The 72,089-nt window shown below is 43.0% G+C and overlaps 1 long non-coding RNA gene and 2 pseudogenes across 1 annotated transcript; all 3 read left to right on the forward strand.

The window, feature by feature from the left end:
- Positions 1-12,724: 12,724 nt before the first annotated feature.
- Positions 12,725-13,683, forward strand: LOC148117522 (mannose-P-dolichol utilization defect 1 protein pseudogene; annotated as a pseudogene).
- An 11,635-nt stretch (positions 13,684-25,318) lies between these two features.
- On the forward strand, positions 25,319-29,642 carry LOC146889096 (uncharacterized). The gene is made up of 2 exons (XR_015000217.2): positions 25,319-25,497; positions 26,068-29,642. It is a non-coding gene; the product is annotated as an uncharacterized LOC146889096 (long non-coding RNA).
- Positions 29,643-40,269: 10,627 nt separating this feature from the next.
- Positions 40,270-58,340, forward strand: LOC125417843 (protein BTG3 pseudogene; annotated as a pseudogene).
- Positions 58,341-72,089: the final 13,749 nt, after the last annotated feature.

Below are 72,089 nucleotides of genomic sequence, written 5' to 3' on the forward strand. Positions count from 1 at the left end.
TAAAACCTCAAAACTAAGTAGGCAGTGTGGTTCATCCTTATAATATCAACACTCAGGAGGCTGACTGAGACTACATATTGAGTTCCAGGCCAGCCTGAGCTGCAGAGTGAGAATTTGTCTCGAAAACTTTCTGTTTCCTCAGTGAGACTTGGTTTCCAGTCTGAGACAATGAAGACTTTTCTGGGGCCATGGTGCTCTTCCTCCTTCTTTTCTTTATGTGGACTTATGTTGACGCTTGCCTGCAAAATATAGGACTCTCAGCTATTTCTCCAGCACCATGTCTGCCTGCATGCTGCCATGCTCCCCACCATGATAATAATGGACTAAACCTCTGAAATTGTAAGCAAGCCCCAAAGGACAAGATCTCCTGAGTAAATTTGGAGTGTGGGGGTCATGGGGGAGGGTAGAGGGGAGGAAGAGAGGGGAGCGAAGAAAAAAAGTGTAGCTCAATAAAAACAATTAAAAAAGCGTTTCTGTGGTCATGATGTCTCTTCACAGCAATAGAAACCCTAAGACAGGATGTTGGAGATTGAACTCAAGCCATCAGCTTTGGCATTGAGCACTTCATCTGCAGAGCCATCTCAGCTCTCAAACAACTTGTTGACTCAAAGTGGCTTTCAGCACATGGACATGGTGTTGACTTATAGCACTCAGGAAACTGAGGAAAGGAGCTTGAATTTGAGACTAGCCTGGGATACATAGCAGGAACCTGTGCCCAAAACCAAAATGAACAATTTTCTACTTCAAAACTTGACCACAACACCAAAGAGACAGACACAATTTCAGTAACAAGGCAGAAAGTGTTCTCTATGTGTCTTCCACAGCATATCCCACAGGCAGGTGGATGAACACACTGTTCTACCTGCTCCCTAGATCCTGAGGGCTATTATTTTGGAAGACTGCTTCATGTTTCCTGGTTCTTTTGCTTTTTTCTTTTGTTTTGAGACAGGGTTTCTCTGTGTAGCCTTTTCTGTTATGGAACTAGCTCTGTAGACCAGGCTGGCTTTGTACTCAGAGATATGCCTCTCTCTGCCTCTCTATTGCTAGGATTAAAGGCATGTACCACCACCACCTGGCTCTTGGTTCTTGTGATCCCTGAAAGTGCTGGTTTTGATGTTACATTAGCAAAAGTATGCATTTTGAATCAAGCTTGTTTTGCCAAAATGGGTGTAGACAATCCTTAGTATAGAGAGCTCCATATGTACTATTAGACAGGATATATTTCCAAATAAATAAGTAGAAGCCTGGATTTCTGTGATGTTTTCAAAGAAGTAGTCTCAATAACTTAACTTAATTTTTAAAATGATAGCTCAATTTTTAGTGTAAGCCTGTAATCCCAGCATTGGAAGGTAGAGGAAGGAAAAATCAGGAGTTCAAAGTCATCATCAAGTTTGAGGCCAACCTTGGTAATTGAAAAATTTAAATTTTACAAAAAGAGGCAACAACATAGTGGGGTGTGGTGGCATGCCTTTAATCTCAGCACTCTGGAAGGCTAGTGAAATTCGAGGTCAGCCTGGTCTACACAGCTAGTTCCAGGACAGCCAGGGCCACAAAGAGGAAAAAAAAAAGAGGCAACAACATGGCCAGTATACAGTGTTATAGGATTTGCAATTGACGTCTGATAATTTCCTAGATTGGATAAACCCTCTGATGAACCCTACATTAATATTATTTTATTGGACTGGCAAGATGGCTCAGTAGGTAGAGACACTTACTGATAAAGTCAACAACCTGAGTTTAATCTTACATGGTGGGAAGCTATTAGGCCAGAATTATCTCAGGGCCTGTACCTCGAGGCCTATAGGACAGAGAAAAGCCTGGCTCAAGTTTGAGTGAGGATGAGACAGCAAAAATTAGGTAGATGTCCCTCCAGCCAGAGGGAGGGTTTAGCTGCCTCTAATTGGATGGAGGCACCCCCACATCACACCATGTCACTTAAGCTATATAAGCTGATGCTCACAGTAATAAGCTGAGTTCGTTTTTATTTGGCTCCCTATCGCATCTGATTGTCCTGCATCGTGAGGCTGTGGATCTGATTGTCCTGTGTCATGGGGCTGCAGGGTGGGTGGATAGCACACTCACCTTTCCCTGGGGAATAAGGAGGCTCAAGAAGCCAGCAGGAAGCAAGAAGTGACTTCTGTAAGAGCCTCTCTAACCTCTCTCTGCAGATATGTTCCTCTTGTACTCACACAAAATAAATAAATTATAATTCATACAGTTCAATATATTTATTTAATCAGCATTGCTGTTCTTCAAGTAATCTCTAAACCAGAAACTAAATTTTAATCAGATTTTGATTCATGATTGTTATTATTTATTTACTTACTTCTGTGGTACTGGAGACTGAACACAGGGTCTTATATATACTAGGGAATTGCTCTACCCACTCACTGATCTACTTTCTTAGCCTCTTCTGTACTTTTAAAATTTGAGACAGGGCCTTACTAAGTTGTCTAGGCTGACTAGAATTCTCTGTGTAGAACAGGCTGGCCTTGAACTTGTGATCCTCCAGTCTTAGACCACTGGGTAGCTGGGATTATAGACCTGAACCAGGGGAGCTAACTTCCTATTTTTTTGTTTGAGAAATTGCCTAAACTGGCTTCATGTCTACCCTCAAGGGATCCTCTTATCTTAGCCTCCAAGTTTAAACCTTGTCTTATCTCATCATCTCATCTTGTCTGGTCAGTCTTGTCTAGTCTCCTGTCCTGTCCTCTCCTTCTCTCCCTTCCCTTTCTTTCCCTCTTCTCTTTCTCTTTCTTTAAAGAGGAACAATGCTTCCTTGCTGGCCTCAGTATGTTGCTCAGTATGACTTCAATTTTTGATACAATCTTCCTGCTGCCACCACATCCTGTGATGTACCATCACAGCTAATTTATGAGGTTCTGGGGATTTTTAGCATGCAAGACAAGCACTCCACCAACCAAGCTATACCCTTAGCCCAGCTTCATATTTTTAAAGCTGTTTTGTTTAGTTCATGCAGGTATGTGTGGGATGCCAGGGTTGTTCCAATCTTCGTGATTGCACATGTGTGTATTTGCTTCCATCATTCAGACTAGTAATTCCTCCTGCTCTATCTTCAAGCTCACTCATCTTATGTCCTATTTATTCTGTTACTGAACAGGTCACGTGAGATGTTTTGTTTGTTTTTAAGTTTTGTTTTGAAACAGGATCCCATACTGTAGCCCAGGCTGCCCAGTCTCTGCCTTGGCCTCTGAAGTGCTGGGACTGAATTTTAAGTTTCATGTACTTTTTTCCAGTTGTGTCATTTCTGTTTGCTTCTGTTTTGTACCTCCTGGTGTGGGTTTCCATTTCTTCATTTATTTCACATTTATTTGTAATTCTTTTTTAAAATTTCATTTATTCATAAATTTTATGTATATGGGTATTTTGTCTGCATGTACATCTACATGCCAGAAGAAGGCATCAGACAGTTGTAAGCTGCCATGTGGGCACTGAAAATTGAACTCAGGACCTTCGGAAGAGCAGTGAGTACTCTTAACCACTGAACTTATCTCAACACTTATCTGTAATTCTTTATTGAATCGCTTTTATTATTATACTTTAAAAACTTCCTCACATAGCTCTAGCATCTGATGGACCTTGGTTTTTTTCTTTTAATTGATTAGTGAATCCTGCTTTTCTTCCATTTTTATTTATAGTGTGATTATTCCAGGTTTGTTGTGACACCTGGATTTTTATTTCTTCACTGTTGTATCCTGGACGTTGGATCTATTGTGTTAGGACATGGATCCTATTTAATCTTAGGTGTTACCAGACCATTGTTTAAGTTATCTCACTGGATATGTCCTGGTATTTGGGGGTCTGTAATTATGACAACTTGGCTTTCAGAGTCTATGCAATGTCCTCCTGGTTTGCTTCATTTGTATGGTGCTACTTGGTCCCTGAAACAATCTCTTTTGGTGGCAGGATGGATATTATTTTCCTGGTACCATTTGTTGCTGCTGGGTAGGCATGGAGGATGTGGGGCTGTCAAGTAGAGTGCTTTTTTCAGCTTCCCCATTTGACAAGCCTGTTACTCTGTCTGCACTGATGCCACATATGTGTATAGGATTGTTTCCTAGAGATTTTATGCAAGGTTGAAAGCAGTTTTTTTATATGCACACTTGCATTGCTGTAACTATCACAAGGAAACTGTGGTGGTTGAGGGTCAGAGATTTGAATACTTGCTCATCTTGCACTATCTGAAAGGATTAGGAGGTGTGGCCTTGTTGGAGGAAGTATGTCACTGGGGATGGGCTTTGAGGTTTTAAAAACCCACATGAAGCCCAGTGTCTCTACTTCAGTGGATCAGGATATGTAGCTCTTGGCTATTTCTACAGCACCATGTCTGCCTGCTTGCTGCCATGCTCCCCTCCATAATGATAATGGACTAACCCTCAATTAAATACTTTTCTTTATAAGAGTTGCCTTGGTCATAATGTCTCTTCACAGCAATAGAATGCTGAACAAGACAGAACCCATTGCACTTTACCTTGCTGATTTTTCCATGATCTTTCTCAGGTCCATTTCTCTTCAACAATCTTTTTTCTTGTGCTGGGGAATTGAACCCAGGACCTTGAATCCATTGGGCAGTTACTACATCAAAGACAACATCTACTCTATACACCAAGACAAGCACCATATGCAAAACCCTCACCAATGTTTTTTGCCTCCAGTGTACTGCAATAGTTAGTGCTGATGTTTGTGGTTCAGAAGGCCCATGACAGCTAGGCCTGATGCCACATGCCTGGAAACACATCACTATGGAGACTAAAGTAGGAGCATTGCAAGTTCCAGGCCAGCCTTCAATACATGGGGGAGAGTCTGTTTTAACAAGCAAACAAAACAAAGACAGAGAGAGAGAGAGAGAGAGAGAGAGAGAGAGAGAGAGAGAGAGAGAGAACGAAACACTTACTAAGCCTATGTAGCTGGTTGGCTTAGAAAAATTACTTTGTGTGTGCTCACATGCAAGTGTATGATGCAGGTATGATAGTCAGGGGCCCATGTGCCACTGTACATGTTTGGAGGTCAGAGGATAACTTTCAGGAGTTGGTTCTCTTCTTCCATAGAAGGTTCTTAAGACTGAATCCACGTTGATGGACATGTGAAATGAGCACTTTTCCTTAAGCCGTCTTGCCTGCTGGATTTTTTTTTAAAAATAGAGAGTAGGTCTCATTATGATGCCTAGGCTGGCTTGAACTTCTGAGCTCAAGAAATCTTCTTGCTTCAGCTTCTGAAGTAGCTGGGTCTACTTCAGAAGACCCAGATGTGCACCACACTGTGTACTGGCTGCATTAAAAAACCAAAACCAAACAAACAACAAAAATCAAAACCAAACCCCAAAAACACTTCTGAGTTCATGGATGTGGCTCAGTGGAACACTTGGCACGTTTGATTGAGTGAGGCCTTCTGATTCTTTCATTTCCTGTATTGGATTGATTTTTCTTGGTTGAGGAATTGGGTGTGCTGTTTAAGTTAAGTTGTTAAGTTGTCCTGCAATTATGGGCATCATTATTCATGCTGAAAATATCCACCCTTACAGTAATTTCAGCAACATCAGCTCAAATCACTTGATATGTATCTATCAAATCAATAGAACAGTTTTTTTTCTTTTTTCAAGACAGGGTTTCTTGGTAACTATGGAGCCAGTCCTAGAACTCGCTATGTATACAGGCTGGCCTCAAAGTCACAGAGATCTGCCTGTCTTTGCTTCCCAAGTGCTGGGATTAACGGCATGTGCCACCAATACCCGGTTAATAGGACAAGGTTTGGACAAATAGTAATTGTGGTGAGGCACTGTTGCCAAGTCACCACGGGTCTGATGTAAAATCAATACTATTATTAGGAGCAAGTCAGGCCAGGGCTTCGTGTGGGAGATGTCATTTCACCACAAAACCAACAGACCAACTCTTGGCAGGAGTTAAAATTCTGGTACACTATGTTGGCTTCTAAACAACATAGAACCCTCTGCTTTGTAAGAGAACAGATCTGTGTTTAACCTTGCTTCTAGAGGAGCTAAGTGAAACGAATCCACTTACATAGATACAAGAAACTTCACTTGGCAGGCAGGAGTCTGGATTCTCTAGGGGTGAACCAGCTACCCCTGCTGGTAGAACCGAGGTAACACCAGAGCCAGAATTGCTGAGGCTAAAGTTTGAATTTTTATTTCAGTTTTTCTTTTCCTGTCATTTCTGGTGTTGGGGATACAACTCAGGGCCTCCACCATGCCAGAGCACTGGTTCATACCTTTAACCCTAAAATAAATCTTGAGACAGGATTTGTCTCTATGATTCTATTGGAGAGCAGGCAGTCTTCACCATACACAACTAGACTTCCTAATTTCTATCCCTAAAGGTTAATTTCTTTTTTATTGTATGTGCATTAATGTTTTGCCTTAATGCAATGTCTGTGCCCTATGTGTGTGTTGGGTCTTCTGGGACTGGAATTGTGAATGGTTGTAAACCCCCATATGAGGGGAACTGAACCCAAATCTTCTGTAAGGGCAATAAGTGCTCTTAACCACTAATCCATCTCTACAGCCTGTATACTTTCCGGTTTCTGACAATTCAAATCATTATTCAAGGAATTATAAAAGTCATCCCAACTGTTTGGAAGACCAATGTAGTATTGCTAATTCACGGTTTACCTACTACAGAGTGAATTCAAGGTCAGCCTGGGCAACTTAGTGAGCCCTTGTCTTAGAATAAAAAGTAGAAAGAGGGTTGATATACCCCAGTGTCAAGGCACTCGCTTAGTCACTTGTGAGCCCTAGTTTAAAGTCCCCTTAAAATCACTCTTCTTTATTGACGTTTCCAAGATCCCTAGTTAGAAAATATTCTTGGTATGCATAAATTATGAACATGCTTCTTTAGATTATAAGGGATTGTTAATAAATTTCTAAATTTTTTTTAAATTACAGGGGGCATTCATTTAGGGGTCAGATGCTCAGGTGGGTTTCATTGAACTGACAACTTCAGCCAGGATCATCGTGTACAAAGTTATAAAGTCAAGGTACTAGGTGGATAGAAAGATAGATAAATCGTCCCTTAGTCCTATTCTCTCTCTCTCTCTCTCTCTCTCTCTCTCTCTCTCTCTCTCTCTCTCTCTCGTATGTGTGTGTGTGTGTGTGTGTGTGTGTGTGTGTGTGTGTGTGTGTTTTGGAGATAAGGCCATGATATGTTTGCTCAGGCTGGCCTTGAAGTCTCAGCAATCCTCCTCCGACCTCAGCTTTCTGAATAGAATAGAGAAGAATACAGGTGTGTCTGACTTGATTTTCAATTTTTGACTAGATATTGTTAAATGAGTTTATGTACACATGTGTCTGTGTTCACCTTAGAACTAGTTATTCAGATGGATACTTAAGATTTTTATATTTTTCTGATAGGAGTTTCAATAAAAGGTTTAAAAATTAACTTAAAGCTGGGTGGTGGTGGTGCACGTCTTTAATACTTGGGAGGCAGAGGCAGGTGAATCTCTATGAGTTTAGGGCCAGCCTGATCTACAGAGCAAGTTCCAGGAAGGCTTCAAAGCTACACAGAGAAACCGTGTCTTGAAAACCCAAAAAAAAAAAAAATTCAACCAGCAAGATGGTTCAGTGCCTCCAAGCCTGATGACCTCAATGGATAAAGGTGCTTGCCTCCAAATCTGATGATCTGAGTTTGATCGCTGGATCCCATAAATTGTTTTCTGATCTCCACACACATGCCATGTAATGCATGCCATCCTTCACATACACAAAATAAAGCTTTGCAGTAAGAGAAGAGTGAGACAATTAAAAATAACAATTATAAAAAAAAAACCGTGAGAGTTTGAGCAGAGATAACCTGGGAGGGTAAATAAAACTGCTCCCAGAAACCATAGGTTATGAAACAAAAGTTCTAATGCCAGGGGTAGACTCACTCCCTATAACTTGCTGAACAGGAAGGTCCCTGAGGCCTCAACAATGTAGGCAATTGCCACTGTTGTTGGTTTCTCAGTAGAACTAGATGGGAAAGACCAAATTTTGAAGATGTCACTTGCCTTAGTCATAAGACAGAAATCAAGACAGATCTGGGCTGGAAGCTTCCTCCACGCTAATTCTCATAGTGCTAGAAGGTACTCTACAGGGTGCTAGGAGAGAACAGGATTGAAATACATTATCTACACGAATGAAAATGTCATAATAAAACCTATTATTATGTGTAATTAATGCATACCAATAAAACTTTTTTTTCTCTGTAGTTTTGGAACCTGTCCTGGAACTAGCTTAGATAGACCAGGCTGGCCTTGAACTCCCAAGTGCTGGGATTAAAGGTGTGTGCCACCACCGCCCAACTAACATTTTTAAAAGAATAAAACAGCCGGAATAGTGCTGCATGCATTTAACCTCAGCATTTAGAAGGCAGGGGCAGGCTGATCTCTGAGTTTGAGGCCAGCTTGGTCCACAGAGAGAGTTCAAGGACAGCCAGGGCTACAAGATTTCTCTGTGTAGAAGTACTAGGTCAGTCCCATGCAGGGTCCCTGGTTGTTTCTGTGAATTTTCTTATGATGTCCTTGACCCCTCAACTCTACAATCCTTCCTCCCTCTCTTCTTCAGAAGGATTCCCCAAGCTCGGCCCAGTGCCTGGCTGTAGGTCTCTGCATCTGTTTCCGTCAGTTGCTGGATGTAGGCTCTCTGATGACAGTTGGGGTAATCACTAATCTGATCATAAGGGAAGGTCAGTTCAGGCACCCTCTCTACTATTGGTAGGAGTCTTAGCTGGGGTCATCTTTCTTTGTGGATTCCCTGGCACTAGTTTGGGTTTTTTGTTTTGTTTTGTTTTGTTTTATTTTTTTAAGAAGGAACCAGCTTGGGAAGATGTGAATTATTGAAGATAATTTACCCAAACAATCCTGTGGCACTATGATTACCCCATCTAGTCCTTCCTAATGCACATTCCTATTCTCAGGCTTTGTCTGCAGGCATCATTTTTCTAACTCCACACGCTATTAGTCTCATCTTCTCATGCATGTTGTTGCCATGTCAACAGAGGGTTTCTTCATGCTGTTATTCATTGCCTTCCTCTTCAGAGCTCACTCAGAAAAAGAATTTAGGAAAGAATTCTTTACCCTATGGGAAGGGAATTAGCCTCCTGTCAAGTAGTTCCGGGAAATTACTTTCAAAAGTTCAGAATGGATATAATAAAGGCTTTACATATGTTTAGTAAAAATTTCTCTAACTTCTTTTACCGTGGGGTACAGTCTGTCCTCTGGGTTTACCTTCAGCATTCACTACTGTCCCAGTGTGAGACAGGAGAGGAATGTAGGAACATTAGGCAAGTATGAGAAGACACAGAGAAGTTTCTCCCCCTGGAATATTTTGTTAGCTGTGGAGCAGGAAGGAATTCCAGCACAAATTAACTGCTTCAGGCTTTTCTCCCTTCCCAGCCACAAACCTGCAGTTTTCTAGGAATCTCGCCAAAGGCTCCACTTACTGGGAGAGGATGCTGGACAACCTAGTACTTTTTACTTTATCAGATTGTAGTTCCACCTGGGGCAGCTCTGGAGCCACCTTGCACATACCTCTCTTATCGAAGGATATGGGGTGTTTTGGGAGATGGCCTAGTGGATAAGTGTCTTATCTGTTCAAGCCCAATGACCCAGTTTCAATGTCTGGAATTTGAGAAATTTGTGTAAAAAGCTGGATGTGACAGAGTGCATCTGCAGTCCCAACCTCTAGGCAAAATGGAAACAAAAGTATGACCTGGAAGCTGCCGGGCTATCTAGCCTGGAGTCTGCCTACAGCATGATAGCAGAAACAAAGACAGACCTTTAAGGAGTTCAGGATGGATACTAGCTAGTAAAAGCTTTGCATATATTTAGCCAAAATGCACAAGTCACACTAACATCAGACTGGTTGACCTCAAGGTACATAGTGATTATGCCATTCCCACTAGTCTAAAGTAAGGATTATTTTTGTATTTTTTAGTGAAAAGTTTGAATTCCTTAACAGTGCAAACAAAATGCTTAGCAATTGCTCCGTCCCAGCTCAGATTTCTCCCTTGCCAGCCTGACTGCTCATCCTCCATTTTTCCACTTAGAATTATTTCTCTTTTCTTTTGTGTGTGTGTGTGTGTGTGTGTGTGTGTGTGTGTGTGTGTGTGTGCGCATATGTGGTATATCTAAATGTGTGTGAAGGGGACATAAGTGCATGTGTGGAGGCCAGAGGAGAAGAGTACATCACATGTACTTGCATCACCTTCTGCCTCATTAAGACTTGGAGCTAGGCTAGTGGCCAGCAAGCTCCACTGATTCAGTCTTTGATGCTCATAACATTAAGGTTGCAGACACATGTTTATGCAGATGTTATGGATTTGAACTCAAGTACTGGTGCTGGTGCAACAAGAGCCATTTCCACATTTCCATTCTCTTTTTTTTGTTTTTGTTTTCATCTTTGTTTCTTGAGACATGGCCATGCTATTGTAGCTTGGACTGGTCTTGTACTCAGATCCTTCTGCTTTTGCCCACTAGTACTGGGATCTATCTGGAGTTTTATCCTTGTAAATTACGAGAGTCAGACTTAAATTCGATTCCCTGCTTCGTATCTTTTCTAGTTTCATTTCTGTTACTCTGATAAAATACCCTGAGCAAAGGAAATTTAGGAAAGGAAAGAGCTGGTTCAGCTTATAATTCCATGTTACAGTCCATCATTTTGGGGACATCAAGGCAGGGACTTAAGCCGCTAGTCACATCACATCCTGTCAAGAGCAGAGAGAATAAGGGTCTGGATCCTGCTTGCTTGCTTGTCCTGTTTCCCCTTTTGTCTGAACTTCATGCATGCTAAGCAAGAGCTCTATCACAAAGGCAACAACCCCACCACGAGTCTTATTTTAATGTTTTATTTTAGTAGTCAGTTACCCAGTTTAGATATAGCATGCAGGTTTTGACCTAGTTTTCATGTTGTGCTCCATTTAAATTACAGAGCCTTTGTGGTTTTATTTTTATCTGCTTGGTCTATCTGACGGTTTCTTAACTCTCACTTGATGTCTATGTGAGTGCAAGCGATTTCTACATGCCACGTCTGTGGGTGTTTCATGGTGAAAGAATGTGATAAGATTTCTCTTCCCAGGGCCTTTAGTCTGTCCGGATGTCTCAACAAAAAAAGGAAGTCCCAGGGCCCATGAGATCGTTCAGCAATAAAGATCTTGCTATAGAAACCTGAGTCCACACCAGGTAGTAGTGGCACACACCTTTAATATCAGCACTTGGAAGGCAGAGGCAGGGAGATCTCTGTGAATTTGAGGTCAACCTGGTCTACAAAGTGGGTTCCAGGACAGTCAGAGCTGTTACTCAGAGAAACCCTGTCTCGAAAAACCAAAAAGAAAAGAAAAAAAGAAACCTGAATTCAATCTCCAGATTCTATAATAAAGGTGAACATAAAGCATAAAGCTGTCCTTTGAAAACACACACACATAGTTATATATTATTATTATTAATTATTATGTTGTTTTAGTTTTTGAGAGAGAGTCTGTCTATATTTCTAGCTGTCCTGTAACTCATTATGTAGACCAGATTGGCCTTAAACTCACAGAGTTCTAGCCCAGCGGTGATGGCACACACCTTTAATCCCAGCACTTGGGAAGCAGAGGCAGGTGGATCTCTGTGAGTTCGAGACCAGCCTAGTCTATAAGAGCTAGTTCCAGGACAGGCTCCAAATCCACAGAGAAACCCTGTCTTGAAAAAAAAATGAAAAACAAACAAACAAAACCAAAAAAAAAAAACCCTCACAGAGTTCTGCCTACCTCAGTGACAAAAAAATCTATACAAGGAAAAAGAGACTCTGAGCCTTCAAGTTAAGGAGGCAGGTGGATCTCTGTGTGTTCGGGGCCAGCCTGGTCTACAAAAGCTAGTTCCATGATGGGCTCCAAAGCTACAGAAGAACCCGGTCTCAAAAAACCAAAAAAAAAAAAATCAAAAACAAAAAACAATAACAAAGAACCCCACTACCCAGTTTTCATAATGAAGCTTCAAATATTAAAAAAAAAATAACAAAATGAGGCTGGGCATGGTGATACACGCCTTTAATTATTAGATTAATGTATTATTAATGTATAATGTATATAATGTATTATTATTTAATGTATTAGAGAGAGGCAGGCAGGTCTCTACAACTTCAAGTCCAGCCTGATCTTCAAAGCAAGTTCCAGGACAGCCAGGACTGTTACACAGAAAAATTCTGTCTCTAAAAACCGAAAACTTCTCACACTAGTTCATAATTAAAAAAGAACAAGAAAACAAAAAAGAAAAACCAAAAACCAACCAACCAAACAACAACAACAACAACAACAAAAATTTCTTAACTCACAGGCAGGTACAAACTCAATCATGAGACCTTGAGCAATCTCATAAAGGAGGTAGCTATGAAGTCACTAGGAGAACTGAAGCCGCACTTTAGAAGCTGTACCTCCTGAAGGCCAGAATTCCCTTTAATGACTTAATGTTCTTAAGGCTGTAGATAGCTGGCTCCTGCTGTAACTGCAGAGAGATGTTTGTGTGTCTCCACTTTGTCTATCAGGCTATTGAAACAACAGATCCAAAAGAATAAAAATTTCCCCAAGAATTCTCATGCTGGAAGAGAAAGGTTGAAATCCTGGTACCAGCAAGGGGAGTTTCTTGTCTACTAGGATGAGAATTCATATAGTTCTGACAATACGCCAATTTCTTGGCCTTGTGTCATCTCTCCTATAAAATTATAAAGCTCTCCCTTCCGTTTAATTTCAGCAGAGGTTGGAGGGTCTCTGAGTTCAAGGACAGCCTGGTCTACAAGTTTCCTGCCTCAAGATTCTCCTCAGCAAAGGCCTTGGGCTGGGCATCGTGGCTGGGTCACTCCTGGAAAAGCTGCCCCCAGATCTTTAAAATTTTGGGAGCCAAGAGTGCCGAAGGACTGAGTCTCCAGTCAGTGATGCTAGAGCTCATGATGTTGACTGGAACTGTGGTCTACAGCATCACCACCAACTTCCCCTTCAGCTCTTGGGGTGAAGCACTGTTCCTGACACTCCAGACAATTGCCATCTGCTTCCTGGTCATGCACTACAGAGGAGAGACCGTCAAAGGCATTGCTTTCCTTGCCTGCTATGCGATGCTCCTGCTGGCGCTGCTCTCCCCACTCACGCCTCTGGCTGTAGTCACCCTGCTCCAGGCCTCCAATGTGCCTGCAGTGGTGGTGGGGAAGTTGCTTCAGGCAGCCACCAACTACCATAATGGGCGCACGGGCCAGCTTTCCGCTATCACAGTGTTTATGCTGTTTGGGGGCTCTTTGGCCCGAATCTTCTCTTCTGTTCAGGAAACTGGAGACCCCCTCATGGCTGGAGTCTTTGTGGTCTCTTCCCTCTGCAATGGCCTCATTGCTGCCCAGGTTCTCTTCTACTGGAATGCAAAGCCTCCCCACAAACAGAAAAAGGAGCAGTAGTGCTGGGGCAGCTTCCAGAACCATTCCATTCGGCCACTACCTTCAGGTCCCCCCACATGACCTGGTCTGCTGGTACGGCTTAATCATCCTCCATTCCACTCTAACTGAGCCTCCTGAGCCAGGGTTCGCGTAAACAGCACGCACTCGTTTCAGCAGGGACTGAGGCTGCCTTTATAAGCAGCTGTCTTCTTATTGGAGCCTTGTCCACTTACCTTCCTTCTGGGTGGAGGACAGAGCCTGGACAAATGTGGTTGGCAGCTTGTGGCTGCTTTCCTCTGCCACCTGGCTGGGATAATCTATTGGACCCCAGAGGTGGGGGAGGGGAGGGTAGAATGACTCAGATAAGGGCCTCAGGGTGGGGTGGGGAGGCTCCTGCTGTGGCAGGTCCAGACGGAAGGGTGTGGAGGAGACATGGGCTGCTGCTGTAATGAGAATACAGGCGGGACAATAAAGACTCAGAGACGGGCTTTCATTGTAAAATAAATAAATAAATAAATAAAATTATAAAGCTGCTATAGAACAGGTGTGAATTTTTTTTCTCCCATTTTTGGCCAAATTGTAAATAAATCCATTTTTTCTCAGTTAACTTCCTAATCCCCCACACTGTAATAATCTTCATTTTAAAACTTATTATTATTATTATAACAGATTTATTTATGGCATTTTCATACATAGTTTTAGTTGATTCTCCTTCCCTCCCCCTCCATTGATCCTCCAACCCCCACTATGCCCTTCCATCTCCAGTGTTCAAGAAGTGCATCTAAGTACTCACACCCCAATAACACTTCTCTATCAAAAACGATGTTGTCGGGGCATTTCCCCACACATACTCACTAATGAAGGTCAGTATCCTCAAAAGACCTTGGCTTCAGGCTGGTAAGATGATGGCTCAGTGGGCAAAGGCATTTGGTTTCGATTCTGACAACCTTCGTTTGGTTCCTAGGACCCATATTGTGGAGAGAAAGAATGTTGTTCCCTGACTTCCACAGATGTGCCTTAGTGTGGGAGCACAGTAACATGGATGTACACACACACACACACACACACACACACACACACACACACACAGAATGTTAAAAAATGCCTTGACTTTATTGTTTTATTGATATCGTGACTTTACCCCCCTTTTTGTGGCCTTTTGTAGAAGATCATAAAAAGTAATACCCTTAAAAGCAATCCAATCAATCTACTGTGATTTGGGAGAAGCAAAAGGGTCACCTTACCTATATGAATATGCAACACACATCATAAATATTCATAAGGACACTCTTAATACTCCACAATGAAGTGTTCTAAGTACCCACTTTGGGACATCCAGTTCACATCTCTGGAGTGCAGACTTTGCTTTTCTAAGTAAAGCTGGGCTTAAATGATCTGTGTCTTTTGATTGAATTCTTTCCTTTGAGAAGACAAGAATGTGGAAATCCCTTAACACAAGTGGGTCTTGAGCCGTTAGTTTCATGGGCTTCTAGAACTACAGTCCTGTGTTATCAGGCCCTGCTGAAGCTTCTGAGAATTTTTCCCTTTCTTTTGAATTTTTGAGACAGGATATTTCTATATAGTCCAATCTGGCCTGGTACTTGCTATGTAGCCCAGGTGATATCAAAAGGATTCCAGGGTAGTCCAGAGTATAATGTCCAAGTTCACTGTATCATAAGACTTGGACAAGATATGGTATAGCAGTAGTTAAAGTATATATTTTAAAAACCACGAATCCCCACATAGATTCATTTCAAGCAAGAGTAAGATGCTGGGCATGGTGGCTCACACTGATAATCTCAGTACATGAGGCTGAAGCAGGTGTATCACCAGGTGGTCCAAGACCAGCCTGGTTTCCTGAGTTTCAAGATAGTCTGAGCTACTGAGAGAGAGCCTGTTTAAAAATAAACAAAATTCAACAACAACAAGCAAAAATCTCATGGGACTACATGGGAGGAGGCTTTCAGCAAACTTGTGGCTTAAGTCCCTTAAGTTCCTTCCCAGCCGAACGTCAGGGGTGGGAATGGTGTTGGTCCTTACTCTGACTGACAGATGAATGTCTACATGACTTTTAGGTGATATATCCCATATTCTAAGCACATGTACGTCCGGTCATGCATATGTGTGAAATGGTTAGCAGGGGTTTTCCTCTGACAGGTCATTTCAAGAACAGACTGGCCTTCACAGTACTCATACTAACTTCTGGCTTAAGCTATGCTCATCTCTCTCTTCCTTTACCAGAAACTGTCTGACCTCAAATTACCCACAGGAAGGAGGTACTGGGTGTGGTCCTAGAGTGGAGAGGTGCCAGAGGTTTCTGGGCTGTGCCTAAGCTTGCTTACCTTTCAGGCAAGTTTTGAAGTAGAGACAATCCTTCTGCTTCAAGCTTCTGAGTGGTGAATAGAATTACAGGTATGTGCCACCTTACAGTTGGGGTTGTTTAAAAATATTATCCTCTTGAGCATTTGAGAACATCTTGGCCTACATAGTCAGCTTCAGGCTAGCCTAGGCTATATAGCCTGAACCTGTCTAAAAAATAATGCTGGTATAGTGGTGCATACCTGTAATTCCAGCACTTGGAAAGCCAAAGCAGGAGACTGACACAAACTAAAGATTAGTCTCTACATAGTGAGTCCAGGCAAACTAAATCTGCAAAGTGAACCCTGTCTCAACAAAGCCCAAAACAATGCAAAGACAAATATCAAAGTCTATTGTGAAATATTTTAACTGAGCAAATATGGTGCTGTAGGAAATCCTACAGCCAGTAGGCTTTGTGCTACCTGCTCACTGGTGCGTGGCCTCTTATACTGTTTATGCCAATGTAAAGTGTGTGTCCGGCCTCTTTTCCTCTGCTGGAAGGGAGAACAGCAACTGAATCCCACAGCTGTGAATGAACAAGAGGCTCACTTCCTCCAACAACCTTACATTTGTTCATGCTGCAGAATATTACTTTAACTGTTCAAAGCTGTGTTACATTTGTTTATGCTGCATTTGCTTAATTATGTAAAGATATGCTGCATTTGTTTCACCTTGCCTGCCTAAGGCACCTGATTGACCTAATAAAGAGCTGAACAGCCAATAGCTAGGCAGAGAAAGGATAGGTGGGGCTGGTGAGCAGAGAGGATAAATAGGAGGAGAAATCTAGGTTTGAGAGAAGAGAATGAGGGAGAAAGAGTGGGAGATGCCTGGGACCAGCCAGTCAGGCAGCCACCAGCTAGCTAGATGGAGTTGGACACACAGAAGGAAAGAAAAGTAAAAAGTCATGAGGTAAAACATAGATAAGGAGAAACAGGTTAAGTTATAAATGCTAGCAAGAAATGAGCATAAAATATAAGGCCAAACATTTATAACTAATATTAAGTTTCCATGTCATGATTTGGGAGCTGGTTGGTGGCCCAAAAGAAAAAGCCTGATACAAAAGTCCTCAAAACAAAATGTCCAGTGTAACATGAGGGCTGGCTTGTTGGGGTTTCCGTCCCGCCCGGTACCCCAACAGCCGGCAAATCCCAAAGAGAAATTACACACAGGACTCCATAAGGTTATAAACTGATTGGCCCATTTGGTCAGGCTACTTATTAGCTCTTATAACATATATTACCCCATTATCCTTATCTATTTTAGCCACATGGGCTCAGTACCTTTCTCAGTGTGACAGCTTACATGTTGCCTCTTCGGTGGTCTGGACAGGAATGGCTGAGGGAGCTCTGCTTCCAGAATACTCCCAGTCTCTTTGCTCCACCCCTACTTCCTGTCTGGCTTTCCCGCCTATACTGCCTGCCTGGCCAATCAGCGTTTTATTAAAATACATGATTGACAGAATACAGATAATTCTCCCGCACCATTTCCCTCTTTTTTTTTTTTTTTAAACAAAGGCAAATACCCATAGTCCATTTGTTGGGAATGTGGGCGTAGTATTTCAGGCTACTTCCTGCTGGTTGGGGGCGCTGATAATCTTATGGGGACCTAAAGAAAATTTAGAGTTATAATCAAGTCCTGACTGAAGTATCCTGTGAGTCTTCATCATCTTAGGCAGCAGTCTTGAATCTGTTCTGGATATATAACTCAGACATCTGGGCCATCTGTTCCTGTCGGAGATTTCTCAGGTGGCCTCCCTTGGTCATACTGGATTTTTCTTAACTCAGAATGAATCCACAACCTCTCATTTTCTGTGGAAACAAAAGCAAAATCTCTTCTCCAAAGTAACAAACCTTTTGACTTTAGTTTTGAAGCCAAGGTATTTTCAAAATACCTATTTTGGGTTAGTTCAGCAGTATTTATAAACAACAGTCCTTTAGCAGCTGTTGCTCCTTCCTCAGCATTCAAACAATTCAAAGAGAGCATAATGGCATACAGTATCAAGATTCTCTTTGTATTTTCCATCTTTGTATGGCTTTACTTTAACCTCTATTTCTTTTATTTTTACTTTTACTTTTTGAGACAGGTTCTCTGTATATCTTTGTCCTGGAATAACACTGTAGACCAGGCTGTCCTTGAACTCACAGAGATTCTTCTGTCTCTGCCTCCCCAGTGCTGGGCTCAAAGGTGTATGCTACCACACCTTGAACTCACAGAGATCTGTCTGTCTCTGTCTCCCAGGCATTGGGATTAAAGGCGTGTGCTACCACACCTTGAAGTCACAGAGGTCAATCTCTACCTCTGTCCCTTGAAGTTTCAGAGGTCAACGTACCTCTGCCTCCCAGGCATTGGGATTAAAGGTGTGTTCTACCACACCCAACTACTCTCTTTCTTCCCTTTTTACCCTAAGAACTTTAACCTTTAGCCTGTATATATTTTTAACACATAGTAAACCAGTTAGAGGTTTTTTTCGTCTTTGAACCTCTCTTTACTATCTCTCTCTCTCTTTTTTTTTTTTTTTTTTTGACCACATGAGTCTAAAAACCATGGCTTTGACGGCTGGATCTAGGCCATTTCTTAGCTTTCCAGCCTCATGGCAGAGGTACTGCTGAAGCCATTTTTATTGCCACAACTCTGTGGCATTTCAAGGTCCCTGCTAGCAAGCAAGCTGCAGCATTCTGCTCACAGACCACACTCAGTCGGACTGCCTGCCTGAAAGAGTCAGAGATTGCCTTGGCAGGACAGCCCAGAAAGCCGGCATTTTAAAACAGCACAGCTTTTTTCCTGCTACTGCTGAAAACCCGAAAAGCATGCGTTCAGCTTTTCACCAACACCATTTAAGTGTTTCGTGGCAGGACCTCTTAATGAGCTACAAAGTTTTGCAGCTAAAGCTGAGTCAGGAAGCCTCCCTTAGATGAGAGCTCTTGCTTGCTCTAGCAAACAGAGCAGACCTGAGAAATTGCTGCTACCAAGAAAACATGCTTTACTCTATTCTTTTCCAAGCTTTCTCAGGCTTTCTGTGGATTCAGATATCCACGTCTGGGCGCCATATGTAACATGAGGGCTGGCTTGTTGGGGTTTCCGTCCCGCCCGGTACCCCAACAGCCGGCAAATCCCAAAGAGAAATTACACACAGGACTCCATAAGGTTATAAACTGATTGGCCCATTTGGTCAGGCTACTTATTAGCTCTTATAACATATATTACCCCATTATCCTTATCTATTTTAGCCACATGGGCTCAGTACCTTTCTCAGTGTGACAGCTTACATGTTGCCTCTTCGGTGGTCTGGACAGGAATGGCTGAGGGAGCTCTGCTTCCAGAATACTCCCAGTCTCTTTGCTCCACCCCTACTTCCTGTCTGGCTTTCCCGCCTATACTGCCTGCCTGGCCAATCAGCGTTTTATTAAAATACATGATTGACAGAATACAGATAATTCTCCCGCACCATTTCCCTCTTTTTTTTTTTTTTTTTAAACAAAGGCAAATACCCATAGTCCATTTGTTGGGAATGTGGGCGTAGTATTTCAGGCTACTTCCTGCTGGTTGGGGGCGCTGATAATCTTATGGGGACCTAAAGAAAATTTAGAGTTATAATCAAGTCCTGACTGAAGTATCCTGTGAGTCTTCATCATCTTAGGCAGCAGTCTTGAATCTGTTCTGGATATATAACTCAGACATCTGGGCCATCTGTTCCTGTCGGAGATTTCTCAGGTGGCCTCCCTTGGTCATACTGGATTTTTCTTAACTCAGAATGAATCCACAACCTCTCATTTTCTGTGGAAACAAAAGCAAAATCTCTTCTCCAAAGTAACAAACCTTTTGACTTTAGTTTTGAAGCCAAGGTATTTTCAAAATACCTATTTTGGGTTAGTTCAGCAGTATTTATAAACAACAGTCCTTTAGCAGCTGTTGCTCCTTCCTCAGCATTCAAACAATTCAAAGAGAGCATAATGGCATACAGTATCAAGATTCTCTTTGTATTTTCCATCTTTGTATGGCTTTACTTTAACCTCTATTTCTTTTATTTTTACTTTTACTTTTTGAGACAGGTTCTCTGTATATCTTTGTCCTGGAATAACACTGTAGACCAGGCTGTCCTTGAACTCACAGAGATTCTTCTGTCTCTGCCTCCCCAGTGCTGGGCTCAAAGGTGTATGCTACCACACCTTGAACTCACAGAGATCTGTCTGTCTCTGTCTCCCAGGCATTGGGATTAAAGGCGTGTGCTACCACACCTTGAAGTCACAGAGGTCAATCTCTACCTCTGTCCCTTGAAGTTTCAGAGGTCAACGTACCTCTGCCTCCCAGGCATTGGGATTAAAGGTGTGTTCTACCACACCCAACTACTCTCTTTCTTCCCTTTTTACCCTAAGAACTTTAACCTTTAGCCTGTATATATTTTTAACACATAGTAAACCAGTTAGAGGTTTTTTTCGTCTTTGAACCTCTCTTTACTATCTCTCTCTCTCTTTTTTTTTTTTTTTTTTTGACCACATGAGTCTAAAAACCATGGCTTTGACGGCTGGATCTAGGCCATTTCTTAGCTTTCCAGCCTCATGGCAGAGGTACTGCTGAAGCCATTTTTATTGCCACAACTCTGTGGCATTTCAAGGTCCCTGCTAGCAAGCAAGCTGCAGCATTCTGCTCACAGACCACACTCAGTCGGACTGCCTGCCTGAAAGAGTCAGAGATTGCCTTGGCAGGACAGCCCAGAAAGCCGGCATTTTAAAACAGCACAGCTTTTTTCCTGCTACTGCTGAAAACCCGAAAAGCATGCGTTCAGCTTTTCACCAACACCATTTAAGTGTTTCGTGGCAGGACCTCTTAATGAGCTACAAAGTTTTGCAGCTAAAGCTGAGTCAGGAAGCCTCCCTTAGATGAGAGCTCTTGCTTGCTCTAGCAAACAGAGCAGACCTGAGAAATTGCTGCTACCAAGAAAACATGCTTTACTCTATTCTTTTCCAAGCTTTCTCAGGCTTTCTGTGGATTCAGATATCCACGTCTGGGCGCCATATGTAACATGAGGGCTGGCTTGTTGGGGTTTCCGTCCCGCCCGGTACCCCAACAGCCGGCAAATCCCAAAGAGAAATTACACACAGGACTCCATAAGGTTATAAACTGATTGGCCCATTTGGTCAGGCTACTTATTAGCTCTTATAACATATATTACCCCATTATCCTTATCTATTTTAGCCACATGGGCTCAGTACCTTTCTCAGTGTGACAGCTTACATGTTGCCTCTTCGGTGGTCTGGACAGGAATGGCTGAGGGAGCTCTGCTTCCAGAATACTCCCAGTCTCTTTGCTCCACTTCTACTTCCTGTCTGGCTTTCCCGCCTATACTGCCTGCCTGGCCAATCAGCGTTTTATTAAAATACATGATTGACAGAATACAGATAATTCTCCCGCACCAGTCCAGGCCTCAGAGCTTGCCAACATTAAGATACCTGCAGATTGTAATAGTGATCCTCAGCTGACTTAGGGTCTTTTTTTAAATAGAGTCTTACTATATAACTGTGGATGTCCTGGAACTCATTATATAGACCAGGCTGTCCTCAAATCACAGAAATCTGCCTCCTGAATGCTAGGATTAAGTTGTGTGTTACTATGCCCAGCTTGGAGAATTTCTTTTTAAAAAATCTTTTAAGATTTATTTATTTGTATGAGTGTTTTGTCTGCATGTGTAGCTATGCACTGAGTGCCTGTTGGTGCCTGTGAAGGTCAGAATAGGCCATAAGACCTCCTAGACCTAAAGTTATGGGTGGTTTTGAGCCACCATTTGCGTGCTGGAAACAGAACACGGGTCCTCTGAAAGAACAATTGTATCAAGTCTTTTTCTGTCCCCAGAAGCCAGCTCCCAAATAATGACATGGAGACTTCTTATTAATTAAAAAAGCCCAGCCTGTGGCTTAGGCTTGTTCCTAACTAGCTCTTATAACTTAAATTAACCCATAGTTTTATTAATTTATGTTCTACCACATAGCTTTTATCTCTATCTCGTTATGTGTGTTTGACACTATCCAAGTCTCGCTGACTTTTCTGTCTTTCTTCTTCTTCCCAGAGTCCTCTTTGAGTCTGTTAATTCCTGCCTATAGTTCCTGCCTAGCAATTGGCCATCTAACTTTTTACTAAACCAATCAGAAGACACTTTGGCAAAGATACATCTTCACAGTGTATAAAAAAATTATTCCTGGCCGGGTGGTGGTGGCCCATGCCTTTAATCCCAGCACTCGGGAGGCAGAGGTAGGGAGATCTCTGTGAGTTTGAGACCAGCCTGAGCTAAAAGAGCTAGTTCCAGGACAGGCCCCAAAGCTACAGAGAAACCCTGTCTTGAAAAACCAAAAAAAAAAAAAAGAAAAAGAAAAAGAAAAGAAAAGAAAAGAAAAGATTATTGCACAACAAGTAAAAAACTGCCTAGCAATCTCTCTATGCCCTTTAGAGGAGATTTTAAAAAAGAGACATTTGTGTTTCTCCCTTTTGCTGTCCACTATTATGTTTTATCACTTGGAAAATTAGTGTGTTTAAGAGTCATACAGGAGTGTAAGTTTGAAGCAGACCTCAAAGAAAAGACAAAAGGATTTGCTCTATATGTGTCATTTACAGAAGTAGGGAGGTAGCTCAGTGGTAAAGCACTTGCCTAGCATGCCTAAAACCCCAGCTGGGTGGCGGTGGCACACGCCTTTAATCCCAGCACTCAGGAAGCAGAGGCAGGCGGATCTCTGTTAGTTCGAGGCCAGCCTGGTCTACAAGAGCTGGTTCCAGGACTGGCTCCAAAGCTACAGAGTAACCCTGCTTGCAAAACCAAAAAATAAAATAAAAAAAAACCCAGCTGAATTCCACTGTAAGCACTGAAAAAATAGAGGTTTGTGTGGTGGTTTAATTTAATTTAATTCCAGTGCTTGTGATACTGAATCAGGATAATTGTCACAGATTTGAGGCCAGGGCCAGCTTGGACAGCTTGAGGCCAGTAAGGAGTTTTAGGACAGTCTGGGCTACATAATGAGACCCTGGTTTGAAGAAAAAGTGGTATTTCCTACAAAGAGATAAGCTCGAAGTCCTCAATTTTACTGAGCATTGTGGTGCTATATGCAATGTGGATAAACAGTCCTAGAAAGAAGACAAACCTGTTTGTTCTGCAAAGGATGACAAGAATTTCAGAGATTGTAGAGGGGTTATAATGTAGGTCCAGGGCCTGCTCACAAATTATCTTGGGTTATTTTGGCTCCCTAGGCAGCCATTTTCCTCTTTGTGTGACCTAATGTCTCTGTGGCTAGCACATGAAAACTTTGGGGAATGCATAAACTTAACAGACCACTAATTTCTACCAATCCAAAAGCTAGAAATGCCATCAAGTATTTGAGGCTTCTATCAGAGTTTTCCCCAGTTTGCTGTGATCTGTCTACCTGATGGACCCAGCATCGTATTTGAAAAATGTGTTAATTTACTACATCAGACGGAGGTTCAAATAAAAATTATGGGTTGTGTGGGATGGTTTAGTAAGTAAAGACACTTGCCACTCAAGCCTGAGGACTTGAGTTTGACTACCTCGACTCATGTAAAGAAGAAGGAGAGAATCAGCTCCACAAAGTTGTCCTCTTGTGTCCACATGTGCTCCATGATATGTGCAAACCAAAATGCACATATCTTACAAACATACACACACACACACCAATAATAAAGAAAATGAAGTTTTAAAAAAATTGAAAAAGTGTATCTGTAACAGAGAAATGAAACAACCTGGGTATCCTTTTCCCCATCAAAGAATCAGGTAACCAATCTCACAGCTAAATTAACACAAACTGATCTTTGTTTCATCTTTTCTATAGAACTGTAACATTGACAGAGAAAAGACAGAGAAACTAAACATCTTTCTCTCATTTTGCCAAACTATAAATAATCCTTTTTTTCTTTTTCTTTTCTTTTTAAACCCTTTTTATTTTTACCAGTTTCTGTTCCCTAATTTTTTTAGAACACAAGGAAACTGAGGCAGTGAATTTATAGCCTCAGTGGTGCCTGGTACATGCCATAGATGCAATATGCACATCCAGATTCACAAACTTATTAGAACAAAGTAAATGTCAGCTGTCTCACTAAATATTTTGAAAGGATAGATTTGATGTCCACGCCACAGGAGAAAACGTAATCTGATCCTGTAAAACTAGTCAAAAGCTCCTTGCTAGCAAGGCGTAGTGGTGCACCCCCAGGGTAAAGGCAGTTGGATCTCTGAGTTTAAGGCCACATTCACGTTCAGGCCAGGTAAAGGTATATAGTGAAACCTTGTCTCAATAAAAGCCCCTTGTTGTAAAGGTCTTGGATTCTATTGTGGAAGTTACTGCTGTTGTTTTGCTAAATGGACATAATGTGTCTGTCAAACTTGCGGTGTTAAGTAACCACATTCATGTCCATAGAATAGAGTGGCTGTCAACTCTGGTCAGTCAAGCTTCTTTGTGCAGGGGTCAGCAGTGACTACAGATACTCATAACTGGTACTTAGAATAAATGACTTTTGAGTACTCATCCCTAAATGGGACATCTATAGCATACTCTCCAAAGCCCAGGGAACATTATGAAGGGATAGACGGAAAGAATGCAAGAGTAGAAGGGACGGGGCAATAGTGTGAGACATTGACTTCCTGGCAGGACATGGGAGGCAGTTGCACCCTCGGAACTCACAGCAGCTATTATTACTTGCACAGGATCCCCATAAGTTTGTGCTCATCAACACCCTGTCATAGAAGGAGGAAGGGTTCATGGGGCCCACCCCTCTCTGAAGATCTGAAGGCAGATAATATTTTTTCCAGCAGTGTAAGCACTGGTAAAGTGTCCTTTGGCAATGCATTATGATAAAAATATCTCTTACATTCTGAGAGACTGGAACTTTTGCTGGACCTCACAGCCAGAGTTAATAGTAAACTTTGAGGTTGCTTAAGACTTTAGACTGGCTAGGCAGTGGTGGCGCACACCTTTAATCCCAGCACTCGGGAGGCAGAGGCAGGCAGATCTCTGTGAATTCAAGGCCAGCCTGGTCTACGAGAGCAAGTACCAGGACAGGCTCCAAAGCCACAGAGAAACTGTCTCGAAAAACCAAAAAAAAAAAAAAAAAGCAAACAAACAAACCAAAACCAAACCAAACCAAAACCAAAATCTTTAGACTGATCTACAGCTGTACTCAGCCTGTTTGTTCAACATATCCTTGAGAGTGTAAGATTTTAGACAATTCTGAAGCCATTTCTGACAATTCCAAACCCTCTCAGCCTCTGTGCCTCAGTGCTTCCCCTCCTCCCCTGGGAACCAAGGACCTAACAGCAACACATGCACATACTCAGTTCCTGAACAATTACCCACATACGTATGTTTTGACTCAGTCCCCTGGGAAACGGGGTCAAAATGACCTCTTACCTCATCTGATCTGACAATAGTTCTCCAGTCAATTATTGGTATTAGCCCTTTTCGAACAAGCCAATCATAATGGTCAAGGAACAACCCGTCTTGTTTCTATGGGGCCTTCTCCTTTAAAAGTAGACTGTACCAGCTAGTCGGGGTCTCTCAGCTTCCCAAATGCTGAGGGACCCTGTCATGACAAAATTAATAAAATCCTCATGCTATTGCATCGGCTGTGATGTATGAGATGGTCTCTGGGGGCGACTCCTTCTCGGTTTGGACACTAGAGTCCAACATTTGGTTCCCTGACCGGGAATCGAGTCACTCCCAGACACACTCTAGACCCAGTTGGAGGTATAAAGAAATGAGCTCATTTTTATGTCTGTCTGTTTATGTATTATGTTTCTGTTTCTGTGTAATTATAAATAAGAAATTTAAAATTTGTACTTGTGCAGGGTCTGTATTGAAACGGGGCTAAGGGAGGAGGCAGACGTGTCCTGAGATCCCTTGCCCTAGCCCTGAAAGACGTTTCATGGGCATTTACTGGAGGGAAGGGTGACCAGGTCACCCTAATCTCCAGGAGAGGCGTGATCCTCCATCTGTATTTTTGGATCTACTGCCATGCGGCTTCTGATTTTGAGTCTATGTCTGTCTTTATGTTTTTATGTATTTTCAGTTCTGCACTAGAGTGGTGGTGAGAGCACCAGCTTCTGGTTTTGAGTTTGTGTCTGTCTCTTTATATTTTTTGTTTCTGTATGTCAGTTTGTCTTTGTTAAAATCTACCTGCAGGAATTCAGAACCTGGCAACGGCCCCCTGGCCATCATCAGTTCCCCTGAGTCCGAAAGCAGCCCTGCAGCTGGAGGAGACAATGCGGTGGTGACTGCCCCTCCCTGAGCCCTTTGTCTTCTCTCTTTCCTGTACAGGAGCAAAAGAAACCCAGAATCCAGGCACCTCCAGTTCTTCCTGTTATCCAGCCAAGCATGGCAGACTTCTCCCTCCTCCTCCCCTGGAGGAAACACTTCATTCCTGAGGAGCCCTGCTGGTCGGGCCCTAGCCCTGAAAACTTCAGCACTCAGCATCTATGCTGGGACAGGGGAGGGATGTCCGCTAGGGAGAGAATGACCTCCCAAGCATTTCCTTTTCGCTCAGTAGCAGGTCAATTACAATACTGCTTTTTTCTGCCTCTAATTTTTACTTATAACCCTTCTTTTTCTTGGTACCCTCAGACCGTGACCGGTCTTCTAGAATCTGTTCTGGTTATCCATCAGCCCACTTGGATGATTGCCAGCAGCTCTTACAGGTGCTCCTAACCACAGAAGAAAAACAGTGGGTTCTCTTTGAAGTTTAAAAGAATGTCCCAGGAGCTGACAGCAGATCACCCCAATCACGGAATGATAGAGGACGGGACGCCTTCCCTCTGACTTGACCCAAATGGGACTTCAATACTCCAGCTGATAGGGAGCAGCTCCGTCTTTAATGCCAGATTCTGATTGGCGGGTCTAAAAAGGGGGTTTGCAAAGCACCCCACTAATTTGCTAATTTGGCTAAGGTAAGAGCAATAGTACAAAGGTCTGATAGTACTCCTACAGGCAGATCGCCAAGCCAATGTAATGATGTCTTTTATAGGCCAGCCAGCATCAGACATTTGTAGCAAGTTGCAGAGAATGAAGGGACTGCAGAGATGCTCCCTCCAGGACTTAATTAAAAAAATTAGGCAGATAGGGAGGCAACAGAAGACAACAGCTGCAGAGACTATGCACCTCAGACAGAGTAGCCCCTGAATGGCTGAATATGGACTTAAGCTGCCACCACCTGGGCCGATTTAAAAATAACAATGAGGAGGAATGGCCCTACAGGGCTTTGGGCTCGAGACACTTCCCAAAGCAGCTGCTGAGCAGGAGCGGTCGGAGAATGGCACTGGCCCCGAATGCAGCCGGGCTACTGAAGCGGTGCTCTGCCCACCTGAGAGGCCTACGCAACAGCCACAGTGATAGTACTGAAATTCCCCCGCTTGCTTACGCTGTGCACCCAGGTGTCTGATTCTGGGGTGTACGGGAAAAAGGGGAGGAATTCCCCTTTGCTGTGTCTAAAGCATTTGACTATGGACTGAGTACTCTATGTTATTAATGAACCACCTTATGAACTGTAGATCTGGAATCAAAAGCCTTTATGTTTTCATTCCCCCTGCTGTTTCCCCTGCAGGGAAAGCAGGCTGCTCTCAGCCTTTGCCACCTGGTTGGGCAAGGTCCCTGCAGACAGCAATGAGCCAGGTGGGAGCAGCCCCAGGGTAGCAGGCGCTTCAGGCTGGAGAGGCTCAGGCAGGCTGGCGGATGCTCCCACCTCACCGGAGTTTGGAACAGATCCAAGGCCAGCAGCGCAAATTCAGTGACCGATGAGGCGGAACCGCAAGGAGCGGAACCGCAAGGAGCTAACCAGAACCGCACAGCAAAGAGGGGCAAGGAATAGCAGCCAGAGTCCCTGGCCAGGAGAAGGCCCAGGAGCCTGCAACCAGCGCCGCCACTGCCACTGCGGCAACGACCCCTCTGTCACCAGACTGAGCAGGCACAAGCCTCCTAATCAATGGAGATGGGGTTCAGAGAGGCAACAACTGATGCCACCCCGATGAGGAGGGGTGGGGGACACGGAACTAACAGTCTTCTTAAAGGTACATCAGCCTTTTGATACGAACTACGGAAGGCAGAGAAACTTTTTCTCACCATGACTAAGAAGATCAAAGAAGAAATCTTCCCGAGGTTTGGCCTGTCCAAGGGGCCAGCAATGGGACTGTCTCCATGGATGTAGGGAAGGATTTGGGACATGAGATGATATTTAAAACCAAGTACTATCTGACCAGAGCCTGCTGCTGCTGACCAGATTAGACCCCCCTAAAGGGGCCCTAATTAGTCCTGCTGCTGCCCACTGGACTAAGCTACTCTCCCTACTTCTCTGTCGGAACCTCCCAATGCCAGCCCGGGCACCTGGAAATCTCACACCCGTTCCAGGTTGGCGATTCTGTGTACGTTTGGAGACACCAGTCCCAGAACCTTGAACGTCGCTGGAAGGGACCCTACACCATACTTCTTAAGACACCTACTGCCCTCAAAAATAGACGGTATTGCAGCCTGGATCCACACGTCTCACATCAAGCCAGCACCTACACAGGACGGCCCAGGACCTTCCAAATGAAAACTTCAGCGTGCCCCAAATCCTCTCAAGAAGGCCTGATTCTGCCAGGCTTGCTGATCTTTTCCCTGATGTTTATACCTTAGGACTTAACCTGGACCCTGACTAACTTTGAGACTGGACAAGCCTTAAGGCTAGCCACTGGAGTTAATCCCCTGGATACCTGGTTCCCCCAGCTAACTTTTGACCTATGTGTTTTAGCAAAAGACTCTTGGGAGGATACTGAGCATAACCCCGGAAACTCTTGTTCTACATGCAAATGATATATTTGTCTGGGGGAAAAAGCAAACTCTGTAATACGGGGGACCTAAAGTATTTTGTTATGCTGTCTGATGATGTAAAACCAATGTCAATGTCTCCTGGCTGGGGATTAGCAAAACACACGAAATGGTTAACAGGCAATACTTGGGGTTTAGGGTTATATAAAAGACATAGGGATTCTGTTCACCCTATAAGTTGTTATAACACTTCCCATGACCATAGTACTAGAGTCCAACCCGGTATTGCCTGACCAGGGCCAGCTAGCCCCTGCTGAGGTAGCCCGCCTTGCCAGGGCCCTGGGCCCCACTCCTAGTGCTAAGAACCCTTCTGCAACCCCTGCTTCATTGCTGGCAACCTCTAATACAGGACAGCGACTGTTTAGTCTAATAATGGGAGCCTTTTCTTTGCTAAATAGTACTGACCCCAGCAAGATTATGTCAAGCTGGCTATGCCTGTCAGCAGGACCTCCCTATTATGAGAAAATAGCTTCATCTGGCAGTTTCACCCATATCAGTTTTTACAACAGGGCCTGGTGCCCTCTACAACACTGGTTTGTTAATTTCTGTGTACAGATCTAATTAGTCCCCCAAATTTACTAATATCTCAAGATTGAGATATATGACCAAATAAGAGGAGAGAATGTAAGATTTTAGACAATTCTGAAGCCATTTCTGACAATTCCAAACCCTCTCAGCCTCCGTGCCTTAGTGCTTTCCCTTCTCCCCTGGGAACCAAGGACCTAACAGCTACACATGCACATACTCAGTTCCTGAACAATTACCCATACACGTATGTTTTGACTCAGTCCCCTGGGAAACGGGGTCAAAAATGACCTCTTACCTCATCTGATCTGACAATAGTTCTCCAGTCAATTATTGGTATTAGCCCTTTTCTAATAAGCCGATCATAATGGTCAAGGAACAACCTGTCTTGTTTCTATGGGGCCTTCTCCTTTAAAAGTAGACTGTACCAGCTAGTCGGGGTCTCTCAGCTTCCCAAATGCTGGGGGACCCTGTCATGACAGAATTAATAAAATCCTCATGCTTTTACATCAGCTGTGGTATATGAGGTGGTCTCTGGGGGCGACTCCTTCTCGGTTTGGACACTAGAGTCCAACACCAGCATCTTTCTTAGGTGGAGCTACATGGCTTCTCTCTGACTCTGCCTCCTTTCTCCCAGCATTCAGTTTAGTGTCCCATCCTGTGTCCCGTCTCCCCCCACTCTCCGCTTTTCCTAGCTATAGGTCCAAAGCAGTTTCTTTATTAGCCAATGGTAGTCACAGCATACAGAGGGGAATCCCGCATCACATTAGACCACAAAGACCTCTGTTGATACATAGACCAGACAGCTTTATATTTATTAGGGAGTTCAGAATCTGATTCTGCACAAAGACATTGGCGAGCTACAGCTTTTGTTCGGCAGTCATGCTTTGTTCTGCCTGCCTGGTTTCACATGGCAACATGGATTAGTTACTACCTAGTAATATTACCTATCATAGGCTTAAGAAGCTAGAACCAGCCTCATCTGCAGCCAATTGGCCGTTTGTATCAACTGCCTCTTCACTTTGCATAGCAACAGGAGCTTCTTACTGGCAACAGCCTGCTACTTATTCTCACTGGCAGCCACAGGTCCCACTTCCTCTTCCTCCTCTTGCTTTTTAAGACAGGGTTTCTCTGTGTAGCTGAGCTGTCCTGGAACTCAGAGATCATCTACCTCTGCCTTCCTAGTGCTGGGATTAAAGGTGTGTGCCTAGCTCAGACACCACTCTCTCCTCTCTCTCTTTCTCTCTCAGACAAAATTTCTCTGTAAAACAGTTCTGGTAGTCCTGGAACTCACTCTGTAGATCAGGTTGGCCTTGAACTCACAGAGGTACACCTGCATCTGCCTCCAGAGTGTGTGCTGGGATTAAAGGCATGTACCACCACTGCCCAGCCAGATCACACTCCGTATTTGTAGCTTTTGACCAGCTGACTCATCTATGTGCCAATCTCTTAGAGCTCTCTCCTCACCCCTTTTTTTGTTTGTTTTGTTTTGTTTTGTTTTGTTTGAGACAGGGTTTCTCTGGGCAACAACCTGGCTGTCATGGAACTTGCTCTGTAGACCAGGCTGGCCTGCCTCTGCCTCCTGAGTCCTGAGATTAAAGGCGTATGCCACCACTGCCTGGCTCCCTCTCCTTTTAAGAAAGGATTTTACATAACTGGGCAAGGCTGGCCTCGTGTAGCACAGGCTGGCCTCAAACTCAGCATATAATTCTGGCTAACCTTGAACTTCTTGTTATCATACTTTAGCCTCCCAAAGGCTACAATTACAGATAAGCAACAGGATTAGCTAAAATGTAGGTTTAAAAGTGTTATGGGGGGTGCGGAGAGATGGCTTATATGTATAGAAGACTGGCTGTGTTTCCAGAGGATCTGAGTTCCCACATTGCAGCTCACAACCATCTGTGGTCTGGTCACAGGTGATTTGGCACCCTCTTCTGGACCCTGAGAGCATTGCATACATGTGGTGCATTGTGTGGAGGCAGGGCATCCATACACATAAAATAATAATAAAGGAAAAAATAATTAAATGTTATTGGGATGGCAAGTAATGGAGAGATGGTTCAGAGGTTAGGAATAGTTGCTGGTCTTTCAAATGACCAGAGTTTATATTAAAGTGCTCACAACTGCCTGTAACTCTAGCTCCAGGAGATTTGAGATTTGATTCCCTGTCCTAGCCTCCTCCCGAACTCACAAGCATAGGCACACACTAACATAATCTCTCTCTCTCTCTCTCTCTCTCTCTCTCTCTCTCTCTCTCAGTGAGGTGGCTCAAGAGATAAGGGCACTTGCCACAAATCCTGATGACTTGAATTCAACAGGACTCAGATAGTGAAAGAAGAGAATTCCCACAAGTTCTCCTCTGGCCACCACACAGATATGCCATGGCACACATACAATGTAATAAAATGTTATTTCTCTTATTCCTTAATTATCTGATGAAAAAGAAAAATCAAGCAACATCATCGGTGTAACTGTGCTTATTTCCATTTTAGAATTACCCTAGTTTGTAGTACTAGTATCTGGGAAGTAGAGGCAGGAGGAGCAGGCGTTCAAGGCCAGCATTAGATATATAACAAATTAAAGGATAGATTTGAGCATGCTAAGTAAGATCTTTACCACTGGTCTACACCTTTTGGAGAGGCCCACATGCCAAGCACTGGTGCGGGAGAATTATCTGTATTCTGTCAATCATATTTTAATAAAATGCTGATTGGCCAGGCAGGCAGTATAGACGGGAAAGCCAGACAGGAAGTAGGGGTGGAGCAAAGAGCCTGGGAGTATTCTGGGAAAACAGGAAGCTTCCTCAGCGACTCCTGTGCAGACCACCGAAGAGACAACATGTACCCTGCCCAGCTGAGAAAGGTACGGAGTCATGTGCTAACGTAGATAAGGATAATGGGGTAACATAAGTTATAAGAGCTAATAAGTAGCCGGACCAAACGGGCCAATCAGTTTATAATCTTATGGAGTCTTGTGTGTGATTTTTCTTTGGGGTTTGCCGGTTGTGGGGTACCGGGCGGGACAGAAACCCCAACAAGCCGGCCCTTCATGTTAGAAAGCACCTTTGCTAATAGCTTGTTATGTACACAAAATAGCTTATTGATTCAATAAGTTTATTTGGGTTTTTTTATAGAGCATAGGTAGTCCCCAAACAACTGAATCATCACAAGGTCCTACCTCATCATAAGATGTTGCATCATGGAATTTCTCTTTTGTTGGGCCCTAAAGCCCCCCCAAGGAGGAGGTCGCCCCAAGAGACACTCTCAGCACGGTTGATGCAATAGCAAGAGGAATTTTTATTCTGCCACAGCAGAGGTCCCTCAGCCTCAAGAGGAGAAGGACCCCAGCTTTGTCTATTACAGGTTCTTTTAAAGGGAAAATCACAGAATTAGGGAGGGGGTGGTACAGGGTACAGGGTGGTACAGAATCAGTACAGAGTGATACAGAATCAAAGGGAAAGTCCAGAAATCATTTGTCACCATTTTGACTAGTTCATTTATCGGTTGGCTAACTTTGTAATCAATGCTATGGTGATTACATGCAGGAACACCTGTGGGTCGTCTCACCCTAGTTCCAGGGCCTGTGTCTATGGAAGAAAGATTACAATGGTAAGAGAAAGTACTCAAAGCTCCAATGCACCTGTGGTTAGTTACCCGGGTCTTGGTTCACAAGGAGGTGGGTGTAGTAGTGCTAAGGCACCCCAAAGTTTTTCATTTCCCCCCTTTGTTTTGGTCGAATCTCAATCCTGAGATTCTCAGGGATTATCTTTAAGGGTATGATATTGCTGGATCAACATCAAAGCTTGAGTAATGCTAAGTCGCTCGTGAATAAACATCAAGAGTCGATTAAGGATACAGGGCCCAAAGGTCAGGATAAGTAATAGAATGATCAAGGGACCAGTGATGGTAGAGATAAGTGTTGTGAGCCGGGGGAGCGATTAAACCAGCCTTCAAACCAACCTTGTTGTGCCTCTCTGTCTTTCTGTCTCTTGTCTAACCGGTCTCTAAGCTTAGCCATCGAATCTTTAATTACCCCAGTGTGATCTACATAGAAACAACATTGCTCCTTCAAGGCAGCGCAGAGTCCTCCTTCTTGAAGAAATAGCAAATCTAATCCTCGCCTATTTTGTAACACTACTTCAGAAAGTGAGGTTATCGACTCTGCAAGCTTTGTGACAGATTGTTCTAGGGCCCTTAAGTCCTAATCAATAGCCGCTCTTAGTTCCACAAATGCTGGGGATTTTGGAGCTCTGTACCAGAGCAGTAGAACCAGTGCCGACACCGGCTGCCACCCCAAGGCCCAAGATCACTGCTAGGGTCAGGGAGATGGACTCTCATCAATAACGGCTCAGGTGTCTGTCAAATTCATCCTCAAATGTGTTAGCAGGATAATAAAAGACCCGTGGTACCAGTTGAATGAGCACACAGTAATCTTTGGTACCATCAAAAACTGAAGTTGCCACGCAAGGCATCAAGCCCGTATTACAAGCCCACCATTTGTCTGAATCAGGGATAAGGTATCTAGTTTTAGAAGTTTTAGAGCTCTTAAGGGTTTCATTGCATAAATGTTTATAAGAATCTGGTGGATTTCCCAAACATGTCCCTGCACCAGTCACCTCTGTAAGAGTTAGTTTATGACTGGCTCCCCAAGCACAGTCAGCCTGGTTAGTCGTGTTGTTGAAACCCCTGGATGTTGTAATCCCTTTATAGTATGGGGGTCCTGCTGATAGGCATAGCCAGCAAGATTGTGTTATGTTGGGGTCAGTATTATTCAACAAGGAAAAGGCTCTCGTTATTAGATTAAACAGTCGCTGGGCCGTGTTGGAGAGCGCTGGCAGTGAAGCAGGGGTAACTAAGGAGGGATATTTATGACCTGAAGTGGGACCCAGGTCCTCGACAAGGGGGGGGGCTACCTTGGCAAGAGCCTGCTGGCCCTGCTCAGACAATACCGGGTTGGGTCCTATTGCTGCAGTCATGGGGGGTGTTATAACAACTCTCAAGGTAAACAGAATCCCTACGTCTTCTCCTACTGGATAGCACATTGGATTATACAGCCGTAAACCCCAAGTTTTGCATGTTAAACAATTAACTTTTTTTCCTTTCTCAGTGAAGGTGATTGTGATGTTAGATTCCCCTAGTGTGGTACGAGCGAAAGAGACTAAGTCCCCTTTGTTATTTCCCAACCAGGAGACACTGACACTGGTTACATCCCCGGGCAGCACAATAAAATACTTCAGCTCCCCCAACATTGCCAGGTTCATTTCTCCCCCAGACAAATATACCATTCAGAATATCTGCAATCAGGGTAAGAGTTCTCGAGGGCTCGTTCAGTATCCTTCCAAGAGTCTTTTGCTAAAACACACAGGTCAAAAGTTAGCTGGGGGAACCAGGTATCCAAGGGATGTGGCTACTCTAGGTATCCACTCCAGTGGCTAGCTCTAGGACTTGCCCAGTCTCAAAGTTAGTCAGAGTCCAGGTTAAGTTCTGAGGTGTATGGGGGTTTTTAGCACTATATGTGGAAGGAAACATCAGGGCAAAGATCAGCAAGCCTCCTTGACTAATTTTAGTTTCAGAGGGTTTTGGATACACTGGAGCTTCCATTTGGAATGTCCTGGGTCGTCCTGTGTAGGTGCTGGCTTGGCGTGAGACGTGTGGATCCAGACTGCAATACCATCCACTTTGAGGGCCGTAGGTGTCGTAAGAAGCATGGTGTAGGGTCCCTTCCAAGGAGGTTCAAGGTTTTGGGACTGGTGTCTCCGAATGTACATGGAATAGCCAACCTGGAACGGGTGTGAGATCTCCGGATGGCCAGGCTGGTAGGCAGTAGCCAAGGGCCTCCACACCTGGGCCTGGACGATCTGAAGTGCTTTTAACCGCGCCTGCAAATCGGGTTTGTGAGTAGCAAGGTCAGGAGGAGCCCCAAAAGAGGCCAATGGGGGAGGTCCCCCATATAGGATCTCATAGTGGGTAAGTCCAAGCCGAGATGGGGTATTTCGCACCCAGAACAGGGCTAGGGGAAGAAGTTGTACCCAGTCCCTAACGCCCGATTCCAAAGACAATTTAGTTAAAGTCTCCTTTATGGTTTTATTCATTCTTTCTACCTGTCCTGAACTCTGGGGTCTGTATGCACAATGTAATTTCCAATTAATCCCCAGTGTCTTGGCCACATCCTGACTTACCTGGGAGACAAAGGTTGGGCCATTGTCGGACCCAATTACCTTGGGCAGGCCAAACTGAGGAAAAATATCTTCTAGTATCTTTTTTACCACCATTTGAGCTGTTTCTCGTTTGGTGGGAAAAGCTTCTGTCCAACCAGAGAAGGTGTCTATAAAAACTAGGAGATATTTATTACCATATTTTCCTGGTTTTATTTTAGTGAAGTCTACTTTCCAATGAGTACCAGGTCTGTCTCCCCTTATTCTTATGCCCTCTGGGGCACTTTGACATTTTGTGTTTACCTTGGCGCAGGGAACACAGGTTGATGTTACTTGCTGTATGAGGGAGTTAAGACCTGGAATATAAAAATCTGTCTTTTTCATAAGAGCTTTAATCTTTTTATGTCCTAAATGAGTCCATCGATGCATTTGAGTAGCCAATTCAAAAGCCTCTTTCTTGGGCAACACAGTTTTGCCCTGGTATTTCCAAGTCTTTTGTTGTTCATCAAAGTCTGCATTAAGTTTCTGAATAGTCTCTAGATCCTGGGTTGAATATTGGAGACAATCTTCTGGGGGGGTGCCTCTGCCAGGGGTAATATTTCTGAGTTAAGTGCGGCCTTTTTAGCCATCTCATCTGCCATCTGATTTCCTCTGGCAATAGGATCATCACCCTTCTGATGTCCTGGGCAATGAATAATGCTCACCTTCTTGGGTAGAAAAGGGGCCCTCAATAATGCCAGGATTTTAGTCTTATTTTTTATTTTTTTAAAATATTTATTTATTATGCATACAATATTCTGTCTGCATATATGCCTGCAGGCCAGAAGAGGGTACCAGACCCCATTATAGATGGTTGTGAGCCACCATGTGGTTGCTGGGAATTGAACTCAGGACCTTTGGAAGAGCAGGCAATGCTCTTAACCTCTGAGCCATCTCTCCAGCCCTAGTCTTATTTTTTAATTTCTTTTTCAGCAGAAGTTAACAGTCCTCTTTTTTTTATAAATTTTTCCATGGACGTGGGCCATTGCAAAAGCATAACGGCTGTCTGTATATATGTTTATTTTTTTTCCTTTTGCTAGCTCCAAAGCCTTAGTAAGGGCTATTAGTTCTGCCTTTTGAGCAGAGGTTCCTGGGGGCAATGCCCGTGCCCATATGGTGTTCTGTCCATCCACCACTGCTGCCCCCACCTTTTGCTCACCTTCTTTGAAGAAGCTGCTGCCATCTGTGAACCAGGTATAATATGCATCAGGAAGCCGGCAATCAGTCAAATCTTCCCTGGTTCCATGGTATTCTGCCAATATCTGGTGGCAATCATGAGGCATCCAAACAGTGGGCTCCGAATTGGGGAGCAAGGTGGCGGGGTTCAGCAACGTTTCATTCCCAAAGGTGATATGTTCGGGGTTGAGCAATAGTGATTGGTAGTGGGTTATGCAGGCATTTGAGAGCCATCTATCAGGGGGTTGATGAATTACAGTTTCCAAAGCATGAGGTGCTATTATAGTCAGCGGTTGGCCCAGAGTCAATTTGTCTGCATCCTTAACAAGGATAGCTACAGCTGCTACCATACGGAGGCAAGGGGGCCATCCTGTCACCACATTGTCCATTTTTTTGGAGATGTAAGCCACTGGCTTTTTTCAGGGTCCCAATCTCTGAGTCAGCACCCCTTTTGCTACCCCCTTGTACTCATCTACATATAAGGTGAATGGTTTGGTGACATCAGGGAGACTCAAAGCAGGGGCTGAAAGGAGGGCCCCTTTTATTTTGTCAAAAGCCCGTTGTTGATCCTCTCCCCAGGAGAAAGGAATGTTGGCTTTGGTAAGTGGATACAGATGGGCCGCCAGTTCAGCAAAACCTGGTATCCATAGCCTACAGAAACCTGCAGTTCCTAAAAACTCCCAGACTTCTTGTGCTCCTCTGGGAGGGGGAATTTGTGCCACGACCTGCTTCTGGCTGTCTGTTAACCATCTCTGTCCACCCTCCAAGAGATACCCCAGGTAGGCTACTTGTTTCTTGCAGATGCCCTGTAGCCCAGTTCACCTAATCTGGTGAGCAGGGCTCGAGTCCCTGTGAGGCATTCCTGCTCAGTCTCTGTGGCCAGCAGGAGGTCATCTACATATTGGAGTAGGATTACCTCTGGATTGGTGGTGCAAAAGCTGGCCAGATCCTGGTGCAGGGCCTCATCGAATAAAGTTGGCAAATTCTTGAATCCTTGGGGTAGTCTCATCCAGGTGAGCTGCCCAGAAACTCCCGAGTCGGGATCCTTCCATTCAAAGGCAAACAATGGCTGGCTCTGAGGGCTGAGTCTCAGACAGAAAAAAGCATCTTTTAAATCAAGTACTGAATATCAGATATGGGTCGGAGGCAGGGTACTTAAGAGATTTTAAGGGTTGGGCACCATAGGATGAATATCTAGAGTGCGGCGATTAACTTCCCTTAAGTCTTGTACTGGTCTGTAGTCCCCTGTGCCTGGTTTCTTCACCGGGAGAAGAGGTGTATACCAGGGGGAATGGCAGGCCTTTAAGATGCCCAATGTTAAAAGTCTCTGAATGTGGGGCCTAATTCCTTCTTGGGCCTCGCGGCTCATGGGGTACTGTCTTATGAAAACTGGAGTGGCCGATGGTTTTAGCTCTATTACCAGAGGAGGCTGGTTGCTTGCCAGCCCCATACCTGCGGTTTCTGCCCAGGCTTGGGGGAAGTCACGGAGCCATTTGTCCTTGACAGGCAGCCCTGAGGCGGGGAGGGGGCAGTTCAAACAGCCTATGTTCATCCTGTAACTTTAAAGTTAGAATTTGAAGAGTCTGGTCGGTTTTGTCAGTAACTGAGGCCCCATTTTCTGAGAAGTAAATTTGTGCCCCAACTTTGGACAGAAGGTCTCTGCCCAGCAGTGGGTAGGGGCATTCCGGTACCATGAGAAAAGAGTGGGTTACCTGGCCGATGTTTAAATTAACTTTTCTTTCTGTGGTCCATCGATATATCTTTCCTCCAGTGGCTCCCTGAACCCAAGAGACTTTTGAGCTCAGAGGTCCTTTTGCTTGGGTGAGGGCCGAATGCTGGGCTCCAGTGTTTACCAAAAAGGTGGTAGGGTGCCCCCCCCCCACTAAAAGGGTTACCCGGGGCTCAGGGGGAGGCTCTGAGCCCTGACCGTCCTAATCACTGTCTTCCAGGGTCAGGACAGGAACTGGCTTTTTCTTGGGTTCAGCTGGACGTTTTAGGCAGTCCTTGATCCAGTGTCCTCTCTCTTTGCAGTAGGCACACTGATCTCGGGCGACTCATGGCCACCTTTTGTCTCCCCTATCCTTGTCCTGGCACTTCTTGGGCTGCTCTACACTGCGTACTGTTGTGGCCAAGATCTTACTTAACTCACGATTACGCTTTTTAATCTCGTTTGTCCTCTCTCTCTTCCTGTTCTTTGTGCCTTCTTTCTTCCTTTTCCTCTGGTGTCTCTCTTTTGTTAAAAATTCTTTCTGCCTCCTTTACTAAATCTTGGAGAGAGTAACCCTGCAGTCCCTCCATCCTCTGCAGCTTGCTATGAATGTCAGGTGCTGACTGGCTTATAAAAGACATTATTATATCAGCCTAACAATCTGCTGCCATGGGATCAAAAGGGGTGTACATTCTGTACCCCTCCAATAGCCTTTCTAAAAATCCTGCAGGTGTTTCCTCAGGCCCCTGTACTATTGCTCTTACCTTAGCCAAATTAGTGGGGCATCTGCCAGCCCCTTGGAGACCCGCTAATAGGATCTGGCAGTAGAGACGAAGTCGCTCCCTACCAGCTAGTGTGTTGAAATCCCAATTGGGTCGGGTCAAAGGGAAGGCATCGTCTATCTCATTTGGCAACTGGGTTGGCCTTCCATCAGCTCCTAGGACATTTTTACGAGCCTCAAGAAAAACCTACTGTTTTTCCTCTGTAGTAAGGAGTATCTGCAATAACTGTTGACAATCGTCCCATGTGGGCTGATGAGTGATCAAAACAGATTCTATAAGGACAGTCAAGGCTTGGGGGTCCTGGGAAAAAGAAGGGTTATGAAGTTTCCAGTTATAAAGATCAGAGGCTGAAAAAGGCCAGTATTGAAATTGGTCAGCCATCGAGCGGAGGGGGAGTGCCTGGGAAGTCCACCTTTCCCTTTCAGATGCCCCCGCCTCTCTCTCTAGGGAGATGCAGCCACCTGCTGGTTGTGAGTTAGGCCCCCCTCCCCTCCAGCAGTCTCAGTCATGTCAGGGCTAGGGGGCCTGTCAGGATCTATAACAGGTTCAGCAGGTTCCTCGGGAACAGGTGTGAGGGGGGGTGCCTCGGCCTGAGGCAGAGGAGGTTGGGGATAGGGAGGAGGAGGGTCAAAGAGCAGGAGGTCGGACTGGTTGTCAGAGATGATTGGTGGTGCCTGGGACTTCTGTCTCGGTTGCTCCTGCACAGGGAAGAGAGAGAACAAAGAATCTGAGGGAGGGGCGGTTGGGGCTGCCACTGTCCTCGGTGTCAAAGGGGTGATGGATAGCCAGGGAACTGGTACTGGGTTGCGGGTTCCTGCTGGCGGGACAAATGGTTTGACCCAAAGTGGAGGGTCTCTAGACAAGCTCTCCCAAGTTACAATGTAAGGAACTTGAACAGGACGGCCCTGCTCACCAGGCTGAAAGATTCTCGCCTTAACTTGCAAAATGTTAAATGTTAAATGTTCCATCCCGTGGCCAGCCCACTTCAAAAGTGGACCATTCCATGAAACAGAACGCTTGCCAGCATTTCCTTTGGATTACCATAGACTGGTTGCAAGCTCTGTCCTCAACCTCTTTCCAGTGGTCTAAAGTCAAAGTTAAGGGGATGGTTATCTGTTGCCCCACTGTACTAAATTTCAACTCAAAAACGAACACAAAAACAAAAACAACAGTACAAAATAACAGACACAACAAAACAACAATACAAAATAACAGACACAAACTCAAAACCGACAGCTGTGCGGCGACAGACTGATATAAAACTGATGTCACAAACCGGGATGGGAGTGGGCGATAAAAGCCACACTCCCTGGAAACCAAGGCAACCTGGTTGCTCCCAGTTTTACAAATTGCCTGTGAAACGTCCTCCATGGCTGGGCCAGGGAGTGTTCCCGGACACGTCTGTCCCACTGCCTGGTCCCTCTCAAATTCCAGCCCTGCGTAGGTACAATTCTCCAAATTGCTGACAATCATAGACATAGACCACAATAACAGAAATAGACAAACATAAAACATTTAGATGAGCACTCTTACCTCCAACCGGGTCAGGAATGGGTCTTGAGGGCGACCAGCACTTCCCAGCCAATGCACCAAATGTTGGGCCCTAAAGAGACACTCTCAGCACGGTTGATGCAATAGCAAGAGGAATTTTTATTCTGCCACGGCAGAGGTCCCGCAGCCTCAAGAGGAGAAGGACCCCAGCTTTGTCTATTACAGGTTCTTTTAAAGGGAAAATCACAGAATTAGGGAGGGGGTGGTACAGGGTACAGGGTGGTACAGAATCAGTACAGAGTGATACAGAATCAAAGGGAAAGTCCAGAAATCATTTGTCTACCATTTTGACTAGTTCATTTATCGGTTGGCTAACTTTAATTAATCAGTGCTATGGTGATTACGTGCAGGACACTTGTAGGTCGTCTCACCCTAGTTCCAGGGCCTGTGTCTATGGAAGAAAGATTACAATGGCAAGGGAAAGTACTCAAAGTGGTTAGTTACCCGGGTCTTGGTTCACAAGGAGGTGGGTGTAGTAGTGCTAAGGCACCCCAAAGTTTTTCACTTTCAGCTAATTTTTCTATGCTTTAGTAACTCCCAAGATCATTTGTAGCTGAAGAGGAAGGAAGGAGTAATAGTTTGTGTTTGGGTTTTTTTTGTTTGTTTTCGAGACAGGATTTCTCTGTGGCTTTGGAGCTTGTCCTGGAACTAGCTCTTTTAGACCAGGCTGGCCTCATACTCACAGAGATCTGCCTGCCTCTGCCTCAGCCACTCAGTTCTCAGTTACGAGTCTCCTTGGCAACTACCACCTATGCTCTCCATAAACAAGGTGGTAATATTCTATCAGTGTAAGCACTGATGTTTAGAAGGTAATTTTATAGGTAAACCACTTTTTTATGATCTCTAAGCCACAGATTTTTGTTTTGTTTTGTTTTTGTTTTTTGATACAGGGTTTCTTTGTAGCTTTGGAGCCTGTCCTGGAGCTAACTCTGTATCCTGGTTGACCTCGAACTCACAGAGATTCGCCTACCTCTGCCTCCTGAGTGCTGGGATTAAAGGTGTGCGCCACCACTGCCTGGGCAAGCCACAGGATTTTGTCTAGATATGGTGGTTTGAATGAGAAATATCCCCCATTGGCTCAGGTATTTGAATACTAAGTTCCCATTTGGTGCGCTGTTTGGCAAGGTTTAGGTTGTGCAGCCTTGCTAGAAGAAGTCCATCACTGGGGTGGGCTCTAAGATTATACAGTCCTACATCAGTTTGCTCTCTTTGCTTCATGCTTGTGGATGAGGATGTGAACTCTCAGCTTCCTGTTTCAACCACCATGGCTGACACTTGATACCATGCTTTGCTGCCACAATAGACTCATTCATTCATCTGGAGCCATAAGTCCAAATAAACTCTTTCTTCTATAAGTTGTTTTTGGTTATGGTGTTTTATTACAGCAACAGAACAAGTAACTAATACACCTGGCTTATAGTGCCATACATGAATTCTTTCTTATCACGTGGGACTTAAACTCAATCAGAAAGTTTCTGGTTGTACCCAAGACAAACACATGTTCTTTTATTCTCATCTTAATTACTAATATTGATTTCCAGGTTACACATTACACATAGTCCATGCCATTACTGCATCAGTGTGCACATCTTGTCCACCATTTCGATTGTATAGTACACAAAGTCCACAATCAAGTTGGATTGTTGGGGACAATTCTATCTCAATAGCCTGTATAGAAATTTCTTGCACAATAAAATCTATCCAGTTAGGAGGGAGTTTTCAACTCAGTCCTAGACTAATTTCTCCTAGTTCTGCAACCAAGCTTGCAGCATCTTCAGCAATAGGGTCTTTCTTACTATTTAGTTCTGGTATTGTCTTCAATGAGTTCATAAACAGGTGAACATAGTTGTATCTTTCCACAATTAAATTCACAAGGTATGGTGGTTTTATTGGCAACAATTTGCCAGCTACTTTTGCTTTCCTTGATAGTTCTGGTCAAGACAAACACATATTCTTTTATTCTCTTCTTAATTGCCAATATTGACTTTCTGGTCACATATTACACATAACACAGTAAGGAAAGTACATCAATAAATATGCAGTATGTAAGCAGTGGAGTGATTATAAAGGTATGAAGAGACAAAGCACCCTGAGAGTCCAAAACTCAAAGGAGTGCAAAGGAGTCCTTGGAACGAGATAAGCAACCAGTTGCAGGCCTCTGGAGAGGCATTGCTGCTGCTACTGCTGCTCTTTCAGAATCACAGGCTGGAGTGATTCTGCAGAGTTGAGTTTAGCTGAAGAGGAAATGGGACAGGAGTAGGAACAGATGGATAAATGAGTAGATGGATGGATAATAGGTCCAGACAGTCAAACAGAAGCTTTGGAAGATGGCAATTCAAGTATGTCATGTCAAAATCATGAACCAAGTTGAGTTGAAACCCTTGGAATAATTATCCTTGGTACACATACTGGCTGGTCAGTAGGGATTGTCAGCACCACACTGCTGAATGTTCATCTCTTTGTGGAGTCTAGGTGAGTGTTAGAAAGGGGTCTGGCATCCCATGTAATTAACTATACAATGCAAAGAACTTTGGCAATGCAAAAGTACTCCTTTAAGAGTTCCACTGTGACCACTGTGTAGTGGTGGTGCACACCTTTAATCCCACCACTCTGGAGGCAGAGGCAGGTGAATATCTGTGAGTGTGAGGTCAACCTAGTCTACATACAGAGTTCCAAAACATCCATGGCTACTGAGTGAAACTCTGTCTTGAAAACCAAACCAAACCAAAACAAACAAACCTCCCCCCTGCCAAAACCAAACAAACAAAAAAAGAGTCCCACTGGATATTTCTCTTTTTTTAAAGACAGATATTTTTTTTTAAAACTTGAAGAAAAAAAATGATGTATTGCCGGGCGATGGTGGTGCATGCCTTTAATCCCAGCACTTGGGAGGCAGAGGCAGGCGGATCTCTGTGAGTTCGAGGCCAACCTGGTCTACAAGAGCTAGTTCCAGGACAGGCTCCAAAGCCACAGAGAAACCCTGTCGGGGGCGGGGGAAGATTTATAATCTATATAATGTTCTGCCTGCATGTATGCCTGCAGGCCAGAAGATGGCGCCAGATCTCATTACAGGTGGTTGTGAGCCACCACGTAGTTGCTAGGAATTGAACTCACGATCCCCGAAGAACAGCCAGTGTTCTTAACCTCTCAGCCATCTTTCCAACCCTGGATATTTATTTCTAATATAAGAGGGTTCGTATTCTGTATGGTCAGAGTACAGACTCACATTCTTTTTTGTTTTTCAGCTATCTTGGAACTCACTTTGTAGACTAGGCTGGCCTCAAACTCATATAAATCCTCCTGCCTCTGCCTCCTGAGTGCTGGGATTAAAGGCGTGTCATCACCACTGCCTTTCAGGCTCACATTTTTTTTTTTTGGTTGTTTGTTTTGGTTTGTTGAGAAGGGGTTTCTCGGTAGCTTTGGAGCCTGTCCTGGAACACTCCCAGTAGACCAGGATGGCCTTGAATTCACAGGATCCGCCTGCCTCTGCTTCCTGAGTGCTGGTATTAAAGGCATGCGCCTCTACCACCTGGTCTCAGGCTTACATTTTTATGAGAAAATGAGAAAAATAAAACAAAACAAAATTAAGTGACAAAAATGAAACCACAACTTAAAGTTGATGAGCAAAGTGTAATTTTTAAGAGCAGGATGTAACCTTGAGCACAATTTTTTTAAAAATGATCCATTTATTTCTATTTTATGTACATTGGTGTTCTGCCTGCACATGTGTCTGTGTGAGAGTGTTGGATCTCCTAGAAGTAGAATTACAGACAGTTGTGAGCTGCCTTGTGAGTGCTGGGAATTGAACTCGTGTCCTCTGCAAGAGCAGACAATGCTCTTAACCACTGAGCCATCTCTCCAGACCCGAGCACAAATACTTTTTTTAAAAAAATATTTATTCATTTATTATGCATACAATATCTGCCTACATGTGTGCCTGCAGGCCAGAGAGGGCACCAGATCTCATTACAGATGGTTGTGAGCCACCATATGGTTGCTGGGAATTGAACTCAAGACCTTTGGAAGAGCAGGCAATGCTCTTAACCACTGAACCATCTCTCCAGCCCCGACAAATACTTTTTAAAATTAAAATATAATCACATCACTTTCCCCCTTTTCTTTCCTTCCTCAACCCCTCCCTCAAATCCTTCCTATGTACCCCCCCCCATCCTTCTTAGCTTGATGGCCTCTTTTTCTTTAACTATCATTGACATATATCAGTTACCATGTCTGCCTGCATGCTGCCATGGTTCCCACAATGGACTAAACCTCTAGAACTGTAAGCCAGCCCCAATAAAATGCATTCTTTTTTTTTTATAAGAGTTGCTGTCATCATGGTTTCTCTTCAGAGCAATAGAACACTGGCTAAGACAAGTTTGTCCAGAGTTCACAAACTAGAGCTGAGATTTCTCTGCTGGGAAGAGTAAACCTGAGACAAATGAGATGCAGATAGTTGACTATTGAAGTCTCTATTTTTAACGTTTTAAAGGTGAAATTCCCTTTGGGAGAAAATTTTAAGACAGGGGTTTACTATGTAGCCCTGGCTGTATTGGAACTCACTATGTAGATTATCCTGGCCTCAAACTCACAGAGATCCGTATTCTCTGCCTTCTGAAATCTGGGATTAAAGGCATGTGCCACCATGCTGGCTCTCTAATATGATTTCAATATGCTCTTGTGACCCTTGAGTTCTTATTTCTCAAATAAATTTATAGAGTGACACTGTGCTAGATAGTTTTATGTCAACTTGATATAGACTGAAGTCATCTGAGAGGCAGGAATCTCAGTTGAGAAAATACCTCCATAAAATTGGGCTGTGGGTAAGCCTGTAGAGAATTTTCGTAATTAGGGATTGATGGGGAAGGAACCAGCCCATTTTGGAAAGATACGGTTTTAAAAAGTAATATTTTCACATTTCTACAAAGAAATGAAAATGCAAGCACAAATTATCAAAAGTTTTAGGATACAGGAATAACAGTTCTAAAAGGAAAGACTAAAGTGTGTTTACATAAAAAACAAAATAGGCTGGAGAGATTAATGGGTTAAGAGCATTGACTGCTCTTCCAGAGGTCCTGAGTTCAATTCACAGCAACAACATGGTGGCTCACAACCATGTGTAGTGAGATTTGGTGTCCTCTTCTGGTCTGCAGGTATTCATGCCGTCAGAACACTGTATACATAATAAATATAAATCTTAAAAAATAAATTAAAAACCACAAAAGCCAAAACAGAAATATCTAAATATTCTAATTGTGTTTCTCAAGCTCCTAGAAAAGAACAATTCAGAACCAAAGCATTAGATCTCTTGAAGTAATAAAAATCAATGCAGAAATGAATGAAAATGAAACTAATGGGACTATACACAGACTCAGTCAAAGACTCAACTTTTTGAATAAATCTTGACAGACTCCCTAGTCAGAATCACTATATTAGTTACTTAACGTTGTGACAAAATACCTAACAAGAAGCAACCCATGGGGAGAAGAGTTTATTTGAGCTTGAATTTTGGGAAGATAAAGTTCATTACAGTGAAGACATGGAGGAAGGAGTGTGAGGTGGCTGCTCATATTATGCCCATAGTCAGGAAGAGGAGAGGAAGAAGTGTTGATATTCAGCTCCTTTAAATTTTTTAAAAATTACTTTTTTGGGCCAGGCAGTGGAGGCACACACCTTTAATCCCAGCACTCGGGAGGCAGAGGCAGGTGGATCTCTGTAAGTTTGAGGTCAACCTGGTCTACAAGAGCTAGTTCCAGGACAGCCTCCAAAGCTACAGAGAAACCCTGTCTTGAAAAAAAAATATTTTGTGTATTCAGCCATCTCTGAAGCCATTTTTTTCTTTTTTCTTTTTTTGGTTTTTTCGAGACACCCCCCGCCAGTCTTGGATCTGGGAACTGCTAAGAAAGGTATTTTGACTTTAAAATATGTATGTTAAGGATTTGATGCTTTGGAAAAGAGGTTCGGCTTTTGTCTCCACAGAGGATGAGAACCTGTGGATTCATTACAAATTTATGTGGTTTGAATCACCGAGATCCCCTAAAATGTTGATGTAAAATACTCCCAAGAATACAGCACCCCCATTTAGCAGGAAGTAGCCAAACAGATTGATGACGCCCAAACTCCCTAAAAGATTGTTAAAGTGGGGTCCCTTCAATGGTTCTGGAGTAGGAGCAGTGAGCCTGCTTCCCTAAGTTCTGCTCCACTCCATGCAGCAGTTTGGATCCAGATTGAGTGCGGCTGGGGCCAGAAGGCAGCTGAAGCAGAGCTTTGCCACCACAGCTACTGCTGCCGGACTTGCTCTCACAGACTGTGCAGACTGCTGGGACTGTCAACCAACAGGCTGAAAGAGTCAGCAATGCTTTGGACATTCAAAGTCTTAATAAACATATTCAATTGGGCATATTGACCTTAAACCAACAAGTAGCTGTTGTTTTAAGTAAATGTTGCTCCATTTCAGAAGCAAATGGACTATCTTTGGACTTTTCAATAGTTTATCATGTTATATGTGTTACTCATGGCACTGTATTGCATGCTTCTGCTACTGTTATGGAACTCAATCGTCATATGAGAGGGATTTGGAATACTGTTTTTGTTAATTTTACCACCCAGTTAGTGCATGCTAGATGGTTGCAGCGCTGGTCTGGCTCCTTGGCACTGTCAGTCCTGGGGATACTTGGTTTAGGACTATATGTCTGGGTAGCCACGGACGGGCAATACTTTCACGGACAGGCAATACTTTGTGGGCAGGATGCTACCTAAGACAGGGAATATTAGAGGGCTATTCCCCATGACAGGCAAGGTATTATAAAATAAAACGGGGGAGTTGTTGTGATCCAGCTGCACTCACTCCCCCTGACCGACAGCGAAACTTCCTTGTGGTCTGTAATTGACAAGGATGTTTGTGTTCTTCCTGGCCTGTGGGTCTCCACAAAAGGAATAGAGGTATAAAAGGTTTCTGGGCAAAATAAAGGTTGCTGTTCTTCCACCTAAAAAGAAGCTTCCGTGTCTCAATCCCGACACCCCCCGCCAGTCTTGGCTATCCAGTCTTCGCTGGCCGCAGCATGAAGGCAGTCTCTTAACTGTGTCCTGTAACACTAAACACAAGTTACATGGTTCCCATACACAAAGACAGAAGTTACTGGTCATGTTATAAATGGCAGATGTTGGGGACTATTTGTACACTCTGTGCTGTGCTGGTTGCTGTAATAAAGAGCTGAATGGCCCAAAACTAGGCAAGATGTATAGGCAGGAGCTCTGGGGACAGAGCAGACTCTGGGAAGCAGAAAGGTAGAGATACCAGGAGACACAGAGCAAGCAGGATGAGGAGAGGTAACAGCCACGAGTCGTGTGACACAATGTAGATTAATATAAATTGATAATTTAAGTTATAAGAACACATTAGGCTGGGTGGTGGTGGATGCACACCTTTAATCCCAGCACATGGGAGACAGAGACAGGCGGATCTTTGTGAGTTCAAGGCCAGCCTGGTCTACAAGAGCTAGTTCCAGGACAGCCTCCAAAGCTACAGAGAAATCCTAACTCAAAAAAAAGGAAAGAAAGAAAGAAAAAAAAAAAGAAAAAAGAGAACATGTTAGAAGCAAGGAAGCAAGCTTAAGCTATAGGCCAAGCTTTCATTATTAATAAGTCTCCATGTCATTATTTGGGAGTTGGTGGGACAGAGAAAGACTTGTTACAGGAAGAATTAGTGGATAATACGGAATTATGGGACAAAACAAAGAACAGAACAGAACACAGCAGGCAAACATCAAACCCTGCAAATCCATGTTTAATATCTGGGATTTATAGGAGAGTCATCTGGGCTCCAAAGTGCTGTGGGAGTTCCTTCAGCTCCTTCAGCCAATCGCCGCTGAGTTACCAGCCCATTGGGGCGTGGTCTCTCTCCCTTTAAAAAAAAGCAACGGCTGTCCTCCACTCTGTCTTTGTCTTCCGGCTCCGTTTCCGGCCCCTGGACTCCTTTCCTGTTCGCAGGGAGGGGCTGTTGTCTGGGACGGTAATCTGTAAGTTTTTTCCCCTTTGAATAAATAACCATTCTATTAATCATAATTCCAAACTGGTGTGGGATTGTCTGTGACTTACGCCTTCATCTGGCGCCCCACGTTTGGTTGTAGAACCCCCCTTCCCCCCCACTCAACTGCTTGCTACCAGCTCGGCTAGTCACGAGACCTCCCTCAGCTGCGGCCTGTGCCCTGTATGTGGAGCCAGCAGTTCAATTAAACCCCACGCCTCCCAAGCTCCACAGGCTCGGGACAATCTCTGCAAGCCTGGTTTGCTCTTTTCTGAGTTGTTTTTAAATTTCCCTTGTAAGTGCGGTGCTTTAGTGGCGTGAATCAGAACGACTCGGTCACGTGGAGGCATACGCGGCTTCCGGGTTGCTCTTTTCTACCCCTGGATTCTGGGTTTCTGGTTCCGTGTATGGAATTGATTTAATTAAACTTTCTTTCTTGAGCAACTTATATTTCCTAGTTTTTAACAAATACTAAGGCAGACACTGAAACAGGACCTGTTTAAGTCACCTTTGCAGTGGTTCTAGTCGCAACTTGGCAACAGCGCCGCCAACTAGACAAGAGGTAATATGGCAGTTTTTGTTTCCAACGCCAATTTTACTGTTTTCTTTATTAATACAATGGATTATGTCATGCAAGGTTTATATGACTATGGGAATATATTAATTTACTTGTTACTAGGTTTCAGTTTTCTTTTCAATATTTTATCATTAAGAAAGATACGATTTTTACGGACTAATATTGAACAACTAGTTGAAAGGATTAAAATTATTGAAAATCAGGGGTTATCTGAACAAGTGGATACTATGATAGACAAAATTGACTCCATGTCCAAGGGTACTAGGAAGTTACCTGAAAGGGTACAGGCTGTTGAATTTGACGTTCAGACGTTACCACAAAGTTTTGATAAGGTAACAGATAGAATGAACCTCCAGAATGGGAACCAAAAAACTGATACCTTAGTGAAATTACTAGAAACACGGGTAGGTCAGGAGATTCAGGATTTAAGGGATACAATGATAAAAAGATTAGAAATGATTGAAGAAACTATTGGAGCTGGTGAACAGAGTAAGAAGGCACAAGGACAGGATACAATGCCACCACCAGCTGTTAGAACTGGCTTACCCAGGGTCCTAACAACATACCCTGTAATTTATTCTGACAAAGGGTTAACTTCCAAAGGCTCAAAGGGAGTTAAAGAAGCTAGATGGACACCAATAGCAATGAATGATTTAAAAGAAATTAAGCAAGCTGTCATTAACTTTGGCTTGCACTCTGCATTTGTTAAGGAAATGATAAGGACTTGGGCTTCTAATGTCAGAGCTACCCCCCATGATTTCTCTCAGCTAGTGTCTGCAGTTTTAGATGATGGGCCTTCCTTGATGTTTGGAATTTATTTCAGAGAAGAATCCAAACATATGGAACAGCAAGGAAGAGCAAAAGGTGTGGAGGTTTCCCAAGATCAAATTCTTGGTGTAGGAGCATATGCTGATCCACAGGTTCAAGCTCTTTATGATGAAGAAGTGCTGTCCTTATGTCACAAAGCAGCCTTGAATGCTTTGAATAGAATACAAGATCCAGCAAAAAGGGTCGAATCATATACCAGGGTTAGGCAGGGACAGAGAGAACCCTTTACTGACTTTGTGCAAAGATTAATTAAGGCTCTGGACATAGGGGTAACAGACCCAGAAGCTAGACGAATACTTCTTGAATCTCTAGCTTTTGAAAATGCAAATACTGAATGTAAAAAGATAATTGGGCCTTTAAGATCTAGATCAGCACCAATGGAAGAATGGATACAGCATACAATGAATGTTGAGATGTTTAGCTATAATGATGAATCCTGGGTAGGAGAAGCGATTTCCAAAGCTATGAGGAGACATCAAACTACCAGGTGTTTTAATTGTGGTAAATTAGGACATCTGAAAAGGGATTGCAGGCAAAGAAATCCTAGGAATAATATCTCCTCTGGGAATGACAAAAGTAGGAGATCTCAGCCTTCAGGTATATGCAGGAGATGCGGTAAAGGCCAACATTGGTCCAACGAATGCAGGTCAACAACAGACAGACAAGGCAACCCAATACCATCGGGAAACTCCTTGAGGGGCCTCTCGCAGGCCCCCAAGCCAAAAGTGGCCCAGTCATTCCCAGTTACAGTCGAAAATGTGTCTCACCAAGAAAATTAAAAACTCCAATGTCTGCCGTAAAAAGTAATACTGGTCTAAATGATGAATTACATGTGGAGAATGAGTCAAAAAATTCAGGAGGACAGAGTAAACGTATATTTTGGCAAACGTATATTAACGATCAAAGACCAAAGCTAAGAGTCTGTATAAATGGCATTTTTATTGAAGGCTTATTAGACACAGGTGCGGATGTAAGTATAATTATTCCAGAATCCTGGCATCCGAATTGGCCTCTTCATGAGGTAGATGTTCAGTTCCTGGGAATTGGAACCCTATCTCATGTAAAACAAAGCACAAGATGGGTGGAATGCATAGGGCCTGAAGGGCAAATAGGAAGATTAAGGCCATATATAGCAAATATTGCAATAAATTTATGGGGCCGTGACCTGCTACAGCAATGGAATACCCAGATTAACATTCCTGTAGTTCCAGGAACTCACAATTCTAGGAAGGATATAATGAGGTATTATGGAAAAAGGTCACCAGCCATTCAGGCTGTACAAGAACACACAGCCAATAGCAAAACTTTAGAGGTACCAACAGCCCTACCTTTAAAATGGCTAACTGAGAAGCCAATATGGATCAAGCAGTGGCCTCTAGCTGAAGATAAGTTACAGGCTTTGGAACAGCTGGTACAAGAGCAACTAGATGCTAACCATATTGAAGAATAAACCAGCCCTTGGAATTCTCCTGTGTTTGTTGTAAAAAAGAAATCTGGTAAATGGAGAATGGTGACAGATCTAAGAGCTGTCAACAAGGTAATTCAGCCTATGGGTCCGCTACAATCTGGAATTCCTTTGCCTTCTCTATTACCAAGAGGATGGCCTCTTATAGTTATTGATTTGAAAGATTGTTTTTTCACTATACCTTTGCAAAAAATGGATAGAGAAAAATTTGCCTTCACAGTGCCTACTTATAATAATTCTCAGCCTACTAGGAGATATCAATGGACTGTCCTCCCACAGGGGATGCTCAATAGTCCCACATTGTGTCAATATTTTGTTAATAAGCCACTGGAAATAATTCGTAAGCAATTTCCCAAGTCCATAATTTATCATTACATGGATGACATTTTATGTTGGGAGCCACCTGGAGGCACAGTTTGGAGGTAGCCATGTGGGGCTGAGCACCCCTGCCTGCACCCTTGCTTGCACATGCTCAGACCAGCAGAATGGCATTAACCAATCAGGACAGCGTTCAAGCCTCTCCACCGCTTAAAAGCAGCTGCCTCGGGGTCCAACGCTCTCTCTAAGCTTTCTCTCGTCCCTGCTCTATCTTCCCTTCCCCCAATTTTCCTCAAGGGAATGCTCCAAATAAAGATGTGACCAGGGAAGGAATTCTCGTTTTTGGTGGCGTTCATTCCTGCTGGACAGGATGCGCGCCACAATTTTATTATCTGATTCAAATAAAGATATTTTGGAAAGTATGTTTGAAGAAGTAAAGAAAGTTTTGCCTAGGTGGGGATTACAAATTGCCCCTGAAAAGATTCAAAGAGGAGATTCTATTAATTACCTAGGCTACAGAATAGGGTTAGAGAAAATTCGAACACAAAAGGCACAAATTAGGAGAGACCGGTTACGGACTCTTAATGACTTCCAAAGATTGTTAGGAGATATTTCCAGTCTACGACCAGCTGTTGGGATAACACCTGATCTAATAGTTCATTTAAACAAAACCTTAGATGGTGATAAGGATTTGAATAGTCCCAGAAAATTGACAGTTGAAGCAGAAAAGGAACTGACAATGATTGAGGAAAAATTACAGGAGGCACATGTGGATAGGGTCAACCCGAATCTTAGTTCCATCCTAGTCATACTGCCTTCCAGAATTTCTCCTACAGGGATTTTAATGCAGAGGGAAGATATTATTTTAGAGTGGATATTTATACCTCATAAACCAAGTAAAAAATTAAAAACTTATGTAGAAAAGGTTTCAGAATTAATTATAAAAGGTAAACTGAGACTTCGTCAACTAGCAGGTATAGACCCAGCAGAAATTATAGTGCCTTTTACTACTGAGGAAATAAGAAAGTTATGGGAAGATAATGAACCATGGCAAAGAGCTTGTGCTAATTTTTTGGGAGAAATTAGCAGCAACTATCCCAAAAGTGATAGACTTAACCTCATAAAGAGAACTTCTTGGATTCTTCCTAGAATTGTACGTGATGCTCCAATAACTGGAGCTCGGACATTTTATACCGATGCAAATAAATCAGGGAAAGCAGGTTATAAATCGGAAGAATTGAGTAAGGTGGAACAAAGCCCTTATAATTCTGTCCAGAAGGCAGAATTATATGCCATTCTTATGGTGCTAAGGGATTTTAAAGAACCTCTTAATATAGTTACAGATTCACAATATGCAGAAAGAGTTATCTTGCATATTGAAACCGCTGAATTCATACCAGATGACACAGAGTTGACTTCATTGTTTATCGAGGTACAGGACATAATTAGGAATAGGCTTTGTCCAATGTACATAACACACATCCGGTCCCATACCGGTCTGCCTGGGCCTCTAGCACAAGGTAACGCTGAAATTGACCAATTATTGATTGGAAGCGTTCTGCAGGCCTCAGAATTTCATAAAAAACATCATGTCAATAGTAAAGGCTTAAAGAAAGAGTTTTCCATTACATGGCAACAAGCTAAGGACATTATAAAGAGATGTCCTACTTGTTCTTTCTATAATCAAACACCGTTGCCTGCAGGGAGTAACCCAAAGGGTACTCAAAGGAATGAAATCTGGCAGATGGATGTGTTCCACTTTATGGAATTTGGTAAATTAAAATATGTACACCACACCATAGACACGTATTCAGGTTTTCAATGGGCAACTGCCCTGAGCTCAGAAAAGGCTGATTCGGTAATCACACATTTATTGGAAGTTATGGCCATCATGGGTATACTTGCACAAATAAAGACAGACAATGGTCCAGCATATGTATCTAAGAAAATGAAACGCTTCTTTGCTTATTATAATATAAAACACGTTACAGGTATACCAAATAATCCTACAGGTCAGGCAGTTATAGAAAGATCAAATCGTACTATAAAGGATATGCTAAACAAACAGAAAGGGACGAAAGATACCCCCAGAAATAGATTGCATAATGCTTTATTAACCTTGAATTTTCTTAATGCTAATGAGAAAGGAACAACAGCAGCAGAGAGGCATTGGATAATGGAAAAAACTTCTGAACTAAACCAACCTGTTTATTTCAAAGACGTGCTGACCTCTCAATGGAAGCCAGGAGATGTGCTACGTTGGGGAAGGGGTTTTGCTCTTGTTTCCACAGGAGAAGAAAAATTGTGGATACCATCAAAATTAATAAAGGTTCGATTTGAAGAGGAGAAACCTCTTGGAAAGGAGAAATGACAGCATCTACAATGATGATAACCGTACAGGTGGTAAGAAAAGCATATAGAATGGGGGCAGGGTTCTGTTCTTATCTCCACAGGAAAACACTGATCTTTGAAAAGTTCAAGAGACCCTGGATATTTGAATACTGACAGATGGAAAATAACGGCCCAATAGGGACTATCAAGAAAACTGAATAGGTTCTGTAAGTACCATATACTAAATCATATTTCTAAATTTATAGAGCTGGTTTTAGAGTTGGACTCTGGCTCAGTCCCTCTCTAATTCCAAGCCTGTTGTTTAAAGAAAAACCCAGAGTTTCTGGAGTTTCTGTCTCATGTCAAGAGCCATGATATGGGACAGAAAGAAATATGAGTTTAGAAAACATCTTTACTTTTCTTCATATCTATCATACCTTCATTAAATATATCTATCATGTCTCTCATTGAATATAGGTATTCATGTATACGTCTATATAATTAATGTTTAAGTTTTCCACAATGAACAATGAGTTTTTCCTACAGTGACATTTGAAGTTTCCAGGAAGAAGATGAGGCCCCATAACAACAACTCCACCTGGTTGATATGATGTCATGATACTGATAGTGCTACTACAAGACCTGTTTTGGGTACCAGCTGCACAAGACGGTTCCAACGTGCTGAAATGGTGTACATCTTGTACAACATTCTGGCCAGACCTCCACAAAATACTCAGAGACTATTTGCAATTTTAAAAGACATTGATCTTGAAATTTAACCATCATTTTACTTTCACAGGATCCCCCAGAAAGAACGTCGCCCCCATGACAGCTGGAAGTAATTCTAGAGAACGACGTCCCCTCTCCCAATAAAGTTTGCCCTTGGGTTTAGGGACATCATTTAGGGGTTGGTTATAATTAGTATATGGTTGAGGGTTGGGGGAGGAATTTTATAAGCACAGGAATCTTAAAAAAAAAGAGGGATAATTGGATTATGGGATAAATAGATTTGTACTTGTGAGTTATTGCTTTTAGACAAACATATTGGTATCGATTCTTATATATTGATACAAAGTTAAATTATGTTGACTATTTTATGCATGCATGCTTCATGCTTCTACCTCTGTTTAAAACATTTTTATGTATTTGTATATATATATTGTATTGATATATGTATATTTACCATATTGCATTGTACACTTCTACCTCTGATTAAGATACTTATATATTGTTTATGTATTGATATATATATTTACCATATTGCAATGTATACTTGCACATTGTTTATATTTGGAAGTCACATTGTCCTCATTTATTGCACAGTTGTTTATTATCTCAGTTTTTAAGTTAGATAGACATTGAGAATTATATAGATCAACAGTCATCTAAGTTTGTCATTTATAATTAGACTAATCAGGTTCTTTAGATATATAGAGATTATATTCAGTATAGATAGATAATCTTCAACCTCTTCAAAGAGCTGTAGAAAATGGCCTTTAATCTAATTCAGAGTTCTATGGTAGGGAGACACAATCACTCCTGGCAACACTGATCTATGCCCGAGAGAATGTTGAGCACCAAAGACACTCCACCTGGAGCCTTTCTTCTTGGCAGAACTGGCCTTTGGGTAAAGAAATGCTCATACCTCAACTACTGACAGAGTTACAGAATATCCGTAAATGGATAAAACAAGACTGTCATATCCTGCCAAGACAGGGTAAGATAGTTTTGAAGTTTCTTGCCTTTGAAAATGGTATGTCAGTTACATCAGGCCTTAGCCAAAGTTGGTTGCTTCAACGCTGCAAATGTGACTTTGGGTGTTTGTCCAGGTAGCCAGTTGTCTCTGCGATTTGGTACATGTTCTGGAAGTTGTTTGATTGCACTTCCTAATTACTCAGATAACATTATTTCCCTTCTCAGATCTTCGATGGGATTGAAGATTATATAAATGTAGTTACTTTCCTTTCATGACTTGGCCAAGTTATTTGTTATACAAGACTTAAGCTAGTTAGAATAGGATATTTGTATTTATTGTATATAATTTCGTAGGTTTGTACTTATTGTATATAATTGCGTAGTAGGCTTAGAACTCTCTTACTTAAACAAAAGGGGGAGATGCTGTGGGAGTTCCTTCAGCTCCTTCAGCCAATCGCCGCTGAGTTACCAGCCCATTGGGGCGTGGTCTCTCTCCCTTTAAAAAAAAGCAACGGCTGTCCTCCACTCTGTCTTTGTCTTCCGGCTCCGTTTCCGGCCCCTGGACTCCTTTCCTGTTCGCGCGGAGGGGCTGTTGTCTGGGACGGTAATCTGTAAGTTTTTTCCCCTTTGAATAAATAACCATTCTATTAATCATAATTCCAAACTGGTGTGGGATTGTCTGTGACTTACGCCTTCACCAAAGTGCCTTGGAGCTTTGATGCCTTCATCATACATAGTATCTCCTGTGGGCCAGTACTACTCAATGGATCCCTTGGAACTGGAGATATAAATGTTTGTGAGCCACTGTGTGGGTGCTGGAAACCTAACATCTGCAAGAGCAACAAGTGCTCTTAATAGCTGAAGCCATCTCTTCAGCCCTGCCTTCTAATATATTTTTAAGATAAACTTTAACTTATAGATATAACATTAACATATAAATCTTGAGTTCAGCGGCGCGTGCCTTTAACCCCAGCACCCAGGAGGCAGAGGCAGGTGGATCTCTGAGTTTGACACTGGCCTGGGCTACAAAAGCTAGTTCCAGGACAGGCTCCAAAGCTACAGAGAAACCCTATCTAAGAAAAAAAATCTTTAGCTCAGCAGGCAAAGGCAGCTACCTCCAAGCCTGGCACATCAAGTTTGAGTTCTTGAACCCACATGGTAAAGGATAGAGCTGAGTACTAAAAGTTGTCCCCTGACCTCCACACACAGTCACATGCACACATTCACATAAAATAAATAAGGAAAGATGTACAGTTTTTTCTTAAAGACAAAAAAAATTGCTTGTGCCTTCCTTCTTCAAAAGCAAGGTTATCAAGGTTTTTTATATTTTCTAATTTAAAGTAAGAAAAGAAAGGTCATCTAAAAACTTGTTAAAAATCGTTGCTATCTCTTCAGCCTACTTAAAATCCTTATAATAGAGAAACTGACTCAAATACTTCAAGAGAAATATAAAAACCACTGGTACCCAGAAAAACCATCAAAAAGGCAGGCTTACAGATGCATTCGTGTCAATAAGTTTCAGAGAGTTGATCCCAATGTCCTAAAAGCCTGTAAAAACAGCTGCATTTTGTATGGTGAGCTAGGCTTGCCAAAAGAACTTACACTCTAGGTGGATCCATGTGAGGTGTGCTGTCGGTATGTAGAGAAAAACGATGCATTCATCGTTGCCAGCTTTGAAAATGAGGATGAAAACAAGATGAGATTTCCAAGAAAGTTAGCAGGGCCCTTGATAAGGTGACCTCTGATTATCATTCAGGATCCTCTTCTTTAGATGGAGAAATAAGCAAGGAAGTGGAAGCAAAACCAAATTCAGTGACTGTACCACCGAGCCCAGTGCACCAGATTTCAGAACTGTATTCCCACCTCTTCCAGTGTGGCATCCATTGCCCAGAAAAAAGCCAGGAATGTACCGAGGGAACGGCCATCAGAGTCACTATCCTCCTCCTGTTCCATTTGGTTATCCAAATCCAAGAAGAAAGGATTAACCATATGTTGGACTCTAGTGTCCAAACCGAGAAGGAGTCACCCCCAGAGACCACCTCATATACCACAGCCAATGCAAAAGCATGAGGATTTTATTAATTCTGTCATAACAGGGTCCGTCAGCATTCGGGAAGCCGAGAGAACTCAAATAGCTGGTACAATCTACTTTTAAAGGAGAAGGTCCCATAGAAACAAGATGGGTTGTTCCTTGACCATTATGATTGGCTTATTTGAAAAGGGCTAATACCAATAATTGGCTGGAGAGCTATTGTCAGATCAGATGAGGTCAGAGGTCATTTTGACCCCATTTCCCAGGGGACTGAATCAAAACATACGTGTATGGGTAATTGTTCAGGAACTGAGTATGTGCATGTGTAGCTGTTAGGTCCTTGGTTCCCAGGGGAGGAGGGGAAGCACTAAGGCACAGAGGCTGAGAGGGTTTGGAATTGTCAGAAATGGCTTCAGAATTGTCTTAAAGTCTTACACATACCATCCAATTTCAGTGACATGGGTACCTCCTCCTGGAATGCATTGTGACTGAAATCACTGAATTAATCCTCACATGTTAGCACCTCACTAGCTCCTTTTGATTTTGTCATGTTGATAGAAGGAAAGAATATACTTTACTATATATTAAAAGTTCATACTTGGTAGTGAAGTTAAATGGGCCAAATCATCAAACTTATTTTTATAGAAAAGTTATTGAAGCTGGGCAGTGGTGGCACACTCCTTTAATCCCAGCACTTGAGAGGCAGAGGCAGGCGGATCTCTGTGAGTTCAAGGCCAGCCTGATCTACAAGAGATAGTTCCAGGACAGGCTCGAAAGCTACAGAGAAATCCTGTCTCGAAAAACAAACAAAAAAGAAAAAAGAAAAGTTATTGTGTAATAATTATATGAGGACCTGTGCCTTTGAGATCTAAAATCTCTACTTATGTTCACAGTCATGTCTTTAAAAGTATACATTGCAGTAGGTGACATTTGTACCGTTGAGGCAGACTGAGGGGCAACTGGCAGTGGCACCACTGCTTGTACTGGCTTTTTGAGAACCTAGTCTCTTTGGATGGATACCTTGCTCAGCCTAGACATAGTAGGGAGGGCCTTGGCCCTTCTCCAAAGCCATATGCCTTACCCTCTCTGAGGATTGGATGGGAGTGGAGTAGGGGTGTGTGTGTGTGGAGGTGATGGGAGGAGGGAAGGGAGTGGGAACTGGAATTGGTATGTAAAATTAGAAAAGATTATTTTAAATGAAATAAAATTTTAAAAAGAGTTAAAAATTGAATAAATTACAAGTTAGGAGTAAATGAGAAAAGACATATATATTGTAGATGAAAAAGTACTTAAAGCTAAGAAAAGGCAGATAAGCAGTCCAAAAGCAACAAGTAATAAACTGCAGGAAAAGCTACAGCAACTGTTTTTTTTCCCAAGGCAGGATTTCTCTGTGTAATATCTTTGGCTGTCCCGGAACTCTCTCTGTAGACCAGGCTGGCCTCAAACTCACAGAGATCTGCCTGCTTCCTGAGTGCTGGGATTAAAGGTGTGTGCCACTACCACACAGTGTGGTTTTTTTTGTTGTTGTTGTTGTTTCCTTTTGTCTTTTTTTTTGGAGAGAGGATTTTTCTGTGTCCTGGCTGTCCTGGAACTCACTGTGTAGATCAGGTTAGCCTTGAACTCACAGAGATCCTCCTGCCTCTGCCTTCCAAGGGCTGGGATTAAAGGTATGCACCACCACCACCCATTTATTTTTTTAAATCTAATTTTTAGGGAATGGAGAAAGGAAACAGTGGTTAACAACACTTGCTACTGAAAGACCCTGGGTATTGTATATATCGTTACTTGTGCTTATGTTTTTATATTATTTATTTGGCATCAAACTGGCTTATAAGAAAGTGGTCATATAAATTTAAAAAATTAAGTTAGTCCCCATGCCTCTTAGTTAATAGCATAAGCTGTAACATGAGGGCTGGCTTGTTGGGGTTTCCGTCCCGCCCGGTACCCCAACAGCCGGCAAATCCCAAAGAGAAATTACACACAGGACTCCATAAGGTTATAAACTGATTGGCTCATTAGGTCAGGCTTCTTGTTAACTCTTATAACTTATATTAACCCATTATTCTAATCTATGTTAGCCATAATGGCTCCATACCTTTTTCAGCTGGGCAGGTTACATGTTGTCTCTTCGGTGGTCTGTACAGGAGTGGCTGAGAGAGAGCTTCTGCTTCCAGAATACTCCCAGTCTCTTTGCTCCACCCTACTTCCTGTCTGGCTTTCCCGCCTATACTGCCTGCCTGGCCAATCAGCGTTTTATTAAAATATGATTGACAGAATACAGATAATTCTCCCGCACCAGGAATCCCTCTAGAGCCATGTCTCTTGACAACCCTAAAATGGCTCTCTTAATTAAGATATCTTCTTCCCTTCTCCCATATCCGTCATTCCTCCATCTCAACGATCCCATACCCCCAAGCTCTCCCCAATCCTCCCCTTCTCCCTTCTCTCTCCCCCTCTCCCATTTTCCCCACCCCACACACATGCTCTCAACTTTTGCCTGGTGATCTTTTCTGCTTCCAGTTTCCAGGAGGATCTATATATGTTTTTCATTGGGTTCACTGTATTATTTAGCTTCTCTAGGATCGCGAACTATAGGCTCAATGTCCATTGTTTATGTCTAGAATCCACTAATGAGTGAGTACATACCTTATTCATATTTTTGGGTCTGGGTTATCTTACTTAGGATAGTGTTTTCTATTTCCATTTGCATGCAAAATTCAAGATGTCATTGTTTTTTTGTCTTAATGACAGTGTCCTTTGTTTTACAGAAGCTTCCCAGTTTCAGGAGGTCCCATTTATTCATTGTTACTCTAATTGTCTGTGCTACTGGGGTTATACGTAGGAAGTGGTCTCCTGTGCCCATGCATTGTAGGTTACTTCCCACTTTCTCTTTTATCAGGTTCAGTGTGGACAGATTTATATTGAGGTCTTTAATCCATTTGAACTTGAGTTTTGTGCATGGTGATAGATATGGATCTATTTTCATTCTTCTACAGGTTGACATCCAGTTATGCCAGCACCATTTGTTAAAGATGTTATTTTTTTCCATTGTGCAATTTTAGCTCCTTTGTCAAAAATCAGATTTTCATAGGTTTGTGGATTAATATACGGGTCTTCAATTCGATTCCATTGGTCAATGTCTCTGTTTTTATACCAATACCAAGCTGTTTTCATTACTGTGGCTCTGTAATGGAATTTGATGTCAGAGATGGTAATGCCTCCGGAAGTTCTGTAACATGAGGGTCCGGCTTGTTGGGGTTTCTGTCCTGCCTGGTACCTCACAACCGGCAACTTCCAAGGAAAATTACACACAGGACTCCATAAGATTATAAACTGATTGGCCCATTAGCTAAGGCTTCTTGTTAACTCTTATAGTTTATATAACCCATTATCCTGATCTATGTTAGCCATATGGCTTGGTACCTTTTTCAGCTGTCAGCTCACATGTTGCCTCTTCGGTGGTCTGGGCAGGAATGGCAGAGGGAGCTTCCTGCTTCCCAGAATATTCCTGTTCTCATCACCCCGCCTCTACTTCCTGTCTGGTTGACCCACCTGTACTTCCTGCCTGGCCAATCAGCATTTTATTAAAATACATGATTGACAAAATACAGATAATTCTCCCACACCAAAGTTCCTTTATTGTATAGGATTATTTTGGTTATCCTGGATGTTTGACTTTTCCATATAAAGTTGATTATTGTTCTCTCAAGGTCTGTGAAGAATTTTGTTGGGATTTTGAATGGGTTGCATTGAATCTATAGATTCCCTTTGGTAGAATTGCCATTTTTACTATGTTGATCCTACCAATCCAAGAGCATGGGAGATCCTTCCATTTTCTGGTATCCTCTTCAATTTCTTTCTTCAAAGACTTAAAGTTCTTGTCAAATAGATCTTTCACTTCCTTGGTTAGTGTTACCCCAAGATACTTTATGCTATTTGTGGCTATCGTGAAAGGTGATGTTTCTCTGATTTCCCTCTCTGATTCTTTGTTCTTTGTGTATAGGAGGGCAACTGATTTTTTTGAGTTGATTTTGTATCCTGCCACATCACTGAAGGTATTTATCAGCTGTAGGAGTTCTTTGGTAGAGTTTTTGGGGTCACTTATGTACACTATCTATCATCTGTATATAACGAAAGTTTGACTTCTTCCTTTCCAATTAGAATCCCCTTGATCTCCTTATGTTGTCTTATTGCTATTGCTAGAACTTCAAGCACTATATTGGAGAGATATTGAGAGAGTGGACAGCCTTGTTGTGTTCCTGGTTTTAGTGGAATCGCTTTGAGTTTCTCTCCATTTAATTTGGTGTTAGCTGTCGGCTTGCTGTATATTGCTTTTATTATATTTATGTATGATCCTTGTATCCCTAATCTCTCCAAGACCTTTATCATAAAGGGATGTTGAGTTTTTCAAATGCTTTTTCAGTATCTGATGAAATGATCACGTTTTTTTCTTTCAGTTTATTTATATGATGGATTACATTGATAGATTTGCGTATGTTGAACCAGCCCTGCATCTCTGGGATGGAACCTACTTGATTATAATGGATAATTTTTTGATGTGTTCTTGGATTTGGTTTGCCAGTATTTTATTGAGAATTTTTCCATCGATGTTCATGAGTGAGATTGGTCTGTAATTCTCTTTCATGGTTGTGTCTTTGTGTGGTTTTGGTATTAGGGTAACTGTAGCTTCATAAAAGGAGTTAGGCAATGACTCTTCTGTTTCTTTTATGTGAAACACATTAAGAAGTATGTATAGGTATTAGCTCTTCTTGGAAGTTCTGGTAGAATTCTGCATTAAAACCATCTGATCTTGGGCTTTTTTTGGTAGGGAGGTTTTTGATGACAGCTTCTATTTCCTTGCAACTTATAGGTCTATTTAAATTGTTCACCTGGTCTTGATTTAATTTTGGTATATGGTACTTACCTAAAAAACTGTCCATTTCTTTTACATTTTCCAGTTTTGTGACATACAGGTTTTTGTAGTAAGATCTAATGATTCTCTGAATTTCCTCTGTGTCTATGGTTTTGTCCCCCTTTTCATTTCTGATCTTGTTAATTTGTGTGTTCTCTCTCTGCCGTTTGATTAGTTTGGATAGGGGTTTGTTGATCTTGTTGATTTTCTCCAGGAACCAGCTTTTTGTTTCATTGATTCTTTGGATTGTTTTCTGTGTTTCTATTTTGTTGATTTCAGCCCTCAGTCTGATCATTTCCAGTCTTCTACTTCTCCTCGGTGAGTCTGCTTCTTCTTTTTTTTTCTAGAGTTTTCAGGTGTGCTGTTAAGTCTCTAAGGTGAGCTTTCTCAGTTTTCTTTATGTGGGCATTTAGTGTTATGAACTTTCCTCTTAGCATTGCTTTCATAGTGTCCCATAGGTTTTGGTATGTTGTGTCTTTATTTTTGTTGAATTCAAGGAAGACTTTAATTTCTTTCTTTATTTCTTCCTTGTCCCAGGGGTGGTTCAGTAGTTGACTGCTCAGTTTCCATGAGTTTGTAGGCTTTCTGGGGGTGGAATTGTTGTTAAATTCTAACTTTATTCCATGGTGACACAGGTGGTTACTACAATTTTTTTGTATTTGTGGATGCTTGCTTTGTTACCGCGTATGTGATCAATTTTTGAGAAGGTTCCATGAGATGCCGAGAAGAAGGTGTATCCTTTCCTCTTTGCGTGGAATGTTCCATAGATGTCTGTTAATTCCATTTGATTCATTACCTCTGTTAATTCTCTTATTTCTCTGTTAAGTTTCTGTCTGGTTGACCTGATCATTGGTGAGAGAGTAGTGTTGAAGTCTCCTACTATTAGTGTGTCGGGTTTGATGTGTGATTTGAGTTCTGGTAATGTTTCTTTTACATATGTGGTGCTTTTATATTAGGGGTGTAGATATTCAGGATTGAGACTTCCTCCTGATGAATTGTTCCTGTTATGCGTATAAATTGTCCTTCTCCATCTCTTCTGATTTATTTTAGTATGAAATCAATTTTGTTAGATATTAGTATAGCCACACTTGCTTTTTTCTTAGCTCTGTTTGATTGGAAAACCTTTTCCCAACCCTTTATTTTGAGGTATTGTCTATCTTGGGGTTGAGGTATGTTTTTTGTTAAACAGCAAAACGTTGGATCCTGTTTTCATATTCATTCTCTTTTTTAATTGATATTTATTGAGCTCCACATTTTTCTCTGCTCCCCTCCCTGCCTCTCCCCTCCCCTCTTCAACCCTCCCCAAGGTCCCTATGCTCCCAATTTACTCAGGAGTTCTTGTCTTTTTCTACTTTTGACTCCATTAGATCTATGTATGTCTCTCTTAGTGTCCTCATTGTTGTCTAAGTTCTCTAGGATTGTGGTTTGTAGGCTGGCTTTCTTTGCTTTATGTTTAAAAACCACCTATGAGTGAGTACATGTGATAATTGTCTTTCTGTGTCTGGGTTACCTCACTCAAAATAATGTATTTTAGTTCCATCCATTTTCCTGCAAAATTCAATCTGTCGTCATCTTTTTCTGCTGTGTAGTATTCCATTGTGTGAATATACCACATTTTCTTATCCATTCTTCAATCGAGGGGCAATTTAGGTTGTTTCCAGGTTCTGGCTATGACAAACAAAGCTGCTATGAACATAGTTGAGCACATGCCTTTGTGGCACGATTGAGCATCCTTTGGATATACACCCAAAAGTGGTATTACTGGGTCTTGAGGGAAGTTGTTTCCTAATTTTCTGAGAAATCACCACACTGATATCCAAAGGGGTTGTACCATCTTGCATTCCCACCAGCAATGCGGGAGTGTTCCCTTTTCCCCACAACCTCTCCTGCATAAGTTGTCATCAGTGTTTTTGATCTTGGCCATTCTTACAGGTGTGAGATGGAATCTCAGAGTTGTTTTGATTTGCATTTCTTTGATGACTAAGGATGTTGAACATTTCCTTAAGTGTCTTTCAGCCATTTTAGATTCCTCTGTTGAGAGTTCTCTGTTCAGGTTTGTACTCCATTTTTTTTATTGGATTATGTGATCTTTTGGTGTCCAATTTCTTGAGTGCTTTGTATATTTTGGAGATCAGACCTCTGTCTGATGTGGGGTAAGTGAAGATCTTTTCCCATTCTGTAGGCTGTTGTTTTGTCTTGTTGACCGTGTCCTTTGCTTTACAGAAGCTTTCAGTTTCAGAAGGTCCCATTTATTAATAGTTTCTCTCAGTGTCCGTGCTTCTGGGTTTATATTTAGAAAGTGGTTCCCTGAGCCACCACCGCCCTGCTTGGCTATTATCTTTCATGGTTGTGGAGACTGAGGGAGTCTTTCCTAGCAGCTCTGGCTGATTAGAGGGTACTTTTATCATCTTGACTCCTTCCTCTGGTCTTCTCCAGTGGTATTGTCCACACAACTGCCTTACCTGACTTTACCTCTTCCTTCCTTCCTTTCTTCCTCCCTCCCTCCCTCTCTCTCTCTCTCTCTCTCTCTTTCTCTCTCTCTCTCTCTCTCTCTCTCTCTCTCTCTCTCTCTCTCCCTCTCTCTCTTTCAGCCTGCCTCTGCCTCTTGAGTGCTGTGATTAAAAGCGTGTGCCACCACGGCCTGGCTCCAGTGGTACCTTTCAAGGAGGAAATTGTACCATCTTGACTCCTACCCGCTCTTGATCAATGTGTCTCTATTTTAGATTAGGATACACCTCATTGCCTACGGATAAGGGGATTCCTTTTGCTTCGCTAAACTTGGCACATGCACAGACCTACAGAGTGCAGTGCCTAAGACGTGCTTCCTTTGGCAACCTGCCTTAGGGAGGGAGACTTCCACAGGTGAATGCCCCCCTCTTGCCCCGCCTTCTGTGAACTGCAAGCTGTATGGAAAACGGTTGCCTTCACAGAGAACGGTCTTGACGCAGCCATGTCTGTCTCTCAACAATGTCACCCACAGTCAAAAATCTCTGCAGATCCCTAACTGCTCCTTGTTCAGTGTGAGTAGACTGCAACCATTCAGCCATTGATTGTGTGCAAAATCAAAGGTTCTAGAAGGTGCAATAACGGGGCAAGGACAGGGCAAGAGACTTAAATGCGATTTAAGTCTCTTGGCGCACAGCGCTTAAAGTGAGTGCTAGATGATTTATGGTGTGATAGTCACTCAGCTGATTTTCAAATGATGTCTTTGTTGCGATCTTCTTTGATGTGATTTTGTGTGTGTGTGTGTGTGTGTGTGTGTGTGTGAGAGAGAGAGAGAGAGAGAGAGAGAGAGAGAGAGAGAGAGAGAGAGAGAGAAACTGCCAGTTTTGGTGACATTGGTGGTGAATGAGAGTGAATGGGAGGAGCCTGGATGGGTCAGGAATAAGGACCTCTGGGATGTTTAGGTTAGCTTCATATATTTTGATAGTATGTTTGTAATTTTTCTTCATCAGTCTCTACGAAGCATGCTAATTTTAAGATTTGGTCCAAACATTTTTTGTTGTTGTTTTGAGACAGGGTTTTGTGGGAATTGCTACCCCGAGTTATAGTTCCCTGCCCCCATTTGAGGTGTTTATCTGTAAAGAATCATAACTTCCCTCTGCTCCTGGAGTTAGATGAGGAAGTTTGAGTGCACGTGATTATTCCTTGATTCCTGCTGGGGTCAGGTGACAGTCCCTACTGGGGACAGGTGAAGGTTGAGTGCACGTGATCAGTCCTTGACCCCCTACTGGGGTCAAGTGAGAGTCCCTCCTTGGGTCAGGTGACAGTCCCTTTGCAGCCCCCTCCCCATTTGGTGTCATGGTATAAAAGCTAGCCCCAGCAGAACAATAAACAAGCTGCTGTTTCACCTAAACCTCGTGTTCTGTGGATTTTATTCAACCTGGACACCTCCCCAAATGCCCAGTTATCTACAATTTTATACATTTTAAATTTTTTAACAATAGATAAACAAGGTCTATCAGCAATGGAGAGACATTGGCAGAAACTTTCCCAATCTCTGGGTTGGGTTAGATGGAAGGATAGTATCACGGGACAGCGGCAGTCACCCACACCCATGTTGGCTAGGGTGAGGGGGGCCGTTTGCGTTTTCCCTCCAGGAACCAAAAAACCCATCTGGGTGCCGGAGTGGAATGTTCAGCCAGTGGAGCCAGGCCCTACTGGTCCTGACAATATGGATTCAAGCGAAGAACATCGAGGGAGGCCTGAGATGGGCACTGGTGAGGAATCCACCCATACTGATGCCAGTAAGTAAAGTAAGCTCTGTTTTTCCATCCTTTTATTCCACCAATTATACTTTGGGGGTTCCTGCAGCAAATACAGCATTAGAAAGATCTTCATTGGGTAATTTAACGTTTGATATATCTCATGCCCTCTGCTTCCGGAAGATTAGCAATATTTCAGAGATGCCTAGTATCTCTCTTTCTGGACCATGCGTGGTCCTTAGTAATTATTCTCTAATTATTCTCTGGGAGACTTTTCTTCTGATTCTTCTGGGCATCCTTGTTTTGGATTGAGAGATATCTTTTACCCAATAAATTTTAAAAGAAATGTTTCTGGACTTCTAACTCCTCCGAGACCAGCTCCCTTATGTTGGAAGACGCCACAATCCTTCAGATTGTACTTACCATTATCTTGGGGAAATTGTGCTCCCAAGAAACCATGAAAATTGGAGGGAGATAAATATTTATGGTGGTTTGGTCACCGACCTACCTCTAAAAACTCTTTGAGAGGGGCCTTTGATTATTCCTATAGAAATCCAAATATGGCAGGAGTTTCACCTACATTCGCCGGCATGTTTCTCTGCGGCCCTCATGCATGTACAGATATTAGGCCTTTAGCCCTTCAAAGGGGCTTGGCTTTCAATGCTACAGCCAGATGAAACACATCAGACATCTTTGAAACATCCCTCCAGATTAACTATGCAGCGGGAATGAATTTCTCTATTGTCAGTCTGGCTTGTGTTCTGCCTCCCTTTATGTTTGTCTCCTTTAATGGGTCAGTCGGGGAGGATGGTGTCTTCCAGCTCCTGCTTTTTGAGCAACTGCTGGTCCCCGACGGATGAGTCCCTGCTGATGGTGAGAATTCCTGCTCTGGTTCCCCTGGTGGTAGAAGACCCACATGATGGGTATCGAGAGAGAAGAGACTTTGGAATCACCGCCACAGTCATCGCAGCCATCGCCATATCAGCCACAGCTGCCACTGTTGCGGGAATCACCGTGTCCCAGAAGGCAGCGACTGCAGAGACTGTTAACACTCTTGCTGCCCATGTTACCCAGGCCTTAGAGACTCAAAATACCATAGACTCACATATTCAATTAGGGATGTTAAATTTAAATCAGCAAATAGCCTTATTGCAAAAACAGATTAATATGCTGTGGATGGTGCAACAAGCTTCTTGTTCTCATTTCTATCATTCTGCCTGTGTAACCCTTATGGAAGTAAAAAATATGTCCTTTGAGGTACAACGCCTTAATGCTTACCTTAGAGGGCCTTGGAATGATTCCTTTGTAAACTTTACCCACTCTTTGGTACATCAGATTATTACAATTAATAAAACCCGTGTTAAACCTATATCTGCTGAGGGATGGTGGAATGCCATGGGCCAGATTGGGGGTTGGGCACAGCGATGGGGAGGTGCCTTGTCCCTGGGGATCTTGGGACTAGTAGGTGTAGCAGTAGGTCTGCTCCTCTTAAAACGACTTCTAAACACCTTCACCAAGACTGAGCTTGTCCACCGTCAGGTGTTACTCAGTCTGGCCCATGACTCTCCCGGAAGTCATGAGGTATGGCTGCAGATGCTAAAAAAATGAGGGTCTCCAAGGACGGGCAACCTGTGGGGTGACACCGCCCCCAAGACAGGGCATCGGGGGCCCAATGACGGGTAAGGGAAGGTACTTCCCTCGCAGGACCTAAGACAGGACCCCTCATTATAAAACAAAGTTGGGGGAGTTGTGGGAATTGCTACCCCGAGTTATATTTCCCTGTCCCCATTTGAGGTGCTTATCTGCAAAGAATCATAACCTCCCTCTGCTCCTGGAGTTGGATGAGGAAGTTTGAGTGCACGTGATTATTCCTTGATTCCTGCTGGGGTCAGGTGACAGTCCCTACTGGGGACAGGTGAAGGTTGAGTGCACGTGATCAGTCCTTGACTCCTACTGGGGTCAAGGGAGAGTCCCTCCTTGGGTCAGGTGACAGTTCCTTTGCAGCCCCCTCCCCATTTGGTGTCATGGTATAAAAGCTAGCCCCAGCAGAACAATAAACAAGCTGCTGTTTCACCTAAACCTCATGTTCTATGAATTTCATTCAACCTGGACACCCTCCGCCGAGACTCGTCATTCCAGACCGTGCTGGCGTGGTAGGGTTTCTCTGGAACCTGTCCTAGAACTAGCTCTTGTAGACCAGGCTGGCCTCGAACTTACAGAGATCCGCCTGCCTCTGCCTCCTGAGTGCTGGGATTAAAGGAGTGTGCCACCACTGCCCGACAAACAACAAATTCTTGGCATTGTTGATCAATCTTCTTGGATGTGCTTTTGGTTTTTCCCTCCCTCCCTCTCTCCCTCCCTCCCTCCCTTCCTTCCTTCCTTTTATTCTTTTCTTCCTTCCCTCCCTCCCTCCCCTCCCTCCCTCTCTCCCCCTTCCTTCCTTCTTTCCTTCCTTCCTTCCTTCTTTCCTTCCTTCCTTCCTTCCTTCCTTCCTTCCTTCCTTTATTTTTGAGATTGATTTTCAGTGCTACCATGTCTGGCAAGCCTCTATTTTCTGTTTTCCTAAATTTTGACTCTTAGCTGTACTATTTTATCTTTTGCTAACTTACAAATTGAGTGTTAATTTATTAATGTTCAGCCTTTATTTAAAAAAAACCCACTTACTTCTGCTTGAATCTAGCCTACAATACCAGCACTTGGGAGGCTGAGGCAGGAGGATTGCTTCAAGTTTGTGGTAAACCTGTGCTACCCAGTGAGATAAAACAGTCTCTTTAGCAGTATTTTGTATGTTATCGTATCATCATTGAGCTTTATGGTCGATCCTATTGACCGATTCTTTTTAAAATTTTTGTTATTTCTGGAGAGAGGGGAGTTCCTGCCAAAGGGTAGATGTGGAGATCAGAGGACAACTTTGTTGAATTGTTTCTCTCCTTTCACCTTTATATGGGTTTCAATATTGAACTCAGGTCATTAGGCTTTTCTCACCCTTCCCTTACCTTGGTTGATTTTTGATGTACTTTTGGGAGGCTTGAATATTATTTTTTATTGTAGGATTTACTTATTTTATATATACTGTTGGCATCAGATCTCATTGTAAATGGTTGTGAGCCACCATATGATTGCTGGGAATTGGGAATTGAACTCAGGACCCCTGGAAAAACAAATGGTGGTCTTAACTTCTGAGCCATCTTTCCAGTCCCCAACTATTATTATTATTGGCACAGAATCTTGCTAGCCTATTGGTTCAAGTGATGCTCCTATGTCTGTCTCAGTCTCCCATGTTGGTAGGACTCCAGACATGTGCCTTGCTAAGAGTTGACATTCTTTTTTTACAAATCAACTTGTACTGTGTCTATCTGACTATTTTGCAGTTGTCAATTTTGTTCTTATTAAATTTTGCATTTTTTAAAAAATATTTATTTTTATTTCCTGTTCATTCATGTTTTTTTCTTTTTCTTTTTTTTGAAAGTAATTTTATTAAATTATAAAAGTTTCCATTTCCGCCCCTCTTCCCAACACCCCCCCACTCCCCCTACTCCCTTTCCTCCTCCCTCTTCATCCCTTAGGGCAGTCAGGGTTTCCTGCCCTGTGGGAAGTTCAAGTTCCTCCCCCCTCCCTCCAGGTTCAGGAAGGTGAATATCCAAACAGACTGGATCCCCAAAATCCAGTATATGCAGAGGAAACCAGTCCCAGTGTCATAGTCAATGGCTTTTCAGAAAGACTTCGGGCCAGCCACATTCAGAGAATCCGGCCAAATTCTGAGAATCTGGTTAGATCACGTCCTCGTTCAGTCCCAGTCCAACTGGCCTTGGTAAACTCTCATTAGATCCGTCCCCTTGTATCAGTCCGGTGCTCCAATGTGGGTCTCCGTCTGTATGTTTTGCCTGCCTGTATCTAAGTGTGAATGAATGTGGCAGATTCCTTGAACTGGAAATTACAGAGAGTTGTGAGCTGCCATGTGGGTGCTGTGAATTGAACCTGGGTTATCTGGAGCCAGTGCTCTTAACTGCTAAGCCATCTCTTCAGCCCCTGTTTTTTTTTTCCAAGACAGGGTTTCTCTGTATAACCTTGACTGCCCTGGAACTTGATCTGTAGACCAGGCTGGCCTGAAACTCATAGAGATCGGCCTGCTTCTCCCTACCAAATGCTGGGATTAAAGGCATGTGCCACCACCAATGGCCCTGTTTGTTTTTAATTTAATTTAATTTAATTTAATTTAATTTAATAGAAAGGTGCTGTGGAACAATGGTTTGTACCCTGTCAATTGCACTGATTGGCCAGTAGCTAGGCAGGAAGTATAGGTGGGACAACCAGGCAAGAAGTAGAGGCAGGGCAACAAGAACAGGAGAAGAGAAAAGCTTGGTCCGCAGTTGTGACCCCATCACAGAAGAAGCAAGATGTGATTGCTCTCTAAATAAGGTACCGAATTTGAGCCTATTTTTCGTGATCCTAGAGAAGCTAAATAAGAAGACGATCCTGATGAAGATTATTTAGCTATCCGCCAGGAGGTAGGAAATAGTCAAGAGTCCCAGGTAACCTTGGGTGCATGGGGGGGGGGGGGTGGGAGGGTTGTTGGAAGGGGAGAGGGTTAGAGAGAAGGGAGTAGGGGAGGAATGGAGAAAGCTCGGTTTACCGGGATGGGGGGAAGGGAGGAAGGATGAATAAGGGATCAGGGAAGAATATATTTCAACTAAGGGAGTCATCTTAGGGTTTATAGGAAACTTGATTATATATGGGATCCCAGGTCCAAGGAGAGATCCCCAGATTGTTCTCTGGACAGAGGAGAGGGTGCCTGAACCGGCCTTGGCCCACAACCATACTGATGAATATTTTGCATGTCACCATAGAACCCTCATCTGGCGATGGGTGGAGATGGAGGCGGAGAACCACGTTGGAACACTGGACCTAGCTCCCTAGGTCCAAATGAGAGGCAGAAGGAAAGAGATCGTGAGCAATGAAGGCAAGGGCACAGGAAACCTTCATCCGACGTTGGATGGCGATACAGATGGAGACCCATATTGGAACACCGAACTGAGCACTCCACAGTCCAAATGAGGAACAGAATGATGAAGAAAATAAAAAAAGTAATCAGGACTGCGAGGGATGCGAGCACCCACTGACACAAGGGGACTGATATAATGGGAGTTCACCAAGGCCTGTTGG

The sequence above is a fragment of the Myodes glareolus genome, chromosome X (assembly GCF_982192425.1).
Source record: "Myodes glareolus chromosome X, mMyoGla1.1, whole genome shotgun sequence".
NCBI lineage: Eukaryota > Metazoa > Chordata > Mammalia > Rodentia > Cricetidae > Myodes > Myodes glareolus.